This window comes from Toxorhynchites rutilus, chromosome 3 (genome assembly GCF_029784135.1).
Source record: "Toxorhynchites rutilus septentrionalis strain SRP chromosome 3, ASM2978413v1, whole genome shotgun sequence".
NCBI classification, from domain to species: domain Eukaryota; kingdom Metazoa; phylum Arthropoda; class Insecta; order Diptera; family Culicidae; genus Toxorhynchites; species Toxorhynchites rutilus.
The window spans coordinates 320,297,499-320,368,026 of NC_073746.1; the positions used below are offsets into that span (position 1 = coordinate 320,297,499).

At 40.4% G+C, this 70,528-nt stretch overlaps 7 protein-coding genes and 2 long non-coding RNA genes across 11 annotated transcripts in view; 5 read left to right on the top strand and 4 right to left on the bottom strand.

The window, feature by feature from the left end:
• Positions 1 to 97: 97 nt before the first annotated feature.
• LOC129778761 (geranylgeranyl transferase type-2 subunit beta) lies at positions 98 to 1,545 on the top strand. The gene is made up of 4 exons (XM_055785863.1): positions 98 to 255; positions 322 to 426; positions 489 to 848; positions 908 to 1,545. The coding sequence occupies exons 1-4, from the start codon at positions 253 to 255 to the stop codon at positions 1,436 to 1,438; spliced, it is 999 nt and encodes a 332-aa protein (XP_055641838.1). The 5' UTR covers positions 98 to 252; the 3' UTR covers positions 1,439 to 1,545.
• Positions 1,524 to 2,889, bottom strand: LOC129778762 (transmembrane protein 256 homolog). The gene is made up of 3 exons (XM_055785865.1): positions 2,493 to 2,889; positions 1,758 to 2,054; positions 1,524 to 1,700 (listed from the first exon to the last, which is right to left on the bottom strand). Exons 1-3 carry the CDS (start codon positions 2,574 to 2,576, stop codon positions 1,557 to 1,559), a joined length of 525 nt encoding a protein of 174 aa, XP_055641840.1. The 5' UTR covers positions 2,577 to 2,889; the 3' UTR covers positions 1,524 to 1,556.
• Positions 2,890 to 8,390: 5,501 nt separating this feature from the next.
• Positions 8,391 to 9,902, top strand: LOC129778760 (probable mitochondrial glutathione transporter SLC25A40). The gene is made up of 2 exons (XM_055785862.1): positions 8,391 to 8,734; positions 8,791 to 9,902. The coding sequence occupies exons 1-2, from the start codon at positions 8,599 to 8,601 to the stop codon at positions 9,807 to 9,809; spliced, it is 1,155 nt and encodes a 384-aa protein (XP_055641837.1). The 5' UTR covers positions 8,391 to 8,598; the 3' UTR covers positions 9,810 to 9,902.
• Positions 9,903 to 20,222: 10,320 nt separating this feature from the next.
• Positions 20,223 to 22,141, top strand: LOC129779770 (Bardet-Biedl syndrome 5 protein homolog). Of its 2 annotated transcripts, none has more exons than XM_055787455.1 (3): positions 20,223 to 20,368; positions 20,743 to 20,923; positions 20,981 to 22,141. In XM_055787455.1, the coding sequence occupies exons 2-3, from the start codon at positions 20,868 to 20,870 to the stop codon at positions 21,972 to 21,974; spliced, it is 1,050 nt and encodes a 349-aa protein (XP_055643430.1). In that variant the 5' UTR covers positions 20,223 to 20,368; positions 20,743 to 20,867; the 3' UTR covers positions 21,975 to 22,141. The 2 variants fall into 2 exon arrangements, with proteins under 2 accessions (XP_055643430.1, XP_055643428.1); XM_055787453.1 differs by having other exon boundaries at positions 20,285 to 20,505.
• Positions 22,142 to 29,859: 7,718 nt separating this feature from the next.
• LOC129778174 (uncharacterized) lies at positions 29,860 to 30,331 on the bottom strand. Its single transcript, XR_008743387.1, has 3 exons — positions 30,252 to 30,331; positions 30,018 to 30,168; positions 29,860 to 29,963 (listed from the first exon to the last, which is right to left on the bottom strand). It is a non-coding gene; the product is annotated as an uncharacterized LOC129778174 (long non-coding RNA).
• Positions 30,332 to 39,937: 9,606 nt separating this feature from the next.
• Positions 39,938 to 41,832, bottom strand: LOC129778172 (mannose-1-phosphate guanyltransferase beta). Its single transcript, XM_055784910.1, has 2 exons — positions 41,242 to 41,832; positions 39,938 to 41,175 (listed from the first exon to the last, which is right to left on the bottom strand). The coding sequence occupies exons 1-2, from the start codon at positions 41,401 to 41,403 to the stop codon at positions 40,237 to 40,239; spliced, it is 1,101 nt and encodes a 366-aa protein (XP_055640885.1). The 5' UTR covers positions 41,404 to 41,832; the 3' UTR covers positions 39,938 to 40,236.
• Positions 41,833 to 52,076: 10,244 nt separating this feature from the next.
• LOC129778171 (uncharacterized) lies at positions 52,077 to 53,757 on the top strand. Of its 2 annotated transcripts, none has more exons than XM_055784908.1 (3): positions 52,077 to 52,215; positions 52,283 to 53,395; positions 53,451 to 53,757. In XM_055784908.1, the coding sequence occupies exons 2-3, from the start codon at positions 52,286 to 52,288 to the stop codon at positions 53,655 to 53,657; spliced, it is 1,317 nt and encodes a 438-aa protein (XP_055640883.1). In that variant the 5' UTR covers positions 52,077 to 52,215; positions 52,283 to 52,285; the 3' UTR covers positions 53,658 to 53,757. The 2 variants fall into 2 exon arrangements, with proteins under 2 accessions (XP_055640883.1, XP_055640884.1); XM_055784909.1 differs by having other exon boundaries at positions 52,283 to 53,383.
• A 591-nt stretch (positions 53,758 to 54,348) lies between these two features.
• On the bottom strand, positions 54,349 to 54,889 carry LOC129778173 (uncharacterized). Its single transcript, XR_008743386.1, has 2 exons — positions 54,738 to 54,889; positions 54,349 to 54,646 (listed from the first exon to the last, which is right to left on the bottom strand). It is a non-coding gene; the product is annotated as an uncharacterized LOC129778173 (long non-coding RNA).
• Positions 54,890 to 69,296: 14,407 nt separating this feature from the next.
• LOC129776444 (RNA polymerase II-associated factor 1 homolog) overlaps positions 69,297 to 70,528 on the top strand; it is a 1,910-nt gene continuing 678 nt past the window's right edge. The window contains exons 1-2 of the mRNA XM_055782099.1: positions 69,297 to 69,494; positions 69,563 to 70,528. The exon at positions 69,563 to 70,528 is cut by the window's right edge and continues 678 nt beyond it. Of these exons, the coding sequence (XP_055638074.1) occupies positions 69,424 to 69,494; positions 69,563 to 70,528 (1,037 nt within the window). The 5' untranslated portion in view covers positions 69,297 to 69,423. The remainder of the gene's footprint in view (positions 69,495 to 69,562) is intronic.

The following is a 70,528-nucleotide window of genomic DNA, read 5'->3' on the forward strand; positions in this document are numbered from 1 at the left end:
CTCCTGTCAGTTCAATAGGGGTTCTCTAAAGACGACACCGAGGTGGTAACTCCAGTTATGAAAGATTTCTTCTAGTGTAGTCACGTTGTGACATTTGACAGCAAAGCTCTGAAACGTCTACTTCACTTCAATAAAATTGACTTTCGCTTTTGTTTTGTCGGTCATATCAATTAATTATATCTGACGATGATTGGAACCTTTGGCAAACAAGATTGTCCTGTTGAATCATACAGTGATTAGTTGCAGTCAGAAATGGTAAATAAGTCTACAAATTTTCTGTCGACTTTTTGCAAATTAACTGCTTTATTGTTTCATTTGAAGGCTTTCGTGAAAAACGATGTATCGATCAGTCATGAACCCAGGGAACTTCTATTCGATAAACACGTAGAATACATTGCCAATCATGGGAATGATAAAAACGACTACGTGAGTTTTAGGTTTTTTACAGGGCTGTTTTTCTACAAAGTTCTCATAATTTTGTTTTGCAGGAGTACTGCATGACGGAGTTCCTGCGAATGTCTGGCATTTATTGGGGCGTAACCGGCCTGGATCTGATGCACAAATTAGATCGTCTCGATAAGCAGGAAATTATCGATTTCATTAAGAGATGCCAGTGGCCGGTGAGTGGTGGGATCTCCGCCTGTGAAGGGCATGATCCGCATATACTTTACACGCTGAGTGCGGTGCAAATTTTATGTATCTACGATTGCTTGTCGGAGATTGACACGGAAGCCGTGGCACGGTACGTTAGTTCGTTGCAGCAGCTCGATGGTAGCTTTTTTGGTGACAAATGGGGCGAAGTTGACACCAGATTTTCTTTTTGTGCCGTTGCCATTCTAAGTTTGATTGTAAGTATTACAATGCTGTTCGAACGATGAACGTATTTTTAGATATATTTTTCATTAAGGGTAAAATGGACGTTATTGATCTTGAGAAAGCGGTCAACTTTGTCATGTCTTGCTGCAACTCCGATGGGGGTTTTGGTTCAAAGCCAAACGCAGAGAGTCATGCTGGCCTAATCTACTGCTGCGTAGGGTTTCTCTCAATAACAGATCATTTGCATCGGTTGGATTGTGAGAAGTTGGCTTGGTGGCTTTGCGAAAGACAATTGCCAAGCGGTGGGCTAAATGGCAGGCCTGAGAAATTGCCGGATGTTTGCTACTCATGGTGGGTTCTGGCATCGCTTACAATCATGGGTCGGCTGCACTGGATTAGTGCAGAAAAGCTGGAGAAATTCATCCTCTCCTGTCAGGACGCAGAGACTGGAGGGTTTTCTGATCGTACGGGTAATATGCCAGATATTTTTCACACATTGTTCGGTCTGGGAGCATTATCATTGTTGGGAGATCAAAGGTTGCGTCAAATAAATCCTACTTTATGTATGCCGCAGTATGTGATCGATCGATGCAATGTGAAACCTAAGGTAATTGAACTCTAAAACCTTTCACTGAGTTGACAAATCTTCAGTATACAGCCTCTTACCATGTAATATTCTCTATATAAGGAATAAAACAAGAATAAAGTGAGCTCTATACGATGATGAAATATTTTATTTCTTATAATATGAATGAAAGCCATCCGAAAATTAGCAGAAATCCACCAATCGGAGTGAATTTGCTAACGCGACGATCGTTGGTAAATGAAATATAGTAGCAGGTGCCACAAAATAAAGCCATTCCAGAAGTCAGCAATAGAGCAGTCTGAAAAAATCCACGAATAAAACGTGATAAATGCACACTAATACGTATTATACTAACCAGACGAGGCCTTCTAGCTAACGGTGCCGCGAGAAGAACAATCGAATGAAGAAGATGATAACGATTTGCTGTTTCAAAGATGCTTTTTGGATCACGTTCCTTATCATCGACGACTTTGAAATGATGATGAGCTCCATATGCGCCGAGCATGACAGCCGCAGCGCCACTGATTCCGGCCAGCCTCAAAACATACCGGCTGGACCCAAGCAGCTTCCACATCGGTGGCATTGCTTCCGAGGCCACGGTACTGGCACTCTTGCTGGCTGCCTGTTGAACGGATGCTAGGTTTCTGGATTTCTGAGAATTTTCGTTTGAGTACAGAGAAAGGAACATTATAATGTTATGTTCGGAGTATTAACCCGAAAAACTGGGAGTATTCACATTCCAGCCGTGATAGCAATCTTGCTCAAAGAGAACGGCTTGTGTTCAAATCTCATTTTGAGTTATACTTCAATTTTCTAAACAAAAACATGTTTACCGCTTTTGGGTTAACTTTAAATTATTTATATCGCAGAAGATATTTCTGATGGCATTTCCAGAGAAGGAAAAAAAATACAAGATCATCCGAGTTTAAGCAGAGCTTGAGATTTGTGATGCAATAAGAAAAAGAATAATCCAATCGGGGTCGTTTTTCAACATAATACGCAGCTAATCCGGCGAATCGAAAGTAACACAAACACTGCAGCAATCCGAGGATAGCGGACAACAAAAACAAAAACTTCGACTTATACTTACTTTTTCCGAAGATAAAAATGACCAAACGCCGCTGGCCACAGGATTGTGGAAAAGAACGTAATTCATTGCGTCGTGGACACCCATTTCTTGGATCTTGATTGCGAATTATCCCTAAGATAATAAAGCGGATGGACAGATTCACGCACAGCTGATTCGAATTGAAAATTTCGCTGATGCAAATTATCGATTAGTACAAAGTGTTGACGGCATTGAATGTATCTACACTGTTATCAGGTATTCAGTAAGGGTCGTTGTGTTGGTTTAGTCAAGACGGGTCTATGGTACTAGGTGAGGCCGTTTCGTCACTAAGTTTGTTAGGGGAGCGGTATATGAAAACAGTACGGAAGAAAGCTGAAGGGGAATTATTTGCTTGTAGCGTGGAAGAGACAGACTGATCACGAGCGAGCTTCGGCACTAGCGTATTGTGTTTTGTTTACAAACAAAGTGGTTTTAGCAAGTTGGCCCACCTTAGGATATACTTCTAGGCGCCTTGGGTTTAGTCAAGGCGCCTAGAAGTATATCCTAAGGTGGGCCAACTTGCTAAAATCACTCTTCAGCCATCTTGAGAGTCTACTGTGTTTTGTTGGTTAACAAAGCACAATACGCCTGTGCCCAAGCTCGCTCATGATCAGTCTGTCTCTTTCACGCTTCAAGCAAATAATTTCCCTTCTGCTTTCTTCCGTACTGTTTTCATATACCCCTCCCCTAACCAACTTAGTGACGAAACGGCCTCACCTAGTACCATAGACCCGTCTTGGGGTTTAGTATATCCGCGATGACAGATGCGATTTCTGATGACGACATTCGAGTTCGGAACCACAATTTGGGTCCCAAACTCGAAAGTCTAATCTCTATCAGATTAGAAAGCACAAAGCCAATTTTAAAACGTTAAAATTTGAATGAAAATTTTTAAAGCATGTTATTTAATAACTTAAAAAACATATTACTGACTATTATTTGACCATTTGTCTATAAATGTCCGTTAATTTAGTTGAAACTCTTCATCAGTGCTGAAAATATTCATGTTCACGACATTCAAATACGGCGAGTTCCAGCCTGCGTTGTATTGATAACGTACTGCTCAAGCGAGAGTCGATGAACAATGAACACCAGTGGAATGAACATCAACATCAGCATGCCGTGAAGTTCATTTTTCATTTTTATCTTAAATTTGGCCATGATATTCGTAATTTCAAAATTGAAGATCATTGCGTGTTAGTGAAAATCGAAGCATGAAATTTAACATCAACCAATTGAGAGTGAAATCGATTAATGGTAAAGGATGGCGATTCACCACACAAAATTCTTGTTTTTGGCTACTTCGGCAACGGAATGTATAGTATAACTATTGCTATGATTTATGAATCTACTCCCGATTGGCCGGAAATGGCATACACCCCCTTTATATGGGCAATGGGTGACAATAACAGACGAGAGGAAAACGAACATAATCTCGTTTTGATTTCCGGTTTCATGATACTGGCTCTAAATGATCAGCAACTATATAAAACCCCTACGATGTGGGTATTGGATGAAAGCGCTTCAACAGCAGAAGCAGAACAGCCTAATATCGTATTTTGAAGTCATTTTCGAAATGAAGATGGTGGCTTCCGGTTCATTGAAAACGGCCCTAGAAGACCGAAAATGGAGTTAGTGAAGCGGAGTTAAAGAAAGAAAGTGTTAGAAACTATGATCATGTTAGAGCGAAAAAGCGGTAGTAAAAGAGCATAGAAAGCGGAAACAGAAACGGACCGTACCTCTCACGCTAAAGGTCACGCGTTCAATTCTAACTCCGGCATTATTCCAAAAATGGATGTGACGAACCTGCCAAAAAGTGTTGAAAGTTACTATAATACAGTACAAAAAAGAAAAAGAAACGGAAACGGAACGCTATAAGGCCCTTCTACGCTAAACAACGCTCAACCGTACAACGGTCAACGAAAACTAACGTTGCCTTTTCGGGATTCCTGTTTTTTTTTTCCTTTTTTTCTAAATATGGAAATCAAACACGTATTCAATAAAAATTCACTGCAAGCGATGAAGATCAACCACACGTTCGTGATAATCACCTGAAATTATTGATAGCAATGAGAGCGCCTGAATGCAGGCTTTTCGAAATTCGTTCATGTTGTTTTTGTTCAATATACCAGACAAAGTTTAAGCGTCTCAACTCTCGTGTTATACTCATTATGACAGATATGGTGTTGAGTTTCAACAGAAGAGAATTCCTCCGACACTGGGAAAAAGCTATTTTCTTCATTCGTGAATAAATTCTGATAATTTGTGGAACTGCTCTTCATTATGATATAAAACCATTATCAAACACAATTTTCGTTTAATATTTTACCAAAAATCGCAAAAGCAAAAATCACCTATCATATAAAATACATATTTGACATAGAAAAATCTATTTCAGCTATTCCATGCCAAACCGATATAGGGGTTCTCAGATTTTCATGAAAACTGGTAGTTTTGTTCATTATCGTAAAATATTAAAAATTATTAAATGAAACAATTTTTTCCCTTTTTGAAACATTTTTTTTTTCCAAAATTCATTACTCTGGATTATTTTTTTATGCGTTTTTCGACGTAGGACTATGTCTTTCATTAAGCGTGCCGAATCAGAAAACAGGTCACGTTTTTATGAAATAAAGTTAACGTTTATAAATATTTTTACTGCGAAAGGATTTTAACGATTTACATACCAATCGAATCGGACATTTTCTGAGATTTTTTTTTGATATGCTATACATTACAATCCCATAGTCTGTATATGGTTTGAATTATTGAAAATTGGAAACATTCCCATTTCCTCATACATTTGTTCTGTTCATTTGTGTGCTTTCCCGAACAGAGCTGTCAATAACGGGCAACTTATGCAGCTAGAATAGAAACAACGAAGGGGGACAGCGAAAAGAAAATATTTGTGAAGTAAACTCTACCTTTGCATAATAAGTATAAGTATTGCATCTCCTCTGAGGGAAATTCTCATGGTCTTCTTGTGCCCGAAACAACAAAGGTCGCTTGTTCTGCTTATTTTGTTTTTTATGTTTCCCATCGAGCTGTGAACATGCTTCACTTGAAATTAATCTGGCATTGCAATTAACACAATCATCCGAGCCATGGCAAAGCAGACGAAAAAAGAGAAGAGTGTTAATGATTATAAGTCGCTTCTAGCCATCAGTGTTTGACTTTGTGTGTGTTGCTTGTTTTCGTTGCGCGAAACTTAGCACTTGTTCATTTCCTGCACATGCGAATAGCAGAGTCGAGAAACGATTATTCACAAACGGTCATACTCGCGATGTTTCATTTTTAATGTTGCAACTCGTTAAGTACTCAGTGCAATGTGTGCATTGATATAAAGAAACAAATTGCGACATATGACGTGTATTGTTCTCGCAAAGGAAGAAAAGAATCGTTGCTTCCCGAAATGATTCTACAAAACCACGCAAGCCATTAAACCTTTTCAGGGTCCCCGAGACTTTTACTAAAGGGTTATTTAGGAAATTTCCACGTATTCGCAAATAATATCCGAAATGATAAACCAACTAATTTAGAAAAAAAAAATTGCGTAGTCCTATGTTTTAAGCGGTCGTGTCTCGGATACAACCCCTCGAATTTTTTTATGTGTGATTTTATTTTGCGCGTGAGCGTTTGCGAGTGTGGTTATGATTGCGATGGGGCAATCTTCAAAAAAATTATGCGATTTTTATTCACGCGATTTGTTTGAAATTAAGCGATTTTATTTTTGCGCGCACGCATCAGTTGCGTAAAAAAAATCAGTGTACTTTTGATCTTCTGAACCGATTAAGATGATCGGCCAATCAAATTGTAGCTACGATTTTGCGGTACCCCATCGGCTACAATTTGATATGTCGAAAGTTGTGATTTTTTGAAAAAAATCATTTTTGGAAAAACGGGAAGAACATTTTTTTGGATCATCGGTCAAATTTGATAAATTATAAATCAAAAACTAAAGGAAACATCTCTAACTTTTAGATGTTTCCTCAGCTTTCACGATAAAATATAGAAAAAAAATAAAGCGCCCTTGGTCTCAAAGCTACTATAAAAATCAAATACAATCGATAATTACAAAAACAAAATCATATTTTTTCGTAAGTGTAAATTTTTATTAAAAAACACTAGCTTATTGGCTTCAATTTTATATGTCGACCATTTAAATCGATCTGGTATCAATCAAGATCGTTTGTGGGGTTAAAATTCATGGTGGGACACTTATGCCTAGAATATCAACATGGGACAATTGCACTTAATGTTGTTTTTTTTAAAATACTGGGAACATACAAAACATTTATGCATAAAAACATCGTTTTATGAAGAAAAGTGAAATTTTCCAAAAAGTAGCATGTGAGAACTATGCGTAAAATGACAGTTTAATAACATTAAAAACTAAACACAATTGGTGCCGTAGCAAAGTGGCATCGGTATGTAGTATATGGTAGTGATATCGCTTGTGAATCGCACAGTTGTGTGAATTCAGTGACTGATCTGCAACACCTTTGCAGAACATGAATCTCATTTTTTTTTTTTTTTTTTTTATCTTCGCTTATTTTTCGTCGGCCTATTTCCGCCACTTCAGTGCCAATCACCGACATCAGGGAGGCGACTCCACCTGTTCCTACCTATCAGACTCAACAACTCATGAGCCGGGCCAACTTCTTTTACTTCCCCTCCGAAGGAAGACGTAACCAGAGATTTTTCGCCTCAGAAAATCCCAACGACGCCAGCTGGGATTGAACCCGGGCCGATCGGATTGTGAGGCTGTTACGCTAACCACACAACCACTGGCGCCGTCATGAATCTCATTGTTATTAGGCATTCGTTAACAAGGTGTATACGTGTTCTGTTAATTTTTTTCTTATTTGTTCGATAATTAGTTCGTTCTTCAAATCAGAAATGAGTGCATTAGCCCAGCTGAAACTGTGACATAAAATTCTTGTACTTAAACTGATTCATTTATTATGGATCAACAAAAAATACATGGTGGGACAGTCATGCCTAGAATATCAACAAGGGACAATTGAGCTTAATGTTGTTTTTTGAAACACTGGGACAATAAGTTTTATTGTGTTTTTCCGGAAGATTATAGATAAAAACGTCGTTTATGAAGAAAAGTGAAAATTGTCGAAACTATGCGTAGAACGACAGTATAAGTATTCAAAAAGATGATATACTATCATTTGGCATAAACTGAATAAGTGCTACAATAGAGCTATACGCTAATGCTTTTGGTTACTTGGTAGTTGTATGGGCACCATACTACCAATGCGTTTTACAACAAGTAGAGACAATTCAACGCAAATTTGTCCGTTATGCTCTTGGAACGATCTTTTCAATCTTCCATGATATGAGGATCGCTGTCAGCTAATTGATCAGGATCTTCTTGTGTGCCGAAGAATTATTTCCAAGGCTTGTTTAGTATCTGGCGTCCTTTAATCTCCCATAAACTGTCCTGCTTTGTTAAACATGTTTAGTTTAATTTTTTTTGACGTGCTCTTCGTTTGCATAATTTCTTTGGAATCCCAACAATCCGCACAAATTACGACCACAATGAACCAATTAGTAGCATGTTTCATGTGTCTCATCGTGTTTGATGTATGTTTTTGACTTTAATTTGTCTCGTTCTGCTAGTGAAGGCAGAAAGTATTGGATTCTGCGGGGATTGGGATTCAAATGACATGATAGCGAATTCAAAATGAGAAGAAATATAAAAAGTGTTCCCTTGTGGTACCAAACTTGTTGAGCTCTTATAAAAATTGACTTCTTGCCGACTCACCTATTACCACATATCTATCTTGATTCAAATTTAGCAAACATCGATCAATCTTCACTCGTAGCTGCTTTTCGTCGATTGTTTTGCTCCGTATTTCCTTATGTCAGCATTTTCGCATACAACGCAAAAGTTCTATCATTGCATTTCTGCCGGTTGGTGTTACGTTGTCCAGTGATAATTAGCTGCTTTTTTCGAAATACATTTGCGTTTTTATCAGCTTGATCATCGACTCGAAGCCATTTATCATGACTTGCACTTGATTCGAAGTTGGCAACAAACTGTCTAGTTGTGAAATAACAAAGATCGTCAGTCATGGCTAATGCAGAAGGGTCTCGTTCCGATGCAGCCGTAGCACCTTCAGTCGACATGGATGACGGCCGCTTCCGGATTAGACCATATCAGCAAATACTTTCATCATGCAGTGGAGCTCTTGTTACTTCCCTTTTCAGTAAGATATTTCGACGAGTATCAAACTACGGACGGTGATATATTGCTCAATTTCAGTGACGCCTCTGGATGTGGTAAAAACTCGACTTCAAACACAACAGAAAATGATGCTTTCGAACAAATGCTACCTATACTGCAACGGACTTATGGATCATTTGTGCCCATGTGGACCAAACGGGACAGTAACGGCATTCTCCAAACCTACCCTTCACTTTAACGGCACCGTCGACGCATTCGTCAAAATAAGTCGATCCGAGGGAATCAAATCACTGTGGTCCGGGTTGAGTCCCACATTGGTTCTGGCACTGCCAACCACCGTTATCTATTTCGTAGCATACGAGCAATTCCGGATTCGGTTGAAAGAGATCTATCTGCGTAGGAACGGAACCGGAACGGATTTGCCAATGTGGCTTCCCATGCTGGCTGGTGGGTCCGCACGTGTTTTGGCCGTTACTATCGTAAATCCGTTGGAATTGATTCGAACAAAGATGCAGTCAGAGAGTCTAAGTTACACAGAGGTCGGTCGAGCATTCAAAGGTATGTTGAAAACGCAGGGAATCCTCGGGCTGTGGAAGGGATTCTTCCCAACCATCCTGCGAGACGTTCCGTTCAGTGGTATCTACTGGACCACCTATGAGACTATTAAGAAAAGAAGCAATGTTACACAGCCTACGTTTGGATTCAGCTTTGTCAGTGGAGCAATTTCCGGGGGCGTAGCGGCATTCGTAACCGTTCCGTTTGATGTTGTAAAAACTCATCAACAGATCGAATTTGGCGAAAGGTTTCTCTACGCCGAGAACGGTGATAAAAAGACACCGCCCAAAAGTGCGGGAACGTTCGAAACAATGCGTAAAATCTATGTGAGAAGTGGTATTAAGGGTCTGTTTGCCGGACTGACGCCGCGTTTGATCAAGGTAGCTCCGGCATGTGCCATCATGATTGCTTCCTTTGAATATGGCAAGAATTTCTTCTACAACTATAACGTGCATCGGTACTTGGCGAAGCGAGATAAGCAGGATCAGAACCCGGTGGCTTCCGTGGTGAAGGTGAAGAAACCATCAAGTGTTGGCTATTGATAGGTGACGGCGTTGACGAGCTTCGGATGAAGCTTGATGTGCGGATGGAGGAAACAATTGTATTGGTAATAAACTAGATTGTTGGCTATTTCAGCATGATTTTTTCATTTCAAAGACAACTTTCTTATTTGCGGATAATATTCTTTTGGGGTTTGGTCGACTTCTGATTCAACATGAAGAGTTATGCAGATGTGCATATTACACCGCTTTACTTGAGTCGGTTTGTGCACTAGCATGCCAACCCGATCAAACTATCGGTCGATAGAAAGTCTGCAGTCTGCGGGGGCTTTGAGTGAAGTTCTATCTTATCATGGCAAAGATCACTCATAGAGTGGTGAAAATTATAAATCAATCGAAAGAAATAGATGAAAATGACAAAGAATACCATTCATTATCAAAAAAAGCATTGCTCGATCATTTGAAATTGCTGACCATCGCCAATGCCATCGTCATCTCCATTGAATAGAAATCCGATAGGGTTCATTGTCAAACGAAAGCTATTCGTTTTCCTATTCCTTCTCATCACAACCTCGGCTATCCACAGTGAAACACGACTTTGGTTGATTCACTGTCATATATTACAGAGACAAGGCTAGTTCTTTAGCGAGTAAACATTTTTTTTATGACGTCATCTGATTCGTCAGTGTAAACAGTCGCCAGTTGTATTTTGTTTTCCGACTTACGCGTAAATTTTCCTGAAATGAAAAATCGAAAATGGTTCAATGCGCTGTGAGCGGGTGTATAAATTATGAAAATGACATTATCGGGCCAAAAAAGAGATTCTTTCGCTTTCCGAAAAACCGAGAATTATGTTCTTTGTGGATAAATGTTTGCGAAGCCAACAGTGATTTGAACGTAGCCAAGGCGAGGGTATGCTCCGATCACTTTTTAGATGAGGACTGCTGATTGAAGGTCATTCTACTAAACACTAGAGATGGGCAAAACAGTTCACTTTGATAAACGGTTCACTCATTAACCGTTCTTTCGCTCTTTCGTTCAGCGGTGTTAAGAACAACATAGAATGTTAGCTGGAACCCAACATCAATAGACAGCTATTAATTCATATCGTTGGATTGGATAGTGTACGTATGGGATTTATATTTTTGAAATTTAGTGGGGAAAGATAAGCTGCTTCTTCTTTAAAAGTCGCAAACTGTATGTGAAAATATGTTTGTCGGTCGACAAAAGTTTATGTAATAATTTGATGTGCACAAAATATGTGCAATTTTTCATATTCTCTTTTTGGACAACACACAGGTTTGATCATTGTCAACATATCCTCATATCCCCTCCTTTCCCTGAAGAAAATATGTCACCCTTCTAAACTCGAGTAGACCGCGAGTAATCGGTTTCCTATATTATTAACATTAGAATTAAGGAAAAATGTATATATACTAGTAACAATACAGTAAGGAGTTCGGGTCCTTTAAACCTATGTAACTGAGCCTGTAAAAATAAACGATTTAAATAAAAAAAAACACAGGTTCCATGTAAGATCATATTTCATAATGTTCATTCAGGGGAAAATCAGCAGCGATTTTCACTAACAATAAATCATACAAACAATCACGATAACACGTATACGCAATAGGCCAAACAATGAATTGAAAGCAACGAAAAAACTTTGCCCTCACTATAAGATTTTATGTTTACCTAATTCATGAATCGCCCCAGCTTCCCCCAGATTTTTTTTTCTGATAATCAGGAAATATATGAATGTTACGCGGAATTGAAAGAATACATGTAATTGGAAATATATAGTTTTGCTTTTAAAACTACGAAAATCTAATTTAATTTTAACACAAAATTGAGTATACATTAACAAAACAAACCCTACGTTAGATGCATTTTGCTCATCATGACAATATCGTTTTATTTTCCTTACAAACGTTCTCGTTATATTTGTCCATTCCGTCCAGCGCAAATCAGTTCAGCTGTACTCGTTCGCCCGCAAACACTTCGTTCTCAATCAGTTCTTTCCCATACAGTTCACTCGCAAACAGTTCGTTCTGAATCAGTTCGTTCACAAGCAGTTCACTCTCCATCAGTTCACTCTCAAACAGTTCACTCGCAAACCGTTCTTTCGGAATCAGTTCGTTCACAAACCGTTCGCTCGCAATCAGTTCGTGGGAAGAATTACCGTTCTTTGAAAAAGAACGACCGTTCGTTCACTCTTTTCGGCGAACTAGTTCGTTCGTACCGTTCGTGAACGGTTTGCCCATCTCTACTAAACACCGTATGGAGCAAACGAATGCTGCGGGAAGATGCGGTTCCAAACCAATTATTGACTGCGGGAAACAATTTTGTTGCGAAAAACGAAATCACCGTATCCGAACGGAAGGAAATCGTACAGAAGGCTATTTCTGAGTACGACAGGTTATGGAATTTCAAAATGTTCCTCCTTGTTGATGTTCATCAAAGTAAATCCAGAACACATTGTTTACTTCAATGATTCAGATGACGTCACTAAAAATGACTGATCCGGAGTAGCTAGCCTTGTCTCTGTAAGCCGTGTATTGCCGTAATCTCGCAAAGTGACGTAAGCGCCAAAAATGACATTTTACTTTATGACGTAGGATTATGTCTTACATTAAGGGTGCCAAATCGGAAAACATGTCACGTTTTTATGAAATAAAGTTAACTATTTTTGCTGCAAATGGATTTTAACGATTTGTATGCCAATTGAATCGGATTTTTTTTTATGATTTGTTTGATATGCTATACATTACAGTCCCATAGTCTGTATATGGTTTAAAATGATGAAAATTGGAAGCATTCCCATTTTCCCATACATTTTTTCTGTCAATTTGGGTGCTTTCTTTATTTCTATTCTAGCGGCTGCAACTTATGCAACCGCTAGAATAGAAACAACGAAGGGGGATTGTGAAAAGACAATATTTGTGTGTGTTGCTTGTTTTCGTTGCGCTAAACATAGACTTGTTCATTTCCTGTACATGTGAATATGTTGATAACAACGTTATACACTGGTGGCTTTATTTAGCAATACTGATGCTTAACCTATTGACAACGGTTCTTCTTATACCCTAGTGGTTGTTATGCAGTTGTTATTTACATCATACATAGTAACCGTTGTTGCTAAGAAACTTAGATGAAACAAACCTAGGAAACTAACTGGAAATCATAGCCTACCATGGTTTTCAACACCCCCTCTCAGTTGTTTCTTTCTAATCCTAGCTTACTTCTTAAAGCATTGAAAGTTAGAGTGGGTAGCGACATCGTGAGAATGTCTGCTAGTTGCTTCTGGGTTGGGATGTATATTATCTTAATCTTTTTATCAACAACTGCATTCCGGATAAAATTATATTTAACGTCAATGTGTTTGACTCGCTTTATTTCCTCTCGTTCAGCCATCGCAATCGTGAACCTTCAGCAAAAATCCGGAAACACACTTGCGGTCTGATTCATCACATGCAAAGTCTGCATCAACGTAGGCAGATACTGCCGCTTCCTACGGTAAATTAATCCCAATTGCTTCGTTGCTTGTAGATATCGTAGGACTCGTTTTGCATGTTTCCAATGCTCATCTCCAGCAGCGTCTTGGAACCTTGCCAAGTATCCAACGATGAAACATATGTCCGGTCGTTAACCCATCATGATATACATTAAGCTACCGATCTTCCCGCTTCAACTGCAGTCTTGATTCGGCAGGCGTATCAACAGGATTGCAGTTCTCCATGCCGAAACGCGAAAGTATTTTATCGATCTGTCCTGTCTGAGACAGCCTCGTCGTTCCACGATCCAGATTCCTGTTGATCTTGATTCCAAGAAAGTGGTGTAGCTGCTTCATATCTGTCATCTAAAATTCTCGCATCAGCTTGTTCTTCACACGCTCTATATCGTTTGCATTCCCAGCAGCAATCAGAAGGTCATCTACATATACCACGAGGTATATCTTACTGTCTCAATGAGCTTGAACATACAAGCAATAATCATGCTTTGATCGCGTAAATCCAAAGGTAATCAGGAACTCGTTGAAACGGCTGTTCCAACACCTATGTGGTTGCTTCAGGCCGTAAAGCGATCGATGCAGCAAGCAAACTTCGTCAGAACGCTGCTCTACCCCCTTTTGACACCGCATGTATACGTTCTTTGTGAGAATACCATTTAGAAAAGCCGTCTTGAATCTAGCTGGTGAATCGTCATTTTGTTCGTCGTTGCTAATGCCAGCAAAGTCCGAATGGTAGTCAACCGCGCCACAGGTGCAAATGTTTCCTCGAAATCTATGTGGCTCTTTTGTGCGTAACCCTTCGCTACCAACCTAGCAGGGCGTTTAACCCCTGTCCAAATTTGGTTTTTTTCGTAGCGCCATCAGTTAGTCTTGGATTGCTTGCCTCCATTCACGCTCGTTCCGATGATATCTTCAACATCAGAGTAACATTCCGGAACCTGTAGGGAATTTACACCAGCAGAAAGGGCTCTAAATGGAATATAATCGGAAAACCAACCTGGTCTCTTGCACTCTCGACCACTAGACCTCGGAACATCAGCACTAGGTTCGTTCCTTCCTGATTGTGGCGAGAGTGCTGTTGTGCCTTCCTCGTCGACTTCTTCCTTTTCAGCATTCGAGCCGCCGAATTCTCGAACATCATCATTAGCGTTCACAGCCGATTTCACAATTCTCTGCTGTCTTTCGACATCCCTCTCTTGCTCGGGAATTGGTGATACCTCCTCCGGAATAATCAATCCAGAATCGACGCCTTCGCCTTTGAATGGAAATGCTGCTTCAGCATAATGACATCTGGCTTCTCTACATGCCAACGTTCCGCAGGAGTTTGGTTACCTCTAATCGCTTCAGTTGGGCTTCGATTGGTAATATACACTGCATTCAGGACCGCTTCTCCCCAGAGATATTTTGGTGCATTCGACTCCAACAGCATTGCTCTCATCTTTTCGACAATGGCGCGGTTGAAACGTTCCGCCACACCATTTTGTTGAGGTGAGTATCCCACCGTTGACTCTACTTGAATTCCCTTCTTCTCGTAGTAGGCCAGCTGCTCCTTTGAGAAATACTCGCGTCCAAGATCACACCGCAGGTTTGCTATTTTCGTTCCGAATTTAGCCGTCACCATCGCTTCGTAAACCTTGAAATAACCGTATATCTGATCCTTTTTCTTTAACAGATAACAACTCCGAAATGCGTGTAATCGTCTACGAACGGTACAAAATAACGATAACCATCCGTTGTTGCTGGAGTGATTTTCCCACACACATCCCTGTGTGTACACGCTCCAGTTGCCTTCGTGTCTGGGGTCTCGGGCCGTTGAACGGTTGCCTTACCATATTGGCTTCAACACATGCATTACAAAATTTGGAATCGCCTTGGACATCGTCCAGTCCATTCACCATTTTGTAATTCTTCAGTTTGAGCAAATTCTTGTAGCTAAGATGCCCATACCGCTTATGCCAAAGCTGCAGCTCCGCGTTGCTATCGGCCGTTAAAGCAGATCCATTGGGTATAGAATTCATCCACAAATAAAAGAGATTACCCTTCAACGTCGTAACACCGATAGTTTCGTCATCTTTTGTCAATATTGCACGATCAGGCTTGAATTCGACGTGCACTCCCGCTATCATAAGTCTCACCAGCGATAGCAGATTGTACTTCAGTTTCCTTACGAACAATACGTTTCCGAAGAACAACGTATATCGATTACCTCCGACATTCAACTTGCCCTTCACAGTGCCTTCCTTATTGGCTACCAGCACCTCACCATCCTTTGCACTGTCGATGTGAATCGGCACGTGTAGTTCGTGGATCTCCTGAAAATAATCTTCGTTGCTGACCATATGACAGCTTGCACCTGAATCCAGCACCCACTCGATTTCGTGTTGGTCATTTGACACCTTTGCACCGGAAACAAGAGCCACTTCCTTGTCAACTGGAGTCTTCGCTACTTGAGCTTTATCGGAACGATTTTTCATCTGGAACATGCAAACTTTTTATGCCCAACCTCTCCACAAAAGTAGCATTTACCAGGGAATTTCACTGATTTTTCACCACGCTTGTTTCGGGATTTGGCCACCAACACTATTCCATCAGAGCCATTTGCAGTACTCGAACCAGATTCTCTTCCAGAACGCTTTTGTCCGCTAGAAGGCGTGGTCTGACGGTCTCAAGCTTGAGTTGTTGATCGTCTAAATTTTCCATCGCCGTGGTAACCGCATCGTAACTAGATGGCAACGAAATAAACAACTGGCTCACCATGTCAAGTTCCGTTACCGTAGCGCTTGCGTCTTTCAGCTGTCTTCCTAGCTTGTCGAATCGTCGGAAATGATCATCCAGAGACGTTCCCTCCTCCATTCGCAACAAAAAACCTTTCTTCGTAAAGGTATTTTCCAATGACGTCCACATCTCTCTCGCTGTCTTCTTGTCGCGAATATACTCCGAATGGCTGTCCGCAATATACGCTACCAGAAGTGCTTTTGCTTTTTCGTCCTTCTCCAGAAACGCCGCTTTCACTTCCTGCTCCTCGTTTCCTCGTTTCCTGGTTTCCTGCTTCCTCGTTTTCATAATAAAACGCAATATAAAATTGGATTGTTCGATTATTTATCAAATAAAGTTTTAATTTCATATTTTCAAGTTGAGGGTAATAGATCAGCGAGATATGTAAATCTACCTCAAAAAAAAAAAAAAAAACAGTTGAAAGCGAAACGACTCAAACAGTATTTTTCAACAGTAAATACAAATTTGTGTCGCTAATACGAAATGTTTTTATATTATATCACATTGTGCTCGATCATTTCGAGAAAGTCTTTCGCGGATTGGCAGTTTTGCTATAGCAGTTATTGCAAAGCAAAACATTGAAGAAAAGCAGCGCAACGCTAGTTTGTGTTGAAAATAAAAAAAAATCAAAATCATAGTTTGATTTTCTATTCTGCTAAGATATTTTTAACAAAATTCGGACATATAATTATTGCTAACAAACAGCATTTTTTGAATGAAAAGAACAGTCCTACATAACATCTCACACTTTTTTATACATGATATGGCATATCCCTCTAATGTACGAAAGAGTGAGTGAACTGCTCAAAGGAACTAGTTCACTTAAGTGAACGGTTGGTCACTGAACGGTTCATGAAAGTGAACCATTCTGCCCATCTCTATTTTTCACTTTACTTTCAGGTATGGTGTGACTGGGCCCATAACCAAGGCGCCTAGAAGTATATCCGCTCCCCTAACCAACTTAGTGACGAAACGGCCTCACCTAGTACCATAGACCCGTCTTGCCCATAACCTGTTGATAACAGCGTTATACACTGGTGGCTTTATTTAGCAATACTGATGCTTAACCTATTGACAACGGTTCTTTTTATACCCTAGTGGTTGTTATGCAGTTGTAATTTACATCATACATGAAATGGTTTTCGGAATGGCTCAAGAAATAAACTTTACGATTAAAGAAAGAACACGTGTTCATTAAACATATACTAGTTTTGGAATGAATAAAATGCGAAGGTTAAACTGACAGCTACAGTACACACCACAGTAGCGGCGATTGTATTAGAGACAACTGTGCTGCCAGAGGTTGTTCTTCAACAATACATAGTAACCGTTGTTGCTAAGAATCTTATATGAAACAAACCTAGGAACCTAACTGGAAATCATAGCCTACCATGGTTTTCAACAGAATAACTTATCTTCGATACTTTTAGTTGCCATTCGTATTTGCTCTTGTGCGCATCGGCTCTGTTCTGATGCAACAAGCTCCTAGCTTTGTTGACGGTTTTGACCGAGAGTCGTGTAACGATTTTTCATAAACGGTCATTCTCAGGATGTTTCATTTTTATCGCTGCAACTGTGTGCATCGGTTAGACGCGTGTTTGATGCTTGTTGAATGGCGATGCACGGAAGATGCCTCTCGTTAAATACACAGTGCAATGCATGCATTGATATAAAGAAATAAATTGCGACACATGACCAATTAGTGTAGTGTTCTCGCAAAGGCAAGAAATAATCGATGCTTCTCGAAATGATTCTACAAAACCACGCAAGCCATTAAACCTTTTCAGGATCCCCGGAACTTTTTACTAAAGAGTTATTTATGAAATTTCGACATATTCGCAAATGTTATCCGAAATGATAAACCAACAAATTTTTAAAAAAGATTGCGTAGTCCTGCGTCCTAAGCGGTCGTGTCTCGGATACAACCCTTTGATTTTTTGGTAAAAGATCGATCAAGAATACCGAATATATACTTGAAAAAAACAGCGAAGTTTTACAGAAATGTTAAAAAAGCGCCAATTCCCTATGATGTGACGTAAGGTCAAGTTGATTGTGTTGCAATGTGATATTCTATCTGATCTGATGACATAGGATGAATGAGCAGGGACAGCAAATTTCACATGTCATCTTTCGTAATGGACGTTTAGCATAATGAGGGTTACATGCATTCTTTCTTGTAAGAAACCACTTTTCCGAAAAGCTCGTCATGCCAAATATTTTAATCAAAAACAATCCATCTCCATGCAGTACTACATTTATAATAGCAATGTTGTTTTAGAACTACAAATCATGTACTTAGAATCGCTGTTTCAAAAATCTCGTCACTATTTAAATTCGTAACATCAAACTCTGCTTAAAGGAATAATTCGTTGAAGTAATAATAGATTGAAGTGTAATGCTATTCTCACATATTGCATATAAAGATTGTAACTCAATAGTTAAAACTCATCAATTATATTGTTGATTACAAGGATTTCCCAATAGTGTTTTTCATCTTCAGGCATCAAGGCATTTATTTAACTTATAGATACCGAGCTGTATGACATCAAACTCCATCAGGAAATCCCCCATTACGCCATTCACTGTCTGGAATCCTATCACTTGTCTTACCAGTTTGGCTGTTAGACTCTCACTGCGGAGCTATGTGCAATTTCTTACTACACATCGGCATATGCAGTATATAATGCAGGGTGACATACAGTAGTTATGTCGTGTCCCACACACGAGCCAGTCGATAACATCGACCGAGTGAAAGCTATCGATACAACTGTCTTACTTTTTCGATTTTGATTTACTTGTTGCATATCTTCAGGGAATTATTTTGTTTTGGTTTGCGCCCCTGATATTTTCCTTTGAGAAACGTTTGAGAAACGCCTCAGTATATGCATTTTGTAACATGAAGTCCGAGCTTTCGGTAAGATTATCACGATTTACAAAAACGAAAGTTCGCTCGGTGTGATAGTGCTAGTCCCCTTGATTCGGCGTGGCGAATGAGGTGAGATGGCAAAGTTTCTCGCTTTATTTTGGAAGGCACCTTACTTTTTAGCTCCTATTTGATACCAGAGGCGAAAATATATGAGGACATGACTTCAAATCTCATCTAGTGACGAATTACAGTCACTCCATTCGCCTTCGGGAACACCGTGATTTGGGCCATGAATAGGGGGGAGTGATTGTATCGACTTCTCGGATCTATTTACATAATAGGGCCCAACCCAACAAACAATTTCCCATCAGTGTGATGTTTTTATGATGGTTTTATTCAGCTCTATGCTTAATAATGCCTGAACTAACTATTGTCAAATCCTTGTTCAAGCAAATTAGGAGAAATTATAAACCAATAGCCAATATTGTTCGTTAAATCCAGTTTACAGTCAATTAGAAAACGTTTATCCAATGTTTTTTATGAATAAATGTAGCCCGATAATGCTGACTTCATATGTTTACATCCAAATCGATTGTTGACTGACGGGTATAGACTGCCTTGTTTTGTATGCCGTGCTTGTTAGAGTTCTTTACATCTATTAGATAAAACTTGTTCAGTTTCTGATAAACTTTTGAAAAGAAAATGGCCAAGTATTTTATACAACGTATAGTTCAGTAATTTGTCTTATTGAGCACTCAATACTTTTGTTCGACAATTATTAAACATTTTATTACAGCAAATTATCGGTTTGTGTCGGTAGGGCAGAGTGTAAATAGTCAAATAAAAGATATAAAGCGTTACTTACAATACACAGTAAGAGATAGGAAATTGCGTTACGTATGGGGGGGATGGTCGAAAATCCGGATTTTTAGCGTTACGTAATTTGTGCACGACGTCTTTGCTGCAAACACACACTGGAGACTTTTTTTCAGCCGATAGTTTGGTCGGGTCGGGTTGCTAGTGCGCACACCAAGCCAACCAAATAGTCGGGTTGCAAAAAGAGATTCCGAGAGCATTGGGTGCATCCCATTCTCAGTGATTTGCACGGCTCGTAAGTCGGATGCCAAAATTGAGAGCGAATTGAACTATCGGCCGATAAACAATCGTCGTGTGTGCGTAGATCGATGCTAGCTAGTACTGATTAAACGGACGGCCGATAGTTTGAATGCAATCGGGAAGCCTATCAAACTTTTTTATCGGCCGGTACTGAATCGGTGTAGTGTGTGTATATGCATTTCGCTCCATACTGATTGAGTCGTCCGACCAATCTATCGGCCGACAGAAGTCTGCAGTCTGCGGGGGCTCTTAGTCTGCGACAGGTGTATATGTCAATAAAGAAATTATATACCGCGAATATAGATCGCGTGCAGAAAAATAATTTTGGGGAACGTGAGTGTTCGAAATTCTTTAAATCAAAATAGCAATTGTGAGCGGGAAGAAGTTTGTCGAGTCAGCTAGTATTAGATATTTTCAAATTGACCTCAAACTGGTTGGAAATTACAAAATAATAACAGCATAAAATATAGGTAGAGTGTCCAGTACATAAATATTATCCGAAACACGACCAAAACATTGGCTATGAACAAGTCGTAACGTTTGTTCTTAGATCTATCTTCGACACTATCTCAAAACTGAATTGCAATACAGATAATTATTCGTATTTAAATTCAACGACAGGGCATTTGATTTATTAGATTAATGAAATGTTTTTACAACACATTTAAATCGGATGAGTTCATATGAAATATTGAATTGAATTTCAGGCATGCGCACCGGACGCTTGTTTTTTCCATGGGAACCAAAAGTAAACGAATTCAATTTTGAGTGATATCCTAGTTTTGAGCATGATAACTTCAAATAATCTTTGTCGCTTGTAAAACCACACAAAATGAACCAAAAACCAGTTTGGGAAGATCGCGAAATCAAGTTCGATATATTCAACATGTGAGTTCCTACGTTACATCAATTTAATATAAATTGACTTCATTTAATATTAACTAGCGTGAAGACGATTCGCAGCGGCGAAAACATCCTGGAAATACTCGACTCTGTTGAGGACACCAAAGGGAACCTGGGTGACCGTGGTCGATTGGTGGTTACCAATTTGCGTATAATATGGTACTCGGTTACATCGAATCGATTTAGCCTGTCGATCGGTTTCACGTGTGTACTGACGATGAACACCAAGACCGTGGTGTCGAAGGTACGAGGAACAACCCAAGCACTGCATATACTTAGCGCGGGAAGTAATTCCCGGTTTGAGTTCATCTTTACCAACCTCACCGCCAACAATACGAAACATTTCTCGTCGATCTTCGACATATATCGACTGTATCAGGCTTCCTTCTTGTATCGGGAGCTGAAACTGCGCTCAGCGATTGTTAACGGTGGACAGCTCAATGTTCTCAACCAGGAGCAAGTGTTCAACACTGTCAACGGGGTGTGGAATCTGTCCAGCGATCAGGGCAACTTAGGTCTATTCATCTTCACCAATGTTCGTCTAGTTTGGTTTGCCGAGATGAACAACAGTTTCAACATCTCGTTACCATACATGCAGATCGCTAACATTCGCGTCAGAGAGTCCAAGTACGGTCCAGCATTGGTGATCCAAACTTTAGAGACAGCCGGATCGTATGTACTCGGATTTCGAATCGATCCACCGGATCGACTGTCGGATGTATTCAAAGAACTTCTCTCGTTACACAGCGTTTACACGGAGACGCCAGTGTTCGGGGTGTTCTACGAGCAGAAGCCGGACATGGAAAGACCTGTGGTCGAATCCTATGATGACCTCGATGAATTGGACCAGTCAGCGGGTAGTGAAATCAACAGTAAATTCACCGCTTATCTGGCGGAGTCGGATACGGGCGGTAAAAGGCGTAAGCCTGTTTATTGTAAAGAATTGGGCTTCGCGATGGAAGCTATCAGAGAAGGTTACACATTGAAAGATCTGTGGGAAGTTATACCAAGCTCGTCAACGTCTACTGGTGCATAGGTTTCGAACGTGGTGAGAACAACATACAATATTTTTAGAGATTCATTGGAAGGATATAAAAAAATGGCAGTAGAGTAACAAAAATACACGAGAGGACCCTTCTAAGTGTCAATCCAATTTTCTGTTCTCTACAAAAATAAAAGTACAAACAAATGGGCTAATAGCAATGAAGTTTTGTAATTCTTCTCTCATCATTTATGATCCTTTAACACGTTGACTGCCACGTCAGTCACCGGTGACTGACGCGGCCTGAACGAAAGCTTAGCGTCAGCCACCGGCGACCGACAGTATAATATATGATAATAAAGGTAAATAATATAAGCATATAAGCTCATAAGCATTCCTTTTCAAACAGAAATACCTTCCGCTACGATAAGAAACGATGGTCCTGATCAAGCAAACCATTTGTCATGACAATTGTCATGCGAAAATGCGAAAACAGAATGTAAACTGAGAGAGGTTGGCGTCGACATCATGCCTCATACCGTATGTTTCTATTCTGTTTTCGCATTTACGCATGACAATTGTCATGACAAATGGTTTGCTTGGTCCTGATACATTCAAAAATGTCCATCCAATCGCTATATGTACCATTGGCATACGCAAAATCCTACCGTTAGGTAGGCCATGATTTGTAGCCATGGTACGACAGTAACAAAATAAAAAAAAGTGAGAGTTTAGTTCCAACCACCAAACAGAGAAGTTGAAATAAATCAAGCTCTTAACATTAAAAATTAATTTCATTCTTTGGAAGAACTTAACAATTTTGGCGACTAGGAGAAGTTCTTGCCATTTTCCGGAAGCAACGTCAAGCTTGTTCCTGTTCCTGTTCAAGTTTGAATTCCGTTCCGCTTCTGAAGCCCTCAAACCGTCACGAATTCAAGAATGGCCGACGCAGATTTGAAGCAAGCGATTCTCCGGCTGACTGATCTCATCGCAAACCAGCAGCAGCAGATTGCAGCTCTCCAGCAGGGTAACGCCAATCAAGTTGGAAGCGAGAAGATCATCGAGTTACTCTCCACGGGAATCGACGAGTTTCAGTACGATCCAGGCGGCGGCATCTTCTTCGATTCGTGGTATGCTCGATAGGAGGACGTGTTCAAGGAGGACGGAAAGCATTTGGATGACAAAGCAAAGGTCAGGCTACTTCTGCGGAAAATCGGCACGCAATTCCACGAACGCTACGTGAACAGTGTTTTGCCGAGTCATCCACGGGATTTTTCATTCGAAGACACCGTCAAGAAGCTGAACTTTTTGGACGCCAAAAGTCACTCTTCAACGCACGCTACCAGTGTCTTCAATGCGTGAAAAATGAAGTCGACGATTTTTCATCTTACGCAGCATCGGTGAACAAGCACTGCGAAGCGTTCCAGATCGAAAAGCTATCCAGCGACCAATTCAAGACGCTCAGGTTCGTATGCGGTCTCCAGTCACCACGCGATTCGGATATCCGGACCAGGCCGATCGGGAAGATGGAAGCTGAAGAAAACGCGCCGCCCGCCGACGGTGCCAACCTCAAGCTTGAAAACCTGGTTGAGGAGTGCAATCGCATCATCAACCTTAAGCAAGACACGCAAATGATCGAGAAAGGTTGTACGGACAAGTCTAAAGTCATTGCAATCTCTCGTCATCGTACTTCAAACGGAAAGGAGAAGAAGTCACCAAAAACACCTTGCTGGTTCTGTGGGGATCTTCATTATGTCAAGGAGTGCCCCTACCAGACACACACATGTTCAAAGTGTAAACGGAAGGGCCACAAGGAAGGGTACTGCTCCTCATCAGAGAAGAAGCCGACAAAGCAGATCGACAAACCCAAACCTAAGGACATCGTCAAGTCTAAAGGTATTGCGGTTAAGCGAGTTGATCTGAAAGCAAAGCGGAAGTTCGTGAAAATCGACATCAACGGTGTACCAGCAAAGTTGCAGCTCGATTGTGCATCTGACATCACCATCATCTCCAAACGAACTTGGACATCGGTGGGTAAGCCTGTCATCGAGACAACGGATGTCGCTGCTGTGAGCGCCTCGGGTGACGGCATCGACATCGTAGGTGAATTCAACGCTGAAATCACCATCCAAGACGTGACGAAAGTAGGCCGTCAACCAACCCTCGGATGCTGCACCAAAGCTAAGGTAACGCTCTACCCGAAGCCAGATGCACGACCTGTGTACTGCCCCGAGCGACCGGTTGCTACGCTGCCCTTCCGAAGGTTGATGCTGAGCTGCAGAGACTTCAAGACAACGGCATCATCTCGCCAGTCCAGTTTTCTGATTGGGCTGCACCTATCGTCGTGGTTCGTAAATCTGATGTCTCCGTTCGCATTTGTGGTGACTATTCCACAGGTCTCAACAATGCACTAGAATCAGATCTGGAAAGACCCAAGAAGAGCACGATCGTAGTCTGAATGATGTGCTCCAACGTATTCGTGAGTATGGATTCCATCTGCGCATCGAGAAGTGCCGTTTTTCACTTCCGCAGATCAAGTTTCTGGGTCACATAGTCGACAAGGATGGTCTCCGCCCGGATCCAACCAAAACAATAGCAATCTCTGAGATGTCAGCACCAACGAATCTGTCGCAACTGCGTTCATACCTGGGTGCGATTAACTATTATGGACGGTTCGTTGGACAGATGAAGGAACTCCGAGCGCCGCTGGACTGTCTACTGAAGAAAGACGCTGCTTGGAAGTGGACTGCCGATTGTCAAAAGTCGTTCGATCGGTTCAAATCCATTCTGGTCTCCAATCTCTTGCTGACACACTTTGATCCTAACAATGAAATGATCGTGGCTGGAGACGCTTCCAAGAATGGGCTGGGCGCCGTCATCCTACACCTTTTCTCCGACGGGTCTGTCAAGGCTATCACTCATGCTTCAAGGTCACTCACTCCTGCGGAAGAAAATTATGGTCAAATTGAAAAGGAAGCGCTCGCGTTGGTGTTTGCAGTAACACGCTTCCACAAAATGATTTTCGGTCGCAAATTCGTGCTGCAAACTGACCACAAGCCATTCCTCAAGATTTTTAGCAGCAAAAAAGGAATCCCCGTCTACACAGCCAATCGACTTCAGCGTTGGGCACTAACGATGTTGCTTTACGACTTTGATATCCAGTTCATCCCAACAGCATGTTTTGGACACGCTGACTTGTTATCACGTCTAATGAGCAGCCACAACAAGCCTGACGAGGAGTACGTGATCGCTGCTCTCCAAACGGACACCGACGTAAAGTCAATTCTCGAAGATTCCATCTCCAACTTACCTGTCACGTCAGAAATGATCGCCAAGGCAACTCAAGACGACCCAGTGATTCAAGAGGTTATCACCTTCATCAGCAATGGATGGCCTAACAGAGCAAGCGATATCCGCACTCCAGCTGTTCATCCGTTTTTCTCAAGACGCGAGGGTCTTCAAGTTAGCCAGGACTGCGTCATGTTCTGCGATCGAGTCGTGGTCCCTGAACGGTTCCGCAAACGCATCATCCGACAACTCCACCGTGGACACCCTGGAATCGATAGAATGAAGTCACTCGCCAGAAGCTTCGTATACTGGCCCAACATCGACGATGTCGTTGAATCGTTCGTGCGTCAATGTTGTTCCTATGCCACTGCCGCGAAATCACCTCGCAAAACTACTCTTGCGTCCTGGCCGATACCAACAAAACCGTGGGACAGAGTTCATATCGACTACGCTGGTCCAGTTGATGGTTACTACTATCATGTGGTGGTTGACGCCTATTCGAAGTGGCCAGAAATCTTCAGAACGCGAACCACAACAACCACGGTGACGCTGGAGATTCTACAAGAAACAATCGCAAGATATGGCAACCCGCATAGTCTTGTGTCCGATAACGGTACCCAGTTCATTAGTAGCCGTTTCAAGCAATTCTGCAAAGAAAATGGTATCCAGCACCTGACGACAGCCCCGTACCATCCCCAATCCAACGGACAAGCCGAACGTTTCGTTGATACTCTCAAAAAAGGACTGAAGAAACTTGTCGAAGGGGAGAAGGTAGTCATGTTCCAGAATCTGCAGACGTTTCTATCGGTTTACCGGTCAACACCAAACAGAAGCATAGATGGTAAGACGCCAGCTCATCTATTTCTAGGTCGACCACTACGAACGACACTGGATCTGCTGAAGCCGTGTCCTTCAAGTCCAACGCTGGTCAACGAGAAGCAAAATTCCCAGTTCAACAGACGACACGGTGCGATGAAACGAACCTTTGATGCTGAAGAAATGGTCTTTGCCCAGGTTCATTATCGTAACACAACAGAGTGGGTTCCAGGTCAAATCATCGAGCGCAAGGGTAACGTAAACTACACCGTGTTGCTCGAGAACGGACGACTCATTCGAGCACACACAAACCAACTTCGACAACGATATGGAAGCGATGCCGATGCTGATTCTACACCTCAAAATCAACTTCCTTTGGCACTGCTGATCGATGAATTCAATCTTCAAGATATGAAACCTCCGGGTCAAGTAGTTTCTCCAAAAGAAGATGAGCAACCGATTCCTGATGATGAGCCGATGCCTGTCGATGATGAACAAGAAGTTGTTGAAGACGACGTTAACGACGATGAATCTGATGTTCCTATTGAAGACTCTCCACAATCCGTCAGGCCAGAAGGAAGACTTCGTAGGCTCCCAGCATGGCTTGCACCGTACGATATTTTCTAAAAAAAGGAAGATGTACCATTGGCATACGCAAAATCATACCGTTAGGTAGGCCATGATTTGTAGCCATGGTACGACAGTAACAAAATGAAAAAAAGTGAGTGTTTAGTTCCAACCACCAAACAGAGAAGTCGAAATAAATCAAGCTCTTAACATTAAAAATTAATTTCATTCTTTGGAAGAACTTAACACTATAAAACTGTGGCATTCAACGTGTTAAACAGGCGTAAGATGAGTGATAATTCAAAGCTAGAGTTTCATTACTTTTTCTTCAACACTTCGTAACTTCTTCCTTCGTGTCTGCGTCGGTTCCTGCGAACCAATAGTGGACTTTTCTAGAATTGTTCCCAGTGCCGACATTCCCCAAACCAAGTTTATTGTCGAGTCGCAGGGAAAGGCGCGGCGCTAATGGTAGTATATTCCAAGGCGTTTGTTGTATGCTCTTGATAACGTTTAGATTAAATATACAATTTTGAGTTATTTTTAGCAAAATAACGTTTTCACCAGGAAGTATGCAAGAGACAAGAAATAAGTCCGATGGATTGTGTGCGTCAACTCAGTACGATTTTGATGTCTGTAAGATTTGAACAAACTTTTATCATAACCAAATAATGAGTCGATTGATTACTTCTCCCTGGTCGTTTGACGAGAATGTCCGCTTTCCATGGCCCAAGCCCACAGATAGGGAATCCCCTGTCGTTCGAAGAGGCTGACTATTCTTATCGCGAAGGGGAAGGAACAAGGATCTTCGATTTGATTACAATTCGATTTTCTTGTATAAATTTAAAAATTATCCGATTATACGCGGAATAGTCGGGCTAGGTCACCGCGTATAAATAAAATCGCGGATAACGCAATAAAGGGTTAAAAAGGTGTAAAAAAAAATATTTTAGCATGAAAATTATGTTTCATCAATACAGAAAACATTAAACTGTCTATCTGTAAGGTCGTGTACACCAATGTTCAGATAATGTGAAAACCATGACCAAAACCAAATCACAAGACGTGGTAGGGTCAATGACAAATTTCGGGAAGGTCTATATAATTATTAGGGAACTCGTTTTCGCGCATAATTGAGATTCTACTGTTTTCTGTTTTAAGCCGGGATTGGAGGTTGTCAGTTACTCGGTTGCGAGTAAATGTCAAACGATTCGAAGAATTACGAACGTACCCGTATCACGAAATTTGACATTTGATTTGCATGCGTGGGGCTACTCGCAACCGAGCTACTTCAAAGTTTTTTGTTTTTAAACGGGCGAGTAGGCCCATACAAGCAAATTAAATGTTAAATTTTGATTTTGATTTTAAAATGAAATGCCGCCACACTGTGCGTCCGCAGCTTCAAGAAAAGCTCGGAATTTACGATGATTTAATGCGTGTGATTAGATGTAGTTTACGATTTTGACGACATCCTTCATGGCATCCTCGAACTCTACATTTTGGCACAGAAATTCTTCTGATGTATGATGCAATGATGCATATAATACTCCAAAATTTCGGGATGTTTTCGAAGATGAGCAATAATACCATTGTTCTTTACTAAGATAGAAAGTCAATATCAATATGAGATATGGAAAGCGAAATCAAAATCAATCTTGCCACACAAATCAGAAGCTCCATCATCAACTGCATTGGAAATTTTCTTCAACAATGGATTGAATTTTTGCTGAAGTTTACGCGGTGCGTTGAAGATATCGATGCCTTTTGTCGTTCCTTTCTTAGAAAAAGGCAAATCAATTCTTCCGTCACTTCAAATTTTTGGATATACCCAAAAACTATAGCTAATTGATTGTATCATAAATGTCTGTATTCTCATCCATTGCCACTGAATAAAATACAATGTCAACAGATCTTACTTTCATACTTTGAATCCAGTGTCTTAGAATATCAACAAATATTCACGAGCAACGAATATGGTTTCATTTCAGTGTAAATGACTTTTTTTCAGCTTGAAACACACTGCCCTCATTATATTTATGACAATATCAAACGAGTTCATTTTGTGCATATCGGTGATGCATGAATAAATTTGCTATAATGAATGAATGCGGCATTGAGTGGGGTTCATAACTTCGCTGTTATTTATACTTTGAATTGCAAAGCAACAAATTGATATTCATCACATTCGAAACGATATTCGTTCTGGCATTGATTTTGAGTCAAAATTCAAAAACAAAAAACTAGTCAGACTGGACCATTTAGAGAACAAAAACGCCAGAGTTCGATGAAACGAACTTTGCGAGAAATCGCGCATGATTTTGTTTGGCGAGACGGTAACAATGGCATAAATAAAAACCAACCGCACACGTCTGCCTCAGGTTAAAAGTAAACAACAGCTGATATTCATTGGGCTCAAATGAAATTCAATTCTGGGATGTTGTATAATCAAGCTGAAAATGACACTGTTTCCACCCACATATTGAAGAACAAAAGTTCATCTGCTCATATTCACTGGTTGTCTGGATCTGTCATTTTGATTTTCGTTTGGAATATACTGGTTTGCGATGCAACCTAGCTCGAAAATCTATGCATTTGAGCCTAGCGAAGATGATTTTTTTCAACACTGTTTAAGTCAGATTCTTACAAACTCACTATCCGATGCCACACCTTTCATGGAGCAGCATTTTTTCCGCTACAATGTAGCTTGATTCTATGCACAACACGCTCGCTGACTTCAATAGTCAGCTTGTTCTCTTAAATCAATTTTTTTAGTACGGACTGTACCAAAAACACTTATATTATTGACGCATGTTCGACTCTTATATCGTTTCAGATTGAACTCCTTCATCACAGCAACAGCTTCGCTACAAATCAGACCTCCGGTCCGTAAAAAGTAAATTTCGAACCATTTCTACTGGAAAACAAACCTTTCCTTTTTTCCTTTTCCTTTTTTTGAACCGTACGAACGTAATGCACCACCCACTCTACATTGTTGTGTCGAATCGGTCCCAACAAATGGTGTCGACAACGATGCCGATATCGTGCCATTTTGCAATGATTTTGTCGACCTACCCTTCGTATTCAACAACCAATTATGAGCCAAGGATGTGCCAATCTGGCACCACGTCGACCAATCGCAGCACTGCTTGAATCTTATTATAGCTTTGTTTGTGTTTAAGAAAATTAAAATAAAAAGTGCAGAAAAGCGTTCTTTATAATCATTTTATTAAACGCATAAGACGATAAGACGATAAGCTGATCATTCAACTCTTGTAATACCATCATCATTCGAAGCATCCCCCTCATTCAATTCGTTAACATCACCGGCCAGGATTTTCATACGTTATAATGAGGGAGAAAGTGCGGCAGCAACAGCTGAAATAAAATAAATTTTAAAGCCTAATCTTCTATCGTCTTCGCTAGTAATACCATTCTATTTATCCTCCTCAGTTTAGCCGTAATATATCGTAATTAATCGTTTCATCTTATTCACATCCTCGCTAATCATTCTTCAATCACTAGTGTTCCAGCTGCATGTTCTCCAGGACGGGTTTGGTGCATGACATTTGTGCCGCAACAGCTGAAATAAGATGAAGTTTACTTTTGAGAATAATGAAAATATAAGCCTACCGTGTTAGCAAGTCATTTGATTTGGGAAATTACCTTTTACTGTTGCAACCATTCAACCACTGCTTCAATGTTTTGTTTTTAAATGTAGCACTTGCTTTCGTGTTTTGAATGACAGCTTAGCGAGAAAGAGAGAAAGCAAAGCTACAGTGATCGCTCTGTTCAAGTTATCTTGTAGAATTATAGCTGAAACTATAGACATTGTTGCCTGCGGGAGGCAAGGTGAGGTAATATTCCAGCATTTTTGTAGCACCTTTCGTCGCTCGGCCGACATGGTGTCCATAACTGCTCGAAAATATAGGAATCTGGGCAGGCAAACGTATGCTCACCGACGCTCGGCCGGACCTAACTAGAGGATTTTCACCTATGTTTCAAACTAACCTAGCAACCGGTGAAACACAAGTTTGCTTGCGAGAGGCTGCCGCTTCCGACAGCAGGTCGGCGGCCGACTTAGATTGCGTCATCTCTGCGGCATGGGGTTCCTTATCCTCGTTAGATGGGAACTTCACCCCTATTACATTGTCCTCAGAATAAATTTCATTGTGAAAAAGTAAATACATAATAAAAAAGGCGTTCCGGTGGCGTCTTCCTGGGAAAACCCACTCGTGAGTTTCGGTAACCTTTTTTTTTCGCGAGCACTTGCGGTTAACGCACAATCACACCTTTTCTTTCCTTCCGTCCAAGACGGGCTCGATACCGTCGCTTTTTTCCAAACTTTTTTTTATTCGCGCGAAAACCTTTTTCTTTTCTTTGGCAGACTTATCTCACTTCTTAACTAGGCGAACCTAGCCAGAATTTTCACCTGCCCCCGGGCTTCTGAATGCCAAAGGGGGACTAGGCTCTGCGGAATGCACGTATCTGCATGCTCGTGCTGTTTTAGTCCTGACCGAGGAATTGTCGGACAATCGCGGAGGTGCTAAGGATGACCGACTTTTGGATGCCGGCCAATTCCTTCTCGATGTTCAACACCTTTAGCGCTTCCAGAAGTGTCTTCGGGATAATTCCAGTTCCAGAGAGAACGACTGGAACAATTCTTGGGACCTCCCTTAGCCCCCACAGTTCCTTGAGCTCCACGGCCAATGGTCGGTACTTGCAGATTTTGCGACCGTGGGTCTCCTCCAGATTCTGGTTCAGTGGAATAGCGACATCGATGATGGTGACTTTGCGGTCGCTCTTGTCGTAAACCATTATATCTGGGCGGTTGTGGTGGATCGAGAGGTCGGTCAGAACAGTGCGATCCCAGTACAGCTTGAAACGGTCATTTTCCAGGACAGGTGCAGGCAGGTACCGGTAGTTTGGTACGTTGTCTTCCAGTAGAGCACATTGGAGCGCCAGTTGTCGATGAACAATACGGGCCACGTTGTTGTGGCGCTCGGTGTAGGCTGCGTTGGCCAAAACGGGACAGCCTCCCATAATGTGCTCTATGTTTTCACCTGGTTGATGGCACATCCGGCAAATGTCATCAACGTCTTGATGCCAGACGTACCGCCTGCAGTTTCTCGTCGGCATTATCCTGTCCTGGATGGCTATCATGTCGGCTTCTACTACTGAAGAGAGTTCACCACGCGTTAGCCACAGATTAGATGCGGCCTTGTCGACGTGTGGCCGGTCCAGTTGATGGGGGTGGGCACCATGCACTGCCTTCTGCTTCCAAGCTGCAATCTTCTCCTCCACTGTCTGCAGATTGCAGTTGAGTTGGTACTCCGCTTGCGCCAAGTGCAGAGCGCTGTATCCTCTGTCGGCGGCGCAGACAGCCCGGTATAGCGCGTTTTGGTTGGCGCGTTCTGCGAAGTACTCGCGCAGTTGTCGTACCTGGGCAACACACAGTGCAGAAATGTCGACGATTCCAAGTCCCCCTTCTTTGCGTGGTAGTGAAACTCTCTCCAGTGCCGATTGAGGATGGTGCATTCCGGCCTCTTTGAATGCTTTCCTCATCCTCCTCTCAAGGTCCTCTAGGTTAGTTTTGCTCCATTTGACTACACCAAAACTGAAGGTCAGCAGGGGAACCGCGAATGTGTTGATCGCGCGTACCTTGTTCCCCGCGTTGAGGAAAGTCCTCAGGACACAGTTCACTCGACTCAAGAACTTGTCTCGCAGCTCCGTCTTGATGTCGGAGTGGCGAATCCCGGTGAGCTGTCGGAATCCAAGATATTTATAGGATTCGCCACGAACCATGTCTCTTATAAACTCGCCGTCATAGACCTCGTAGCCTCCGGATTCGGTAAGTTGTCCTTTCAGCAGGTGGACACAGCGACACTTGTCGAGGCCGAACTCCATACAGATGTCCCTGCTTATGTCTTCGACAACCCGGATAGCTACACCTAGACGCTGACGTGAATCAGCGTAGACCTTGAGATCGTCCATGTAAAAGGTATGGGTCACTTCTTCGTGGGCGCCGTCGCCATACCTTATTTTATAGCCATGACCGTTTCTATTGAGCGTCCTACTGAGGGGGTTCAGTGCCAGACAAAACCAAAGCGGGCTGAAAGAGTCGCCTTGGAATATCCCCCTCTTTATCTGCAGCGTTCTAGACTGCAACACATTTTCCCCATCACTGAGGTGCAGAGACGTACTCCACTGCCTCATCGCATGCTGCAGGAACCTAACGACGACGGGATCAATTTTGTAGAGCTCCAATACCCGGACGAGAAACGAGTGAGGTATGGAGTCATAAGCCTTCCTGTAATCGATGTAGGCCATACTTAGGTTCCGCTGGTTATATACCGCCTGGCCGACTATGGCTGCGTCGATGATGGCCTGGTCTTTGCAGCCATGCGTATTTTTCCTGCATCCTTTCTGCTCTTCTGCGATGATGTGATGCTGTTCGCAGTGAGCAGAAACTTTGGCGGTAATTATGCTGCTCAGTATTTTGTACAGACTCGATAGGCACGTTATCGGTCTGTACTTTGATGGGTTCAATGTGTTGCTGTCTTTCGGGAGGAGGAAGGTGACGCCACGGGTGGCGAATTCAGGAAGGTTGTGTGGGTCACGTAGCACCTTGTTGAAGCACTCAGCTATCTTTGGATGTGCGACGGTCAGCTTCTTGTGCCAAAAGTTCTGGACACCATCGGGGCCCGGTGCTGCCCAGTTCCTCAGGTACCGCGAGGCTTCGCGGACATCGTTCTCTCCGACGATGATAGCTGGCATCTCTCCAATTTCACCACAACTCTCCTCCTCCCGTCTTAACCACATTTGCCCGTCGCGATGTTCTACTGGGGTCTCCCAAATACCAGCCCAGAAGTTCGTCACATCGCTAATATCTGGCAAACCTTCGCGGTAGTCGGGCTTCTCGTCGCTAATGTGGTCGTAGAACGCTTTTTCGTTATCTCTGAACATCCGATTTTGTTCCTGGCGCTTTGCAGAGTCAGAGTAACGTTTCAGCCGTTTAGTTAGGACGCTCAATTGCTGTACCAGTGTGTCGAGTTTTTCCGTCAGCTGGTGAGCTCCCAGCTGGCGAAGTTCAGTAGGCCGCACGATCACAGCAACTTGGCGACATAATTTCGCCGATCTGCTGCCTCTTTTGTACGCCATCAGTCTTCCAATTGCGGCGCGCTTGTTTAGGATCCGTTGCTCCAATCTCCTTCGCCATGGAGGCTCACGCCTTTCACGGAGATGTTGGAGCAGTCCGCCTCTTGGCCTAATACGGTATCCTAAACTTTTGGCGGTCGCCACAGCAGCACAGTAAACTTTCAGTTGCAGCTCCTCCATGTTCTCAGCATCAACCAAGTGCAGCGGAAGAACGTGCTCGTTCATGAGCTTTACTGCACTTGTCAGCCTGCGGGAATGCTGCAACTTCGGGATCCTGGGGCGCGACAAAGGGTCCGTGTCGCGGAACTGTGAGATCGCCTCATCGTAATGGAAGACCAGATCGCGTAGTAGTTGTTGATCTGGCTGTGGATCTTCCGGCTCAGGGGGTTGTTGTACTGTGGCCTCCACTGGTGCTGATTCGCGTGCCCCATTCGCGAATGAATTGCTCAGCCGTACTGAACTTCGTCTCGACACATCGCTTGCTCTGCTTGTTCTGGAGCTTAGTTCTCTCTGCACCTGCTGCTTGATCTCGTCGACTTGCGTTTGGGAGAGCATATTGTTGCGTACAATCGCTCTACGCCTCGCGTTCATCGCGTTTTGGTCAAGCCTCCCGACGAACTCTGGATACGCTTCCTCGAACATTGCGAGTATTCGAGGGCGACCGCTCATGTCCGTCTCCAAAGCAGTGCAGATGTAATAGGCGCGGATCACGAATTCATTCATTTCATGTGTCCACATGATCCGTCGCCTAGTAGTACCCACAAGTGTGGACGACTGTCGTCTGACAGTCGCAACACGCCTCGTAGGCGCAGCGTTTCGTTGGTGATGTCGATGGCTGCTGTTTCCGTGTGGCGGTAGCTCTTCGGGTTGAACCCGGCTGGTGGCCCGCTCTTGCACATCGCCCTCCAGCCGCTGGCCGCTCGCTCTTACGCCCGTTCCAGGACCAGCTCCAGTTCGGGGACCCTCCTCGGGCGATCGCATTCTGAGTATTCTTCGTGAACGTAGCTCCATTTTCTGGGTGTATCTCCTTTGCCCGGGAGACAGCGGGTTGGCAAGGCCTCCATGACCCGGGAGGCCTTCCCCGGGAGAGATATAGCGCTCTGACTCGCTCGCACCCCCTCACTTAGCCACTTTCGACACCCGTTCTCGGAGCCAAGACCAGGTGTGTGTTTCCAGTTCACGCCCGATCTAAAAATGTCGTCATATGATCTTCGTGGAGGCGTGAGATAGGAACATTTGAGACCAACAGGTAGGCTCCTACCCTAGTGTTGATCCCCATTTGAGAACCAATTTTATCCTTTTTTTTTTTTTTTTTTTTTTTTTTCTGTATTATAGTGACTTTCAACGCTTCTGGCTGGTTCGTCACTTTTACCTTCCATTTTGGAAGAATGTCGGGAGTGAGAATTGAACTCGTGATCTTGAGCGTGAGAAGTATGGATGTTACCTCCACGCCAGATCGGCTCCCTTTTTCTTTTCTCTCAAAGTCGACCGTCCTTGTTGAAGGTTTATTTTCAAGTTCCTCTTTATACCTTTTAATATTGATCATCAACCTCTTGACCCGATCATTCCCCTTCGGCTACCTCACTCAAGATCCGAGTTACCAATTTCGGACCTATCTTGCGATTGCTGGCAGGTGTTCTCCGATTAAGGCGGGGCATCTCTGGTTAAGGATAGTGTACCAAGTCGGTGCAAGTGAGGCGTGAAGCGGTGACAATTCACGCAACGCCGCACTTAGCTTTCTCCGACGGTGATTTCTCGGAATTCGCGAACCAATTTCATGTATCAGGCTGTATTAACAGTCACAGATTTTTATGCCCCAATAATGAATGTTATAATTCTTACAACTCTTCTGTGTTCTGTAGTTTAAAATCCAGACGCTTATAAAATCATCTTCTATTGTTATATCCTTAAATTTGAGTTTCTTGGATCGGTAAATTTGATTTTTCCTTAGAGAACGGAAACGATGTTTCGACAACAGGATTTGATTTAGGGGTGACACCCAAACCACCCGTCCCGGGTATCACGCGATCACGCTACGCCACTAAAGGGTGTGTCACATCAAATTGCATCACGGAAAAAACGCTGTAGAAATTCGCCCAGTAGACCGATCCTTTTGAAAATTTTAGACAGTAAAATAAAAACTATTAAACAACTTTTGGCATTTTCTTTTTATTCATACTTCGAGCCCAAGCCCGTATGCTCGCACCTTCCTCTTTACCCCGTCCATAAGGTTCTGTACAACGTCAGGTTGTAGTTTTTTTTTTTTAACAGAAATCCATTTTCTCTTGAAGTCCGCCCCCGATTTGACAACTTTTGGGTTCTTCCGGAGGGCCTGCTTCATAATCGCTCAATATTTCTCTATTGGGCGAAGCTCCGGCGCGTTGGGCGGGTTCATTTCCTTTGGCACGAAGGTGACCCCGTTGGCTTCGTACCACTCCAACACGTCCTTTGAATAGTGGCACGAAGCGAGATCCGGCCAGAAGATGGTCGGGCCCTCGTGCTGCTTCAATAGTGGTAGTAAGCGCTTCTGTAGGCACTCCTTAAGGTAAACCTGCCCGTTTACCGTGCCGGTCATCACGAAGGGGGCGCTCCACTTTCCGCAAAAGCAGATCGCTTGCCACACCATGTACTTTTCGGCAAACTTGGATAGTTTCTGCTTGCGAATCTCCTCCGGAACGCTGAATTTGTCCTCTGCGGAGAAGAACAACAGGCCCGGCAGCTGACGAAAGTCCGCTTTGACGTAGGTTTCGTCGTCCATTACCAGGCAATGCGGCTTCGTCTGCATTTCGGTGTACAGCTTCCGGGCTCGCGTCTTCCCCACCATGTTTTGCCTTTCGTCGCGGTTAGGAGCCTTCTGAATCTTGAATGTACGCAGGCCCTCCCGCTGCTTGGTCCGCTGGACGAATGAACTTGACAAATTCAGCTTATTGGCGACATCCCGGACCGAACTTCTCGGATCACGACTAAACTGCTTAACTACGCGCTTGTGATCTTTTTCACTGACGGAGCATCCATTTTCGCCGTTCTTCACCTTCCGGTCGATGGTTAGGTTCTCGAAGTATCGTTTTAGTACTCTGCTGACCGTGGATTGGACGATTCCCAGCATCTTACCGATGGCCCGATGTGACAACTCCGGATTCTCGAAATGAGTGCGCAGAATTAATTCACGACGCTCTTTTTCGTTCGACGACATTTTTCCAAATTTACGAAAAATTGACAGTGAAGCATGGCCAACGTGATCTATACACTCATATCTGATTATAAGCGAAAGCTGAAGATATAATTCCTAAAAATCAAATTTCTACAGCGTTTTTTTCCGTGATGCAATTTGATGTGACACACCCTTTACTTTGATGTTCGAATAGAAATGTGAAATGTTTATTACATGTTTAACACTTTTTACCAGCCGTATGGCACCCGCCATGTTTTTGATGCCAACATCTCACACGTCAGAAGTATTTGTTTTCTTCAAAACAGCGATCCGCGTTGACGGCAGTGAGCTTCGTTTACTAGTTTAGGGGAGCGTCAAAGAACAGCTGATTTTCAGTCGGAGTGAACGTTTTCAAAATTAAAATTATGAATGAAAATTAGCTTTCCCATATCAAATTAGTATTATGTTCAAATTAAAAACATTTTTGTTTGCAGGTGGGGAAAAGGCTCATACGAAAATGTTTGTTTATGAAGACAACTTTATATTATAAAGAAAAAAATCAGCAACTGTTACGGACGGAAAATAGACATCACAATCCGATAGGGAATCCCAAATAAAAAAAGGGAAACAAGAGCAAATTGAAGCGATAAAATTATAAAATTGAGAGATTCATTTATTGCGGATAAGGGTAATAAACTAGGATGCTTCGGCCGCTTGTGGACGAAACAAAGGAAATAGAAAAAGGGAAAAAACGTTTTCCCCAAGAAGATTGTTTACGTCTCCGGATAGGGATAGGGAAAGAAAAACAATAACATAAATTTTAGGCCTGATGAACAGACGACAAATATTTTCTTTTCTCTTTTTAGTTTTTTAGTACCTGTAGTTTGGGTAAAGGAGAATTCTTTCTCCTTCTCTTGAGTAAGAAAAACGTGTATATATATTTTAGCAAAATAGAAATAAAGTAGTCTAAGAACAGAACTCACGCGAAAGCGTAAAATTTTTCTTTACCATAGAGAAATTTTCAGCAACAATGTTGGAATTGTATGACCATATGGTTGAATGAAAGTCAGAAATACGTGTTTCTAATAATTAAATAGCATAATGTGAAAATTTTCATTCAAATTTTAAAATTTGAAAACCGGCTTCGTGTCTTCTAATCTGGTAGAGATTACACTAACGATTTTGGGACCCAAATTATGACTCTAACTTGAAGTCGCCACCAGACGTCGACATTATCGCGAATTACCAATTTACCACCATCTGATGTGATATCGTGATGTCGATGATGAACTTTTACAGCAGAGGGATAGTGAGATAGGCGGTGACGGTAGGTAGAGTGAGATAGCGATAATCGTGTCATACACCTACTTTTTACGGGTACTGGCAACTATATAGCCACCAACGATTTTATTTTCCCTCTTCTTTATCAATAAATTATCACTTCTAGCCTTATGTGGTAACTAGTTCTGATGTCTAGCAACATGCTTGATTTTTTTTAGTGATAAAAAATCAAAAACTATTCATTTTGGAGCCATTTTCGTGATAATTACTCCCAATTTAGTGCAGTAAAAGCAAATTTCCCGAAAAGTCATTGAAAACAGTCAATTCGTTGAAGTTTTCAATACATATGAACTGTTTAGGACCTGCTGAGTCTGATCATGAATTTTATTAGTTGTTTTGTTGAAACTAACATAAAAATATTCAAATATAAAAAAATCCTTTTTACCATCAGGTGTTTAGCGCTAGACGGGCAGGTGGCCTCTATATTGCCACCAACATTTTGCGCTAGCCGGGCAATGGTAACTATATTGGCAACAATTTTTTCAATGTTTTTAATTGTTTTGCGTATTGAAAAAAATGTTTTGTGTATTTTAGCATGTAAATATGTCATTGTATTGTAGTTTGCGTTGATTACGTGCCCAGTTATCGCGGCCCTTTAAAGGGTTGAAGAAAGACAACATTACTTCGTGTTGTCTTTTTAAAAAAATAATTAATTGGAAAAAATCATACGATTTTTCAAAAATCGATTCTTTGGTACCGATTTTATCAGTGAATCGATCACTTTGCCGTTCCGAAGATCGATCTTTTTCTAAAGATCGCCCAATCCTATTTGACACCACTAAAAATTCGATGGGGTTGTTGGTTCAGGGCCACTGGTCGGATTGGGGCCAACTTCCCCTATGTTACAAAGAACTGTTAGAAACCGCGAAGTTCAAAATAAAAAAGTATAATTTGCAATTGAAACATGTTAGCTAAGATATAAGGCTATCACGTCAATCACACATAACGTTGTAGAGGTTTATTCAATTTGAGAACAATCTTACAATGTGTTAGGGTGGGTTTAGACTAGTGATATATTCGTGTGAAGAAATATGATTAGATTTATAGAAATCGCATCGACCGTTTACACCGTTTACAATATATTCATTATATAAGCGAACTTATATAATGAATATATTCATATTTTCGGTGAATCCATTTACCTGAAGTAGAACTGCATCCAACTTGAGTGATTTCTTACCAGTGAGAAATTCACCAGCGTTTACATATGCCTGAATTTATTCTATACATTCTATACATATATACCTCGAAGAAGTGTATCATATATATTCTCACCCGTTTACATCTATTTTCGGGTGAATAAACCCATCTATAGCTATAGATCTCCCTAATGTAAACTCGTCATTAGATTGTATGGAATTGCAATTGTAAGCGAACACAGCGATCTTCAACTGATAAGGATATGGCTAAGCTCAGACGAATTCAAAATTCTGTTATTTTCATAATTTTGATTTGGCTTGTGATAGAACCATAGCAAAGTTGGTACAGATTCTGCTAATCATAAACAGGGAAGGATATTTGTCGAATTTCTGCAACACAATTAATATATATAGGTACACAATCGTTCTGCCATGGTTCAAAATATGTGAAACGCATAAATAAAAAAAATGGAAGAAAAACTTCCATTTTTAAAAAGACGAGATGAAATCTAAAGAAAACACACGCAGAGGATAAGAAAACTTCAAATAGTGAAACAAAACTATGCTTCGTTCATATTTTATTGGGAACTGGAATGCAGAACAAATTGATTTGATCAAAATAAAATAACCAATCTAAAATAACATAAAATATTTGAATAACTCTCCTAAAAAACTGGCTTCGAAATGCGATATAACCCACACATTATCTTAATCAGAAACACCAGTTCGCGGTGCATTAGTCACTCACCGAATAGCTGGTTTACAATATTTATTCGGTGGCCTGCCGATTTTTCGATTTGTTTACCAAACATCCGCATGTAAACGAAAATAATGGTAAACACAACGCGCACCTCATCCCCTCCTACATAATGATTTGTGGCTCAGGAACACTTAACGCTATGCTCTTATGCGGCAGTACTTGACCTCCATTGATGTAGATTTCATCTTGCACAATGACATCCTCCCCGAGCACGGTGGTGCCTTCGAGTCGTACCCATCGTCCGACCGTACTGTGCCATCCAATGATGCAGCTCTCCAGCCACGAGTGCGATTTGATTACCGCACCGCGCAGGATTGTGCATCGCTTAATACATACACCGTCTTCGATCACCGCATCCGGTCCGATGGTCACATTTGGACCAATCCTGCAGCCGACTCCAATTTTGGCACTCGGATCAACCAAAACGTTCCCAACGTGCCCCGCAGGGCCATCATACAGAAGCTCCGGTTGACGCTGACGGAGCGAGTTCAGATACAAACACATGCCGGTTAGGAAATCCCTCGGTTGTCCAATATCCATCCAGAATCCGTTCAGCTCGAAAGCGTACAGTTCTTCCTCACGCGACATGACTGGGAAAATCTCCTTCTCGATCGATGTCGGCTTCAACTCAATCCGCGAAAGCACCGATGGGTTCAGAATGTACATTCCGGCGTTAATCTTATTGCTAACGAATTCCTGAGGTTTTTCGATAAAGCTTTTGATGCATCCGTTATCCGAGTACAGGACTACTCCATACTTGGATGGCTCTTCTACCCTGGTCACAACGATGGTACCCTCTTTACCATGTCGTCGATGGTATTGTTCCAGTTCTTTGAATGGAAAGTCGCAGATCACGTCCGAGTTGAGCACGAAAAATGGCTCCGAGCTTTCCGCTAGAATGTCTTTGGCAAGCGCTAGTGGGCCAGCGGTTCCGAGTGGTTCCGTTTCGTGTGAAAATATTAATTTCACGCCCAGTTTTTCAACCTTTTGCTTCAGTTCTGCCTCCATTTGTTCAGCCCGATAGGACACCGCTAGAATAACCTGGAAGGTACCGATCTCATGATAACACTTCTATTGCTAGGACATAACATACAGATTGCAATTAACCTGGTTAACGCCAGCCTCCACAAGTGCTTCGATTTGGTGAAGCAAAATGGGCTTATTGGCGAATTCGACCAGTGGCTTCGGGGTGCTCAGTGTGAGTGGCCTCAAACGTGTCCCGTACCCTCCGACTAGAATAAGCGCCCGCATCTGACCAACAGTTTCCATTGTGTTAGATTTTCCGCCTCAGGATGACTAATGAGCCCGTGACCGACACGTATCTATTCGATGTTAAACGCTGTACGACTACGTTAATGCTGTCGGGGTGTTATCTTCTGCTGTGAAGCGGACCCGGTTTGTTTACTTATTAGAGCTATAGCGAGTTTCAGTGGCGTTCTCTCCGTTCAACAACTACACGTCAGTGAATCGAAACAGGTCTTTGTACTCTCACAAGCTCACATATAAGGTTCGTCTAATCATTACCGACTTATTTTGAATCGTTCTAACGTTGTTCAGTATTGCCTTGTTCAACCTTTCATCTGCGGTACTGTTTTTGAGCGATTGTTCAGTTTGTTTATGTTAAAATATTGTGTTTTGTTCATCTAACGAAGCAAATGTCCAACACCACAAGCACACGTATACAAACATTGGTTGGCAAAATGTCAAAATCGTTCTTACACGATGATGCAATTTTATCCCTTTCTTCGCTAATCAAGCTTTAGTTCATCAAAAATTGCATTCTGAGGGTACTCATACACTGTTTGGCCGAAGCCAAATATTTTTTTTTTTGACAGACAAGATTTGATCAACGTGTACCGATCAAATATATTCGACACAAAACACGACAAGCAAATATTCGGTTATTGGATGTATATTTATTTTGGGCTGTTCTTCGATCTTGTCGGTACATGGTTAGGTTACCTTAAGTATTTCAGTTGAAATTTTCCCATATTCGATGTTTGACATTGGTTGCCACTGTTCATAATTGAAGAACTTTATCTTTCAAAAAGTTTCAAATATTTGATCTCCAGACAAACTGTGTATTAACCTTGAGGAATTCGCCTTGACGGCATTGAGCTTCGTATTTCTTATTTATTTTATTTTTGACGAAGGACTACGTCTTTCATTTCTATACCGAGGTGTAAAATCAAAGTTTCGAAAAACGAAAGCGTTACGCCGGAGACCGAGATTTTGAGCGTTAATAGCTCCCAAACAACTGAACGAAATAGTATGATAAACACTCGAAAGATAAAATGTCTACGCGTTATATACTTGTTAGTTTTTCATCCAAAAACTTGTTTCAATAGCCTTAAAATTGCTTCCAAAACAGGCTATTGAAATCACCAATCAGTATATAAGCGAACGCCGCTCGTAAACCCACAGAGTCAATTTAAAGATGTAGAACCCTAGGTTGATCACTTGAAATGTAGTATTTTATTATAATGTAAACCAAATTGAGAAATAAAAAGTTTAAATAAAAAATAAATTTAAGTGAAAAAAAACAGGAAGTGGGTTATATCTATGGTATAACCGCAAGGGTGACGTAGGACTATCGTTGATTTAGAGATCATTTGTTTGAAGTTGAATCTAAATCCATTCTGAATAAATGAATAAATGAATATTTGGGGGATTTCGAAAACGAGAGCGTTACACGATGGAGGCACAAGGTTTTATGCATCCAATATAGGATACGCAAAACCTTGTTCTGAAGAATAATCTTCAGAAGCTTTCCTGCTAACTGCACTTGATTGACAAATCACAAAACCAAATGTATTACATGGATATTTTATGGATAGAAAACATTAAAATAAACTCTTTCACATGAATGTATTTTCAAATTCCCAGAGGAACTGGCAGATTATTTTCAGTAACGATTAGATATTTCCATATTTTCCTCGATACTGGAAGCCACTGGTGGGCTAAATGCTAACTCGATAACCACCTGTTAATAGCACTTGATTGAAACATATTTGGACACAGTGTTACATGGATAGAAAACATTAAAAAGTAAACTCTTTCACATGAATGTATTTTTAAATTCCCAGAGGAACTGGCAGATTATTTTCCGAATCTTTCTCGATGCCGAATGGCATCCAAACGGAAAGAATTCCGTGCGTGTATGTGTGTGTGTAGCGGCTGCTTCGATGGTCACCTTCTCTTCTCCTGAAGGATCGGCTTCTCTGTGCTCCCTCACAGTTTCAAACAAACTGCTTGCGTTTGTTTACGGGCAGATCACGATCCTTCGCCGTCAGGCATCCTCAGCATCGATGTTGTCTTGTCGATGTCCTCACGAAAAATGAATGCGTCTCACCACCAGAATATCGCTTAAGTATGCTTTTTGTGCGTGATTGAATCGAGAGAAGGCGCGGTTTACGATGGCAATTTGGAAGGCAAACTAGAGGGAATGAGCTCTCTGAGCTCGGAATTTTCGGCGACTGAGCAATAATCGATTGCGTACGCATACAATATTGGATACGGAAATATCCTACTGATGGGGAAGAATAATCCTCAGAAGCTATCCTGTTAATTGCGATTGATTGAAAAATCACAAAACCAAATGTATTTGGTCACAGTGTTACATGGATAGAAAACATTAAAGTGAACTCTTTCACATGACTGTATTTTTAAATTCCAAGAGGAACTGGCAGATTATTTTTAGTAACGATTAGATATTTCCACATTTCCCTCGATACTGGAAGCCCACCAGTGGGTAATGCTAACTCGATAACCACCTGTTAATAGCACTTGATTGAAACATATTTGGTCACAGTGTTACATGGATAGAAAACATTAAAATAAGCTCTTTCACATGAATGTATTTTGTGTTCCTCTGGCAGATTATTTTCCGGATCTTTCTCGATGCTGAATGGCATCCAAACGGAAATAATTCCGCGCGTGTATATGTGTGTGTAGCGGCTGCTTCGAGATCTTCCCGGGGAACCGTTTGTGGCATCACTCTCCTCCTGATGGATTCCCTTCTGGCCTAAGGTGCACAAACAGGCTCTTGGTGACACCGTTCATCCGCGCTTAAACGAAGAGCTTCGCCACAACAGCGACAACATGCTCCAATCGCTGTTCAATTAGAACTGAGTGGATTTCCGAGCGGCGCTCGCTTATATACCGATTGGTGATTTCAATAGCCTGTTTTGAAAGCAATTTTAAGACTATTGAAACAAGTTTTTGGATCAAAAAGTAACAAGTATAGAACGCGTAGACATTTTATCTTTCGAATGAAGTGTTTACCATACCATTTCGTTCAGTTGTTTAGGAGCTATTAACGCTCAAAATCTCGGTCTCCAGCGTAACGCTTTCGTTTTCGAAACTTTGATTTTACACCCCGGTATAGAAATGAAAGACGTAGTCCTACGTCAAAAAGAAGTAAACCCACTCAGTTATAATTGAACAGCGATTGGAGCATGTTGTCGCTGTTGTGATGAAGCTAACTTCGTTTATCATGAAAACGCTGATGAACGGTGTCAACACGAGCCTGTTTGTGCGCCTTAGGCCAGAAGGGAATCCATCAGGAGGAGAGTGATGCCACGGTTCCGCTTGAAACATCGGAGCAGCAGCCACACACACATACACGCGCGGAACCCTCGTTGCTATCATCGTTGCTGAAAAATATTCTACCAGTTCTACCCCTACCTCCTGGGAATTGAAAAATACATTCATGCGAAAGAGTTTATTTAAATGTTTTCTATCCATTTAACATTGCAACCAAATACAATTGGTTTTGTGATTTTTCAATCAATCGCAATTGACAGGAAAGCTTCTGAATATTATTTTTCCCCATCAGTAGATAATTTTCGTATCCAATATTGGATGCATAACATGAAAAACGGAAAATTTTTCACATCGCGAAAATCATGTAATTTTCGAGTGATTATTTGCTTCCTACTCATATAATGCTGCGACCAAATACATTTCGTTCTGGATTTTTCAATCAAGTGCGATCAACGTTAGACCACGTCTTTCGGAAATTTACTAGAGGTGCAATGAATCTTAAGGTATTCCCGCTCTACGCGCATTGGCAAACGATGTTTACTCAACAATTTCTCAAACGAGAAATGGGTGTTGTGAGAAAGAATTAGCGAACGCAATAACGACAAACAGGAGAAAGAGATGTTTGGAGGTTGAAGGAAATTGGCAGAAAACTTCTTCATTCTATCATTCAAATAATGTGATTCATACCACATCGTTTTGCCAGAAAGAGATTATTAATGCTCAAAGGAGGAATCGAGTCCTCCGAGGAAATTACCCAGCGCAAATTAGAGTCGACTATCGATTGCGACATTCGTACACAAATAATTTTATAATGCAGTTTCATCAAAATGGTTTCTTCGATATGGGGAAATATTCACTACACTATGTCATGTATTTCATATTCTTCACTATCAAATCCATATCCATGGCCCCTATCGGTATCGAATTATTATCGACACCATGATTTTCGCTGAATGCTCATTTTAGTTCGGCCTGCAAAAAACTTGTCTGAACTCTAATCCATCAAATTTGGAGCCCTGAAAAGGGCCGTTGATTATATGCTAAGCTAATATAGCACGCTCTCCTCGGATACGATGGGCCAGCTGGATGTCCTTGGGCATGATGTGATGCGTTTTGCATGGATAGCACACAAATTAGTATCTTCGAATAGGGCTCCTGCAGCGTCATAACCGCGGAACTTTGGAAGCGCAAGTCGGTTTTGAAGTCCTGAGCAATTCCACGAACCAAATGCTGCAAAGGTAGCTTGCGGATCAGCAATTCGGTCGACTTCTGATAATGACGAATTTCACGCAAAGTTCCCGGTCGAGAGCGATGTGGCTTTTTAACACACTTCCTGCGACTAGCGCGTTTATCCGAGCTGCTTTCGTGGTGCCTTACCATAGAAAGACTAACGAACTGTCTGCTTGGTCCCTCAACAAACAAGTCCTCACGGTGCGAGAGTAGAGTAAGAAATCAACGAAAGCAAAGAAAGCGTGATATTATAAACCATAAAAGTATAAAATGTAAACCCCACCCTCTTTATTATATAAGCTTACTGTATACTTACTTCGATGTTATTCGTTTCTCCCTCAGGGTAAGCTACGAATATAATAAGGGTGGGGTTTACATTTTATACTTTTATGATTTATAATATCACGCTTCCTTTGCTTTCGTTCATTTCTTACTCTACTCTCGCACCGTGAGGACTTGTTTGTTGAGGGCCCAAGCAGACAGCTCGTTAGTCTTTCTATGGTAAGGCACCACGAAAGCAGCTCGGATAAACGCGCTAGTCGCAGGAAGTGTGTTAAAAAGCCACATCGCTCTCGACCGGGAACTTTGCGTGAAATTCGTCGCTATCAGATGTCGACCGAATCGCTGATCCGCAAGCTAGCTTTGCAGCATTTGGTTCGTGGAATTGCTCAGGACTTCAAAACCGACTTGCGCTTCAAAAGTTCCGCGGTTATGACGCTGCAGGAAGCCTATTCGAAGATACTAATTTGTGTGCTATCCATGCAAAACGCATCACATCATGCCCAAGGACATTCAGCTGGCCCGTCGAATCCAAGGAGTGCGTGCTATATTAACTTAGCATATAATCAACGGCCCTTTCCAGGGCTCCAAATTTGATGGATTAGAGTTCAGAAAAGTTTTTTTTACAGGCTAAACTGAAATGAGTATATTCGTTTGGATGCCATTCAGCATCGAGAAAATTCCGGAAAGATCTAATCATTGCTGAAAAATAATCTGTCAGTTCCCTGGGAATTGAAAAATACATTCATGCGAAAGAGTTTATTTTAATGTTTTCTATCCATGTAACACTGTGACCAAATATTTTTCAATCAAGTGCTATTAACAGGTGGTTATCGAGTTAGCATTAACCACTGGTGGGCTTCGAGTATCGAGGAAATTCGGGAAAGAACTAATAGTTGCGAAAAATACTCTGTCAGTTCCCCTGGGAATTGAAAAATACATTGATGCGAAAGAGTTTATTTAAATGTTTTCTATCCATATAACACTGCAACCAAATACATTTGGTTTTGTGATTTTTAAATGAATCGGAATTAACAGGAAAGCTTCTGAAAATTTTTCTTCCCCATCAGTAGAAAATTTTCATATCCAATATTGTATGTGCGCGCAACGGAAAATGTTTCGTATCGCGAAAATTATATAATTTTCAGTCGATTGCTCAGTCGCTGAAAGTTTCAAACTCAGAGAGTTCATTCCCCTCTAGTTTGCCTTCCAAATTGCCATCGTAAACCACACCTTCTCTCGATTCAATCACGTACAAAAAGCATACTTAAGCGATATTCTGGTGGTGAAACGCATTCATTTTTCGTGAGGACATCGACAAGACAACATCGTTACTGAACGTGCTGAACGAGCTGGACGAGCTGAACGGCGAGGGATCGAGGGATTCATTACCTTGCCTGACTTGACCTGAAACGCATTCATTCATTCCCTTGGAATTGAAAATTACATTCAAGCGAAAAAGTTTATTATGTTTTCTATCCATATAATACTGCGACCAAATACATTTGGTTTTGTGATTTTTCAATCAAGTGCGATCAACGTTAGACCACGTCTTACGGCAATTTATTAGAGGTGCAATGAATCCTAAGAAGGAATTCCCGTTCTACGCGCACTGGTAAACGATGTTTGTTCAACAATTTCTCAAACGAGAAATGGGTGTTGTGGATGAGCGAACGCAAAAAATATGTAGATTGATTTGATGCAGCGGTTATTTTGTCTATTGAAAATGGAATACAAATCATATCACAATACAAGCAATGTATTATGTAATATACAACTTTCGCGTGATTGCTTTTTTTGCTGAATATTGTGCCTTCAGCGTAACGCTCTCGCTTTCGAAGTCCCCCAGATATTCTTTTATTAATTCATTCAGAATTGATTCAGAAGCAACTAAAAACAAATGATCACTAAATCAAAGATAGTCCTACGTTACCCTTGCGGTTATACCAAAGATATAATCCACTTCCTGTTTTTTAGTATTCGCGTCATCGAAGGTACGGTGTCGCCATCTATGAAAGTTTCGCGTGTGAGTGAAAAATATGTAAACAAACCGTTGCATATTTTCTCTGTAATTAATATTGGCGATCTAACGTACAAATATACACCAAGGTGGCGCTGCGGTGAAAGTGATGATGGTTTTAAATTTTGCCATGTGAGCTTATGGAAGGTTTGTAGTTCTTTCCATAAATTACAATGTTATAATAATAAAAGATTATTTAATTGCGATGAGTTTTTAAGAAATTCAGGTAACAGGTAATGAATTAGAGAGACTTTAAACTCTGAGAGTTCATTCGTCTCTTGAAGAAATTCAATTCTGCGCATTTTTATATATAACATGTTATTTTATTATCTCTTTCAGTAGTGAAAATTGTATAAATATTGACAATGGTTGAATCAAAGACGGAAATTCGAGAGCACCATAAAAAACAAGTAGAAAAAAGCATGGTTCTTGCATGTGAGAACTACCTTGGAAAGTCCGGAAGTAAACATACGTGTTTTGATTTGGTTACCTTTTCATCATTTTCTTAGTTCAAAAACATAATCCAGATGTCTCACCGACCGTTTACGTTTTGCGTTAGATCGCCAATACTGATTTCTCGAAAACTTGTACCGTGTTTATCTTACAATTAGTGGAAATTGTTGAAAGATAGTTTTTCTTAGCTGTTTCGATGCTCCGAACCAAAATTTATTGTCATTTAGTAGTGAGAAAAAGCCGTTGAAGTACACCCTCTGTCAATCTACCTGCGAGAGAGGTAAACCGAATTAATGAAATTTGGTATACAAATATCCGCTAAGTGTTCATAAAATACCTAAAATACAAAGATCTGAGTGCTCTAATGTGCTCTAATATTTTTCAAAATATTTTCCTTAGAACGTGTGAAATATGGACGTCAAAAGCTGCGCAAATTGCCCGGAGAACATGCAAGTCGGACGAAATTTGCTTGAAGCTGACTCCGAACAATCTGCAAAATTCCAAAGCCGTATTGTTTGTGTCGTCCCCGGATGTAAGCAGAGATATCGCCCCGGAATTTCTTTTCATGCCTTCCCTCAGAAAACGAACAAATCGCGGTATCTAGACTGGATCCAACTAAAGATAGAACCTACAAAAACCTCCCGTATTTGTAGCCTCCATTTCACCGTGTCGAACTTCTACTCTCCAAGTATTCACATTCACATTTTCGCACTTTTGAAAAAGTGTGAAACAGTCCAACTTGGTGCAAAATGTGCAATAATAAAGAAATAAAATAAAACATACTTAAGCAAATGATACAAAACAGCCATGACTTGTTTGCACTTCCCTTTGTCAGCTTTACAGGAACACGAAAACAACCATTTGGAGAAGGAGATTTTCGTACGAATTTTTATTGTATGGGGTTCCGAGCTTGGAGATGATGACTGGAGGCAGGACGAGAAAATACTGAAGCCTTCATCGTGAACTTCTTCAACACCAACTATTAAAAGATGTCCAGCTTTGAATACTCTTTCGCCTTCGACGACTAAACGACGACTTCCACCCGCCGCGTAATCGAACACATCCGCAAACTCCACAGCCACGTAGCAGGTTTCATTTTCTCCGACTGATGGCTCCTGATAATGCATGAAACAAGGTCACAGAAAAACACTTATAAGTTAAATTCAGCTTAAGCTACGGCAAAGTTTTTTTCACTGCATAAGGAAAACTCATTTTTCAACCGTTTGGAAGATAAATTTTGCACACAATTATTAATTTTTATTAAAATTTAGTATCCTGAAAGTTTGTTTACTTTTTCACAAGTAAAGACAGTGTCCTTTGGATGCGGCAAGAAAACGTTTTCCCCTGCAGTAAATTTATGTGATTTAACTAAATTAGCATCCTAGAGGATAGTTCTTTCAATACATACTCACCATTATGAAAATTTCTGCAAAAAACGTTAAAAACGGTGCGTTTAAAAATCACATTCTTTTTGCAATTCTTTGTTGACATTCGCTTCACGCACACAAGCTGTCAAATTCAGCTTCGTAGTCGCGAATTGAAATATGTAGAAAATTTCAACATGGCATTTTTGCAAGACATTTAAATTGAAAATAATTTTGACGTCGGACTACATCTTTCATTTCTATACTGGGGTGTAAGTTCAAAGCTTTGAGAACGCGAGTGTTACATTGGAGAAACAGGATTTTGAGCAATAAAACCTCTTCGCCGGTATGATAACCACTTCATTCGAAAGATAAAATGTCTACGCGTTATATAAGTGTTCTTATTGATCCAAAAACTTGTTTCAATAGCTCAAAAATTGCTATGGAAGCAAGCTATTGAACTCACAAAAATCTGTATATAAGCAGGTGCCAGCTTGGAAATCCACTCAATTATAATTGTACAGCGGTTAGCGGCTGCTGCTGCTACCGGTGTGGCTGCCTGAAAGCAAAAGTCAAACAAGTCCTCAAAAATTGCTGCATGCAAGCCGAAAACGCCGAAGCCATAGAAATCAGCAGCAGCTTCGAAAAAAACTACCCTCGCCACACATAACGCACAACACGAGAGAAAACAAGATAGTGTTTTCAGCAATCAAATCCAGTTCTTTTCAGAAAGAGTTTATCAAATACTGCGGTCAAACACATTCTTTTTGTAATTTCTTCGATCAAGTATACAAACATTGGTCAACGTAAGATTACATCTTTCGAGCACTTATTAGGGGTACAATGAATCTTGAAAGAGACAATTCATTCCTGCTCGACACTCGTACAAACAATGTTTACTCATCAATGTCATAAACGTGAAGTGGGTGTTGTGAGGGAGGGCAGATTGAGCGCAACATTTATGTAGACTGATTGGAAGCGACAGATATGTTGTCTATGTGGGAAATGGTATACAAAGTATATCACACATAAAGGGGAGAAAACCCCTTTTAGTTTTGTGGACAAGACTAATTGGTTCAACTTCACTGTCGGTCAATTCGATTGGATCTTCAGTGATACTATTGCCTTGATTTGCGAGCTGCATGTCAAATTTAAAATTTGCATATGAATGGTCCATCAGTGATGGGCAGGAATATCATGGCAAAGATGACGAAAGACTGGTAGGATAATTCTCATCTTCATCCGAATCGTGATCACTGCCTGTTAAAAATGCAGACGCAGCATCCTTTTTAGTCAACCTATTATTATTTCCATTGGACACAAACAAAATTTCCTCAAAATGCACCTGACAGAAATCAATGTTGACTATTTTCATTGGAAGATTAGCACTTATTTTATATATTCCACATATGCTTCATATTCAAATTGCATCGGGTAATATCTAATCATCGCCCAACATTGTAAAAATCGATTCACTGAGCTTGCAGCAATAGATCAACCTGGAACCATTGAAAGAATGAATGAAAGAATGAAAGAATTCGCGAAAACTGAATGAACGTTCGGAAAAAGTCACAAATTAGCCCAAAACACCCATAAATTCACACAAGATCTCCACCGACAAACAAATCATTAAAACCAGTTTGATTTTTACTTACGGATATTGTTTTAGAAATCATCGAAATAATTCTTTAGGACAACTATATCGAAATTATCAAATGTGAAAAAAAAACTTGTTTGAATAGGCCGATGCTGCTGGAAGCCATGATGTGGGCTGACCTGGTACATATATTATTATTTCCTACATGATCAGTGTTCAAATTTTTCACCCCCCATATATTCCTGTTAGACGCAGTCTTGCGTCAAAAATCAAATCGGGGATAAAAACGCACAAATGTACTCACAAACAAAGGATCACGTCAAGTTTGAACACTTTTCTCATAAATGAATGACAACAACTTGCTTGATTGAAATTGTCAGATTGGAATTTTCTTGATGAGAATGCGTAAAAAGAATAAAAAGAAAACAATCTCTCTATCTCTCTCTCAGGTAGTAATTAACAAAAAATTCGTCATATATACCAATCTTTTTGGAGAGTGTATAAGACTAATTGACCCACCTTCAAAAATCACTTGGACACACAGAAAAACCTGTGAAAGGAAAACTATCATATTGTTGAGTTTGAGCGGTTTGGTTTGTTTAACTTTACAATTCCTTTATTTAGAATATTAAAGGTTCTAATTTTGTTTTGTTATTTCAGACAATGACATCTTTAGAGACAAGCACATCTGAAACCGAACCAACAGTGATCCTGCCGGCGGAATCCACGGATACTGGCCAGGAACTACAACAAAATGTTTACATCAAAGCTGAACAAGAGGAGGAATCAGTGCCGGAAGATTTAAAGGATTTCGTTGTGTTAGATGAGGCAGAAATTACGGATTCCGAGAATGAAAGTGTGGATTCCAATGGCGAGACGATACAGTGGGACTGCCCGGCGCATCTTCTCGCTCCACGAACGTATTCTGATAAAGATTTTTCGCCAACCACTCTGGATCCACGTTGCAAGCCGGACTGGCCATTAGCGGCTTTCTGGCCGGTATATGTTGGCAACTTTCGACTCTACCGGCGACATGATGGAGATTACAATTGTACGCATGCAGTTCATAAGTACTTTGCTTCGAAGGGCATTCCGGCTTTCATGGTGTTCCGGCGGAAGGACACTTTCTTCGAAGAGTACCAGAAACGTGTCGGTTTTTACGATATGTTGGTGTACTTCTGTTGCGAAAAAGATGCCAATCGGGCTGTGCAGTGGTGTCATCGGGATCGGTACTATGGCCACCACTTGAATGTGTGCAACGGACGCACACCGGATTTCTTTCCGAAGCGTAAATCGTGGCGTTTCGAACATATGATAGTGGAGGATAAGCTGGAAAGCGAAACAAGTCTTGAGCACTATCTACGGCAATACGATGGCGTAAAATATGTTTCCAAACAGGATTTGGATGGTGTTTTCGTTCAGTTTTATCGAGTATCTCGACATGGGTTTTCAGATGCTTTTCTAGACGATGAACGTTTTCTCGCGATTCCTATTGATGACACCGTTAGAAAGCAACGTTTCATCGAACAAGATGTCGAGGATGAATTACGGAAAAAGATAGCAGAGAATGAAAAATTCATGCGTTTGCGGCCGAAACGCCACATGTTAGAATCTTTGAAGCATGGAGTTATCCCGCCTATGAGGCGGCTTTGGGAACAGGATGAAATAGAGAACTATCAGTTCACGCATGCAGGGGAAGAGCGACAGCGTTTCCAAAGAAAGCGGCATATGTTTGATCGCTTCGTAGATAGGGATGATATGGTACATACGAAGGTAAATACATCGAGTGTGCGAACATAGTAGATTGTTGTCTGTTCCGTTATTTCAGAGACCGTTTATAAAACATTCGGCTAGCAGAGGGAAATGGATGAATCATCATAGAACCACAGCTTTCAAACATCGAGGGAATCACGCAGCAGCTCGCGACAAACGTAAAACAATCATAAAGCAAGAGAATCAAAATGCCAAAACAGAGAAAGACGAACTAAAGAGTGAAATGACAGATTCGAAGACTGTGGTTAAAGACGAGAAGTAACTTTTTGGCGTTTTTTCCTCAAATCAATTCAGCTGGCATTTTCCGTCGAATCGTGTAAAACCAATTATGTTGAATAAAATAAATACCTTTTGATTTCTAATTACACAGCTTTCTCTTTGTCCCACCGTTAACCAGATTGAGGCTAACAAATAATGGTCCTGGAATTGAACCCAAGATTACTTAGTAAGCGGACGCGCAGGCATCTAGGTTACCGGACCCCCTTTCACTGTATCGCTTCCTGTGAATTGAGTACTATAACAAGAATCTATAAAGTGTGAAAATACTACAATCAAAGAAAGAAACACTGTTTTTTCGAATTAGTTATGAATTAGTGTAAATCAAATCTTGCGTAACTTTCGAAAAGGACCTATCTACATTGATCGGTTCTCTTCATTGACTTTCTTTTTCGACACCCACCATCTAATCGACAAAAAAAATATACCTAACATGGAACAACATTCCCGTCTTTCTTCCACTTGTCTATCGTTCGTTGACCATTCTTCGAGCAGGTTCCGGATAAATCAAGTCAAAATTAGTTACGGGAGTCGACTCATGTGGATTTCTGAGCGAACATACATCCAACAGAAGAGCTAGCGATTAAAATGCCTATGTATCACGCATAAGTCAGTGTCATAGATTAGCAAGACAGGTGAGTTATTTAATGAAAAAAAGGCCATTATCATTAAAAAAATTTCAGGTTCACAAAGTTTATATTTGATTAAAGTGATACAGCATTTTCGCTTTTCATCTTCGATTTGTTCACGTTTAAATTGAACCTAATTTTTTTTTAATAATTTACAAACAGGAAACTATTTGTTGCATATAAACCAAACTCGACGATACAACAGTATCAGAAGAAAAAATCATGAAACATTCTGAAACTGTATCGCATCATCCTCCGAGCGATCCGGCAAGTTCCGGATAAATCAAGTCGAGCTAGCAAACTGAAGAATTGGAGATTAGGATGCTTATGCAGCACGTATAAGCCACTGTCATAGATTAACAAAATGGGTGAGAAATTTAATATTCAAGTGTATTAGCAATTTTCACATATTTTTACATAATTTAAATTTGATTCACCTGATACACCAATTTCACTTTTCATCTTCGATCTCTTCATGTTTGAATTTATTATGTTTTGTTTACTTTTAACTATTTAGAAAGAATGTAATAGCGGGGTGTTAACGCAACTGCAGCTGATGATTTTTTACTAAATCTAAATTTATACTAACATGTACAATTTACATCTAATGACTACTATATACAGGGTGGGCCATTTAAAGTGGAAGGATTTGTTTTTGCAATAGCAAAGTAAAGAAGTGAAATTTAAAAAAAAAAATTTTGAAATTCATTTATTTTGGTCCAAGGAGATTTGTTCTAACTACTTTTTGATTATGATATCTCGTAAATGACCACCTCTGGCCTTGACCGCAAAATGTGCCCTTTTTTCGGCATTTTCCATCACTTTGCCCAATGTTTCGGCCGATATGGCAGCAATTTCTTGTCGGATATTGTCTTTCAGCGCAGCCAGGGTCCTTGGTTTACCAGTGTATACCTTGGAGGCGTCAAATCAGGTGATCTCGGTGGCCAGTCATAATCGCCGTTTTTCGATATTAATCTTCCGGGGAACATTTCGCGCAATAATTTGGTCGTGGCAGCCGCTGTATGGCATGTAGCGCCGTCCTGTTGGAACCAGTAATTGTCCAATTTATTTTCACGAACAAATGGCAATAAAAAATCGGTTATCATTGTCCGATAACGCTCCCCATTCACGGTTACCGTTGCTCCATTTTCGTTTTCAAAGAAGTACGGGCCGATGACTTTATCGGCATAAATGCCACACCACACAGTAACTTTTGACGTAGGACTACGTCTAACCGGAAGATATAGGGGGTGAAATGGAAATCTAGGCACTGAACAAGTAGGAAAAAATGCAAGATTTGGAACGCTTATAACTCGAGCATATCTCAATAGATCGCAAAGGTTTTTGCATCAATTGATAGGAAATATATCTACGCATCTATCATAACGAATAACATTTCATTTTTCATGAGATAAATAATTGAATAATTGTGAAATATCAAGCATTGTCAAATGCCCTATGTGCCCATTTTTGATTGGTCCATTTTGTGCTCCTCAAATCGTACCGACCAAAACGGGCAACCAGAGCAGCAGCGGAATACAACGCAGCACGATTGGAAAGGAAAAAGAAAAAAAATGAACGAAACATTGGTCGCAGTCTCACACATGCGTAATTCTCGAGCCAGCCAGTCAGCTTAAAAATCCCCGCTCCGCTGCCGTAACGATCATTCTCATTCAAACCGTACACCACATCAGTTCGCATCACAACACATCAACAAACCAACCCAAGCAGCCATGTCTGGACATGGTAAAGGAGGAAAAGTGAAGGGAAAGGCAAAACGCTCGAACCGTGTTGATCTGGAGTTCCCCGCAAGGGTAGCTAGGCCGAGCGCGTTAGTACCAGTGCACCAGTCCACCTAGCCGGCGTTATATAGTTTCGGCCGCCGAAGTGATCGAGTTAGCTGGCAAAGCTGCTCGCGACGATAAGAAAACCCGCATTCGGAACAGAACACATTCGGTTCGGTGGACATCAAGACAACAGGCAGTTGCAGCGAGTGGCGAGTGGCAAACGCAATCGCAAAACGGCATCAGGTAGCAGAAGAAAAAAGTTTGTTCTTTATACAAACTGCTTTGATGGCAAATCCAGAACAAGGCGGCATCGAGGGCGTTCGAAATGGTTTTTTTTCAAAACCACGAGTACTAAGTTTTCTAAATTGGAACCATTCCATAAAACAAGGCGCTTCTCAGGGCCATTAAACCTTCCAAAAAAGAGTTTAGGAAATACAGTTCAATGCTTTCTAAAACATTATCCAAAATAATAATAAAACACAAATTGATTTTTTCATAATTTGTTTGCCAGGATCTGATGAGTATGTGAATTTGGCAGTTGTTCTGAGCTTATTGATAGGTGGGGACTTTCCTGATTATTCAATTTTCACCAATTCTTAAATTGTTTCCAGATTGAAAGTACAGTAATTTACAATTAGTTGGACATTTAGCTAATTGGACGGACATGTAATGCGACATATTTAGTTGGACATTTTTGTAAACATAGAGTTCGGGGTCCAAATTATGACCCCACATTGAAAGTCGACACTGTACCACTGTCATCGCAAATGTTCAATTACAGGTTAAAATCGCCTCCAATGCGACACTGAGTGGTGCTTCGGCACGTCGCATTGAATGTAATTTACTGTACAACATGTCACAAAGCTGGATGGGAAGAAATTTTCCAACTGTGAAAGCTGTGGCGAGTGGCAACAAATCGCTAAACAGGAAGGTTTAGCCGAACAAGATGGGGATATCGAGTGATAACAAAACAATAAACTCTTTAGATTGAAGATAATTTTGTGATCCTGAAAAGGACCCTTTTTAGCCTGCATGTGAATCCAACGAGCGAACAAATCGTAATGAATGTATTTTTTTTTGCCATCGCTCCCTTTTAACGCTCATTCGTTCGTCTCGTTGGACTCGCCCCTCTGGCTGAGTCGGCCGATTTGTCTCTATCCTGTGAGTGTGTACCGCTAGAGTATAAAACACGCGGACCCCAAAAAAATATCTTATTTTCTTTCAAACCGTAAACCCGTGTGGTTGTACGGCATCGGCATCGGGGACGTAACAAAGGAGGACAAGTTAAGGGAAAGGCAAAGTCTCACTCGAACCGTGCAGGTCTCCAGTTCCCTGTTGGTCGCATTCACTGATTGCTCCGCAAGGGTAACTAGGCCGAACGGATTGGTGCCGAAGCATCAGTATACCTAACAGCGATTATAGAGTTTCGGCCGTCGGAGTGCTCGAGTTGGCTTGCAAAGCTGCTCACGACAATCAGAAAACCCGCATCAAGAACAGAGCAGCTTCGGTTCGGCGCTCATCAAGGCAACAATTAGTTTCAGTGAGTGGCAAAGTGTTTCTCCGGCACGTCGCATTAAATGTAATTTACTGAACAACATGTTCAAGCTGGATGGGAAGAAATTTTCCAACTGTGAAAGCTGTGGCGAGTGCAAACGCAATAGCTAAACAGGAAGGTTAACCGAACAAGATGGGAATATCGAGTGATAACAAAAACACAACACCAAAGGTTCTTTTCAGAACCATCAACATATTCATAAAGAGTAAACAGTAAACTAATCCATTTTTCAGGTAGATAGGTAGGTATTCACGTAGGAGAAGAAAATAAAACAATATATTTAAAATATATATTTAACAAAAGCTGTCCCCTTTGTATAGTCCTACGTCACTCCGGTTATGTCCCCGACATTACCCACCCATCTTTTTGGTCGTAAAGAGGTTGCGTTTCGACGAATTGAGGGTTTTCAGTAGCATAAAACCGACAATTTTGTTTATTCACTTCTCCATTCAAGTTGAAATGCGCCTCATCAGACATTATGATTTTTTGCCAAAAGCCACGTTCATTTTTGGCCATTTCGATGGTCCATTTCGCAAAATCAAGTCGACGTGGTAAGTCAGATGAGTTAAGTTGTTGAGCCATTTGAATTTTATACGGAAACATTTTCAAATCAACACGAATTATGCGTCGGAGAGTGGTTCGAGCGATGCCTAACTCTTGCGAACGATGGCGACCTGATGTCGATGGAGTCTCTGCAACACTGGCTCGAACGGCATCAATATTCTCGTCGAAACGTCTTGGTCGTTGTCTGGACAGATGACTGGCATTACTAACACTACCAGACGATATAAATTTGGCATATAATCGACGTATAGTGTCGTCTCCAGGCGATGTTTTAACTTTATTTTTATTTTTCCACGCACGTTTAGTTAACACAATTGAGAAGTTATTTTGAATGTACAGCTGAACAATTTCAGCGCGTTGTTTAGGTGTGTATTGTTCCATGGTTAAAATTGTACTGAAATGACGCTTCCAACGCGGTATGACATTTGTTAATCTGACATCTCTGTCAAAAGTTATGGGGTTGCCAGATGCTTCCACTTTAAATGGCCCACCCTGTACAAGAGTGAAAACTTTAACATAAAACTCTAATATAAGGGTACTCAGAGTTCCTACTTCTGTTAGAGAGGTTATTCCTAACGTCTGGCAATTTGGCTTCAAAATTTTCAATTTCAGCTAATTCATGCAAATCAGCTACTCTTGTATCATTCATTTAGGATCATTCGGAGTAATCTTTTCTGGGGTCTTTGTAATTTATCACGTTGCATTGTCGCACATTAAGCCAACCCTGGCTAATACTTATGACAGACATACAGCTGTACTTGCGTTGTACTTCGAAAATTGTATGTCTGTCACCATGTACAGCGCTAGAACCATGCAAGCAACTCGGTACAATCGCTGTACCTGTACCGACCTGTTTTACCGCTGTACATGGCTACAGTTGTACTGTGCGCAGCACCATAGACGGTTAGTGGTGGGTAGCATGAACAAGCAGAATCAAATCACTTGATAAACGTTCTTTTCATTGACTTTATTTTAAGTTAATAACTCAGATTGGAAACTTTTTTGTTGTGTTTGATAGTTTAGACACTAAATAAAAACCTTTTTCATTGAAATATGTGGTGGAAATTGGAAAAATATCTGATTGTCAGTTTGACATACGGTACAATGTACAACCAAAGTATGTCTGTCATGGTACGATGGTACCTGTACAACGCTGTACACGTACAATGCAAGTACAGCTGTATGTCTGTCCCTGGTATAACCTTGAAATATAGCAGGTGTAACGGTTTGTTTATGGACGGCATTAAACATGAACCGGAGAGCATAAATTAGCGGGTATAAAGTTTTGATCACTGAAAGCTGACTGAAAGGTAGTTTGGAATCAAAGGATGTATCGAGATACTCAATTAGTTCACAATGAGTACTACTTTACAGTTAGACGCAGATATAATTGGGAGATAGTTTGGGAAACTGGATTATTGGGAATGCAAAGTTTGTAAATGAGTTCATCATGCCAAACGTTGTCGAATGCTTTTCAACGTCTAACAATGCCATTGCTGTGGATTTAGATACTACCGTTCTAACTCATATTTCGGACAGTTTGTTCTAATATCTTGAAATGCTTAATGCACTGATGATATAACTATAAAATTAATATCACAATTGATTCTTTAGAGTAATCTCTTGGTTTCACTATCACTTCATATGAAAACTACATTTGAAATATAACATAATCGGCAAAAATCTATCAACACTACTCACTATAGTTTGTGTTTGACGTTTGCTTAGAGAATTATTAGAATTTACCCGCTCATCAATATTCAAATTTCTCCTGTGTTTCATCAGTTCTCATCATCGTTAACCATTTACTGTGATTGCTTGGTAAGTGTTTCGCAGTTGACTATAAAATATAACCAAGTGTAATGTAATTTTCGTTCAAAAAATTACAAAATAAAGTGTCCGAAATTTGATTTAGTGTCCGAAGTTTGATTTTTATTCGTTTCATTTGAAAAGTATTTTATTTGATGATTTTTTAATGTTTTCAATCAAATAGGTACCAAAGTAGAAAACTTAAAAGCACATTGAACTAATTTATTAATATCAATCAAATCATACCTGTGCATAAAGTTTAAACTTGTTTTCTGCATCATATGCCTTAAGCGTCTGAAATATGATTCAGAACGGTTCTTTTTGTTCAAGAATTTATTTTTTTTAACCTTAGCAGTCTATGGAGCTTCTGAATCCAAACTGCTTTGGGGGAATGATATTGTTTTCATATATGAATGTTGATAAACTTTCAAGATGAAGTTTCGCAAAAAGTTTGCTGATAGGCAACAGCAAGTTTATTGGCCTTTAGCCGGTGGGTAATGTGGGGTCTTTATCGGATTTGGGCAAAGATAATATTTTTATCACTTTCCAAGCAGATATATAGTAAAGAAGCTCCATACATCCGATGAAAATGTGGGCTGGAAGTTTATATACTTCATCATTAGGTTTTGTTGAAAACTCCATCACAATCCGATGCTTTCATATTTTTGGTGAATGTTGAGCGAATCTTATTAATATTCACTTTTTGATCAGTCAGGAATTTTGTCGAAGTTTTGAATTCAATTAAATTTCTCTACTCCACTGCAAGCGAGAGAATTGTTCACTAAGTGAATTAGCTTTTTCGGAAGAAGTAATTTGCAATAAATCACTTGCTTTGAAAGATGGAATTGCTTGACGACCTTCCAGAAAGGACGATATTGATCCTTCAGTGATGCATCTGTTTTTGGCTTTTTGGTGCCTAATCATTCGAAACAGGATAGTCATATAGTTAAAAGCTTCTTACATTCAGTGTCGGTCCCAGCTCCCAAAGCTATTTATTGTATAAAAAGAAAATAGTTAGAAATTCTACTAGAGAGTAGTCACATTTTGTTACACGTAACCTTTAGCGTGAGAGGTACGGATGTTAACCACTACGCCAGATCACCTCCACAGTTTAATGATGTTGATAAAACATAGTTTTTTTTCAATTCTTTTTCGGTCCTTTAATGAGTCATCCGTGATTTTCGTTATTCGCGGTGGGTTTTCCCGACTATTCCGCAATAATCGGGACTCTACTGTACCTTGAATTAACACATGATGTTTTCCCGCCTGTGATTCTCCCAGATTTTCTCATTCTCCAAATTTCACAGCGGAGTGTGAAGAAACACACAACTTAGACTAAAGGGGCTGCCCCGCTTGTTAGCGCAAAAAAAAATGATCGCGCTCAACATTAAATAAAATAAGTAAAAGTAAAAAAAATAATTAAATAAAAACCTTTTTGGTTAATCACAAAGAAATCGTTGAACTTAATAAATTTTTACTTATTTTATTTTCTAGTTTTTAGTACGTTATTTGTATCATTAGCATACTTCTTTGAAAAATTTCTCTATTGAAAGAAAAATTTTAACGCTTTCGCGTGAGTTCTGTTACAATACTAAAAAATTTATTCAAAAGTTTCACAATATATACATGGTTCCTTAAACTAAGATTGACGAGGAACATCTCCTCTCTCTCTCTTGAAAACCGATAACATATCGGTTTCGTTTAGATCATCTACCTTCCTTGTCCCTTCTTCTAGCGTATGGTAACGTGCAGTCTGAGACGGCTGCACTACCCTAAGAAAATACCTTAAGTTTATAGCACCTCGTCGGTGCGCCTATCTTATTCTTGGATTTCCCCTTTCCATCCTTCGCTCTAAATAACATCCTTTTATTTTATTACACCCTGCTGGTGTATCTGGCTGAGCGCAGCTAGGGATGGAAAAGGGTAATAAAAATGCATCCTAAATGATGCATGCATTAAATTGTTTACCGGACGCTATTTAAATATTCGTCCATTCTGAATTTATGACCGGCAATAATTTCGAACTACAAGCGTTTTCTAGCCTAACAAAACACTTGAGCTCTTACATCTTTTAATTGCCTTACATTGGTCCTTTCTAAACGTTTCTATACCTCGCTTGGAGGTCTTTTCTAAATATAATCTCAAATATTGCTTATCTTATGGATCTGTAACTCGATCCGCGATAAGCCTCAGCTGTCCGTAACATTCCGGACTCCGTAAATCTACTACATAGATTTACCAAATTCTTCAGTATTATCATTCTTTTCTACATTTTAATTTAAATTTTTGATAGTCGTTCTACATGTTCTAAATCATATACATTTGCTTGAACATATTTCCATCTGTAGCTGTATCGCTTTATTCTGTGTTTTATTGTGTGATTTGATTTCACTCACATTATTATCTTTTCCTTACACTTACACTTACAAGTTTATACTAGAAAACATAACTTATTATTTGTTTTATTAATAATAGTATTTTTTGTTTCATTTTTATTCTGCATACAGTTATGCAAACTAATCGTAAACATTCGTAAATTTCGAATAATTGCTCTCACTAGTAATTTGATATAACCGTTAATTATATAAACTAACTTCAAGTTTCTTTTTGGAAAATTATTCATTGAGGTTCAGTGTTATATAATATTTTCCATTAAAGGAAATGCAAATTACATTTTCTTTTCTCTTATAAGATTTTCTTTCATCAAACACAACGTTCCATTTTAATGCTAAGTTATCTCGTTGCCAAGAAAGGAATCTTGAATCCAACATCCCTTTGCTAGTTGTCTTGTTACATTGCTGATATTGTTTTTCTCAAAACATCCTTTTGAAATAATTAGTCAATGTGCTAATCTTTTGGTAGTACAATTACCGTTCCTTCAGCAAGTATTAACATTAAAGTTTGTCTCTGAATACTAAATCCAATTTTAAAGCCTCAGTTCTCATGTAACTGTTCCGACTAATCATATAATACGACTGATCGTAGCTCACATAAACTTTTTCAAGTCGTTTTCTTTATGCATGCAACTCATGCTCTCATAGTGTGATATACTTTGAAATACATTTAAAAATTTCATTCAATTTTTTTTCCTGTTACTTGTATTCAAATAACTCATAATGTCATCTACATTGTATAGTTAACCATCTCCAATCTTTCCCTCAGTTAAGACTGGAAGCTATGCTTTTAATATTCATTTGAATAATGCATTGATCATATTCTCAGCAACTCACATGCTGAGCTTCGCAAACCACTTGTTTAAAAAATCTTTCTTCAGCATCTCACATGCTGTATTTCATCAACCGACTTACTGGTGATGTTGTTACTCTCAGCAATCCACTTGCTGAGTTTTAAGCAATTCACTTACTGAGCTTTGAGCCAATCATTCGTATAGAAACTGGCTTCAGCATATCACTTGCTGCGCCATAATTTTTTCTTTAGTGGTCAATGTATATTTTTCAGCAGAATACTTGCTATACTTTTAACCCATCAGAGTAATGTTTTGAGCATTCCAAATGCTTGACGCTTGACCAGACAGTCTCTTCTTTTTTGCTCTAATTGATATTTTGGACCTTACAAGTTATCATTTTATTGGGTCCATTTTATAACGAAACAATTGTATCTTAAATTGTATTAAAGTCTTTCAGCAGCTCACTTGCTGAACTTCAAGCAAATCATTTGCCTAAAAATATTTTCTAATTAATTCAGTTAACAGTTTTGTTAAATTTCCATTTTAAGATTTTCGTCTTTATATTTTATCAAGCTTAAGATTTTCTATACTTTATATAGATATAAAGAATATCAACATATTACAAACGTTGAAAAACAAACTTTCCAACCTCTATATTAGAGAGTTTATAGTTTTGATCTACGGTAATAATTTCCCTATCTGGGCCATAATTTTGCAAATTGCGGAAACATATAATGAAAGAATCCGAACTTATATCTTGCGCTAACTCAAGATGTATTGCTCTCGTTGTCATACAGGTAAATAGACGCCCCTAATACTTAGGAAACAGTCTTCTAAAGATTTGAAAGTTATTCAGAGCCATAATTTTTCAATTATAAGTAGTCCTATTTTATACGAATCTATGGCTTTTAACTATAACGATCGCATTATTTTATATGTGTTGCCCTATGACTAAATATTGTCAACATGTCACAAATTTTGCAAAATAGAATATTCATCATATTTCGTTAATGATGGTACAATAGTGTAACTCGCGGTTACAGAGTGGAAGTCGTTTTTGATACGACGTCGAGGATACTGGTAATCTGGGGTACAGTATTTATCGAGATTTCCAATACTATAATTATCGACTGAATATGATTTTCTATTGTGGGAATTATTTCTCCTTGGAAGAAATGAAGATTCATTTATAAACAATTCCTTTGGTGTTATTTCTGGCGCTACCTTCCTCGGAGGCTCAATAACACAAATCTCTATATTTGTTGAGTTTTCAAATTGTATGTTAGCATCTTGTGATGAATCATCCATCTTGATGATAACACTTTTGGTTTTACATTGGCTCCCAATTTTTGGGATGAACTTTGCACTTCTAAGGAATTTTTTAAAACCTTCACGCCAGGCTTTCGTCTTCAAATAAAATTTTGCTAATATTTTTGTTCTATTTCTGAGGACTACTTCCTCTACTGCTACAGGTGGTTCTATTTCTTCAAACCGTTTTTCAGTTGGGTATTTTATTTTCTGTTCAACAATCAGTGTTGCAACAGAATTCTTAATTAATCCAGTAGCTGGCCTTTCCCATTCTGGATCTTGAAGGTTGATAGATAGTTTTTCTATCTTAAAATTTTTAGCGTTTCCATTATTGGAATCCGCTATTTCTTTATTTGCAGATATCTCATCCGCCCTGACTTCATGCATCACGCATGGTTTTTTCTTTTCCGCCATAATTCCTCTTTCTGTGGAGGTTTTCGTATTTTCTTCTATCACAGCCCATACATCTGTGATGATACCCGTTTTGCCTATTGCGGGCAAACTATTCTCATAATCAGATTCGCGTTTTGCGACTGATATGGTTTTAAATGGCTCTTTCCTCACTGGGAATGAGCAGCCATCTTCACCGCTCTGAGGACTAACATCTCCTAGTTTTTCATTCATTTCAACTTGTATCACTTCAAGTTTGTCTTCATCATCTGAATCTTCTGACTCAGATGAATTGTCATTTTTCCTCCTCATATACCTAGCCAACTTAGGGTTCCACGGAGGAGGTGCAATTAATCTGGTTACTTTAGATGATTCAAATACTTTGTCATCTGAATCATTACCTTTCCTCCTGCAATCAACTAGATCAGGATTCCAAGGAGGAGGCATTTTTAATTGATGGCATTCCTCTGAGTTTCTAAACTCAGATTCAGAATTGCCATTTACTCGCCTATGCAATTCACTAATTACCCTAAATGGAGGCGGCTTGGTTGGCATATCCTCCTTATAATAATTTCCCCACCCACTAGGATATATGCTAGTAGCGAGTATTCCTATTAAGTCACTTATTCGCACTTTCTTCGAATAATTATATTCTAGATCTGTGCATTTGACACAGATCCACCGATCACCCGTTAGAGGGGCTTGCTTTAGATTAGTGCAACTCAAGTGGAACCATCGCTCACACTCGCAACAATAAATCATCTGTTCCTCATCAGACTCGTGACATAGGTGACAGTGACCCTTCACATTACGTGTGAAGTATTTAGTGGTAATCATCTTGTATGTGTTTTCCATATTCCTACTAATTTTATTGTTTATATTTTAATGTTGGCTCACTTGACCGTACGAATTTATTCCTTTATCATTTCTTTGCTCTCTTGGCCCCTATTTTAAAAACTCCCATGGTTGCTATCGCAACCCCTATAATTCTTAATATAGATTAATTCTATACCTGTTTTTCGATTAACTCATCTGGTGCTGGGATACTACTGCTGCTGCTGGTGCCGACTGGTTCTTGAGTGGTCCAAACCTTCTGGCTCGGATTGTTCTTGTCACTTCTGATAGTGCCAATGCTGGTGCTGCTGCATCTAATGCCACCGCTTGCTTCTGGTTCCGCTGGTTGACAGTTCCTGGTATCTCTAGCGATGGTCTCTCCGATTGTGCCGAGGATACTGCTGCTACCTCTTGCTTCTAACTCCACGACCACGTGCTGCTGCGGCAGTTGGTCATATTTATAATAACTGCCTTCTGGTACTTGAATTAACATATATTTATGTGTGTATATAGCATCCACTGCTTTAGTAAAGTTCGCGAAACGAATACACTCTTTAGGCATCCACTGCCTTAGGAAAGTTCGCGAAAAGAATACACTCTTTAGGCATCCACTGCCTTAGGAAAGTTCGCGAAAAGAATACACTCTTTAGGCATCCACTGCCTTAGGAAAGTTCGCGAAAATAATACACTCTTTAGGCATCCACTGCCTTTAGGAAAGTTCGCGAAAATAATACACTCTTTAGGCATCCACTGCCTTAGGAAAGTTCGTGAAAATAATACACTCTTTAGGCATCCACTGCCTTTAGGAAAGTTCGCGAAAATAATACACTCTTTAGGCATCCACTGCCTTAGGAAAGTTCGCGAAAATAATACACTCTTTAGGCATCCACTGCCTTTAGGAAAGTTCGCGAAAATAATACACTCTTTAGGCATCCACTGCCTTAGGAAAATTCGCGAAAATAATAAACTCTTTAGGCATCCACTGCCTTAGGAAAATTCGCGAAAATAATAAACTCTTTAGGCATCCACTGCCTTTAGGAAAATTCGCGAAACGAATACACTTTTTAGGCATCCACTGCCTTTTGATAAAATTCACGAAAGAAATGCACTTTTTAGGCATCCACTGCCTTTGAGAATTCACAAATTCACACTTCTCGCATTCACTGCTGAGAAGATTTCACGAACATCACCTCTGGCATCCACTGCCGAGAAGAGTTCGCAAATTAACACATTTTGTACTTAAATAAAAGGAAAAACTTGCTCCTCTCTGGAGCCACCATGAAAAATTTCTCTATTGAAAGAAAAATTTTAACGCTTTCGCGTGAGTTCTGTTACAATACTAAAAAATTTATTCAAAAGTTTCACAATATATACATGGTTCCTTAAACTAAGATTGACGAGGAACATCTCCTCTCTCTCTCTTGAAAACCGATAACATATCGGTTTCGTTTAGATCATCTACCTTCCTTGTCCCTTCTTCTAGCGTATGGTAACGTGCAGTCTGAGACGGCTGCACTACCCTAAGAAAATACCTTAAGTTTATAGCACCTCGTCGGTGCGCCTATCTTATTCTTGGATTTCCCCTTTCCATCCTTCGCTCTAAATAACATCCTTTTATTTTATTACACCCTGCTGGTGTATCTGGCTGAGCGCAGCTAGGGATGGAAAAGGGTAATAAAAATGCATCCTAAATGATGCATGCATTAAATTGTTTACCGGACGCTATTTAAATATTCGTCCATTCTGAATTTATGACCGGCAATAATTTCGAACTACAAGCGTTTTCTAGCCTAACAAAACACTTGAGCTCTTACATCTTTTAATTGCCTTACATTGGTCCTTTCTAAACGTTTCTATACCTCGCTTGGAGGTCTTTTCTAAATATAATCTCAAATATTGCTTATCTTATGGATCTGTAACTCGATCCGCGATAAGCCTCAGCTGTCCGTAACATTCTTTATAATAAACAATTTATCTTTTTTTTTTATTTTTTATTTCTTACCTAATTTTTCTCGTAATATGTTTATGATGTACTGTATTCTATTAGTCAAATCATTTAATTTAGTAACGACATTGAGGGTGTGCTCCCGTGGCCGAGTGGTTAGCGTCAAACCTATCATGCCGGGGGTTCGGGTTCGATTCCCGTTCTGGTCGGGGAAATTTTTCTTCAAAGAAATTTCCTCTGACTTGCACTGTGTCACGCGTATTCTAGAGCTTGCCACTCAGAATGCATTCATGGCGTGTTATTTGGCATAGAAATCTCAACTAAGTACTAATGAAAATGACGCAAGTAATACTACGTTGAGACGGCGGAGTTCCTCTAGGAACGTTAGTGCCATATAAGAAGAAGAAGAAGAACGACATTGAGGGGATTGCAAAAATATATGGTACCCCACAGACATTCAAATATACAATATACAAAGCTGAAAGAAATCATTGAAAGTTTTGGATTTGGATTTTTCATGATCTACTACGCTCTACCCAGCAAACATTAAATCGCATAACAAGCGTATATATAACATCATATGCCCTAAAATTTGGTTGGCATATAATGCGCCTAATTGGCATATGCATGCAAAAGTGGAGGCCATATACATACATGACAAATGCTTACCGAATTTGTTTGGATGAATATGCAATTTTGACCGGCTATAATAGCGATTATGTTGAAACTGAATTGCGGAAATGTATGTATCTAATATGAATATATTCATGAATTGTCAAAGCACCAAATACGACTTTTGCTTTACTCATATACGATTTATTACAGACATAGAAAAAAAAACAAATGGCGCAAAATATTTTCGTGAAATGTTTATTATAGCCTCACGAAATAATAATTGTTTGGTTGACTTTTGCTGGGAGTGGTATATGAATGTTTAAAATGGCACAGATTGATGTTTGGTGAAAACTGCTCCGATGTGAGTTCAAACTCCGGTTGTCTGGATTATCATCCACCAGCTAGCGGTTAAAACTTTCGAGTGCATCAGCATTTCATTGACATTTCAATATGATGTAATATGTTCTTCATTAGGATCTAATATGATTTACTGTTTTATGATTTTCTTCAGCATGCAACACGATTTACTACAGTAGTGAATAGATTTAAATTACACGCTTATACGACATACAAACGACATACAAAATTTTACGACAATGTACATAATAAAATTGATGTTTATTATACCGAATTGCGACTTAATTTGATAATGGTATATAAAATCGAGTTTATACATTTTATGCGATTTCAAATATACACGATTCATACTTTGATTGATATTATATGCGATTATGATTTATTCGGATTTCTTGTAAGACTTGGCACGTGTAAAATTATACGATTCAATGTTTGCTGGGTAGTACAGGTACAGTTGTATGTGTGTCCATGGTATTAGCATCATTCATAGCACCAGGGTGCACCAAACTGTCAAATACGACCACCTGCCAATTTGAATCCTTGACATAAACAAAAAGCTGTGACGTCACAAATGCTAAATCGCTATCGAAAGAAGCGCTTACCTCTAGAAATCAGACCCTTACCTGCTTTTATTGTTGTCATCTGAGATACTGTCATTAGTATTTGCTGTTTTTACTTACCGACAAACCAGCAGTTTGGGTAATTTTCATTTCTTCGTATTTAAGACGATAAAAACGTAAATGTGGTAAGTGTTTACGCTGAATTCACAACCATGGCTCCGACGATACAGAACGGAACGAACTCGGGCGACAAACGAGCCGTTGCTCGCCCTCAGGATAAGCGGTAAGTAACGCTATGATATGAATTCGTCACGAAAAGACGCTAACATAAATTCATCTCCATTTCAACAGATCCGAGCTTATTTCCCGGGTTAAGTTCTGTAACACTTTGCCGGACATCCCGTTCGATCTGAAGTTCATTACATACCCGTTTGAGAATGACCGCTTTATCCAATATAAGCCCACCTCGCTGGAGCGAAACTATCGCTACGAGGTGCTGACGGAGCATGATTTGGGTGTGACGATCGATTTGATCAATCGCGATTTGTACCAGATCGATCATCTGGCTCAGCTGGATCCTGCCGATGAGAAACTGTTGGAGGAAGACATCCACACGCCGCAGGATTCGAAGCGTAGCAGCCAGCATGCAAAGTCCGTTTCGTGGTTGAGAAAATCTGAGTACATTTCCACGGAACAGACCCGTTTCCAGCCGCAGACCATGGAGAAGGTTGAGGCCAAGGTTGGTTTCAACGTTAAGCAGAGTTTGCGTGAGGAAACACTTTACATGGACCGGGAAGCCCAGATTAAGGCGATCGAGAAAACATTTGATGATAATAAGAAAGACATTACTGCTCACTACAGCAAACCGGGTGTTACGCCGGTGGAAGTGCTGCCTGTGTTTCCCGATTTCGCCAATTGGAAGTATCCTTGTGCTCAAGTTATATTTGATTTCGATCCGGCTCCGATTGGAAAGAATGTCCCGGCCCAGATTGAGGAGATGTCTCAGGCTATGATTCGGGGAGTGATGGACGAAAGTGGCGAACAGTTTGTGGCGTACTTTTTGCCTATGGAAGAGACACTGGAGAAAAGAAGACGCGATCTTGTCAACGAAACGCTGTACGAGGATGATGAGGAGTACGAGTATAAAATGGCCCGCGAGTATAACTGGAATGTTAAGAGCAAGGCGTCGAAAGGATACGAAGAAAACTACTTCTTGGTACTTCGCCAGGATGGAGTTTATTATAACGAGTTGGAAACTCGGGTCCGGTTGAGCAAACGACGACAGAAAGTTGGTCAGCCGCCCAATAATACTAAATT

Bases quoted from the DNA above. Each gene is read 5' to 3' on its own strand.
- LOC129779770 (XM_055787455.1), top strand. From the start codon at position 20,868: ATGAACCAAAAACCAGTTTGGGAAGATCGCGAAATCAAGTTCGATATA. The intron at 20,924-20,980 runs GTGAGTTCCTAC...AATATTAACTAG, and splicing joins AAGTTCGATATATTCAACAT to CGTGAAGACGATTCGCAGCG.
- LOC129778760 (XM_055785862.1), top strand. From the start codon at position 8,599: ATGGCTAATGCAGAAGGGTCTCGTTCCGATGCAGCCGTAGCACCTTCA. The intron at 8,735-8,790 runs GTAAGATATTTC...GCTCAATTTCAG, and splicing joins TCTTGTTACTTCCCTTTTCA to TGACGCCTCTGGATGTGGTA.
- LOC129778761 (XM_055785863.1), top strand. The intron at 427-488 runs GTGAGTTTTAGG...TTTGTTTTGCAG, and splicing joins GGAATGATAAAAACGACTAC to GAGTACTGCATGACGGAGTT. The intron at 849-907 runs GTAAGTATTACA...TTTTTCATTAAG, and splicing joins TTGCCATTCTAAGTTTGATT to GGTAAAATGGACGTTATTGA.
- LOC129778171 (XM_055784908.1), top strand. From the start codon at position 52,286: ATGACATCTTTAGAGACAAGCACATCTGAAACCGAACCAACAGTGATC. The intron at 53,396-53,450 runs GTAAATACATCG...CCGTTATTTCAG, and splicing joins ATGATATGGTACATACGAAG to AGACCGTTTATAAAACATTC.
- LOC129778762 (XM_055785865.1), bottom strand. From the start codon at position 2,576: ATGGGTGTCCACGACGCAATGAATTACGTTCTTTTCCACAATCCTGTG. The intron at 2,055-2,492 runs GTAAGTATAAGT...GAAAATTCTCAG, and splicing joins CATTTTTATCTTCGGAAAAA to AAATCCAGAAACCTAGCATC. The intron at 1,701-1,757 runs GTTAGTATAATA...GGATTTTTTCAG, and splicing joins TAGCTAGAAGGCCTCGTCTG to ACTGCTCTATTGCTGACTTC.
- LOC129778172 (XM_055784910.1), bottom strand. From the start codon at position 41,403: ATGGAAACTGTTGGTCAGATGCGGGCGCTTATTCTAGTCGGAGGGTAC. The intron at 41,176-41,241 runs GTTAATTGCAAT...GGTACCTTCCAG, and splicing joins TGGAGGCTGGCGTTAACCAG to GTTATTCTAGCGGTGTCCTA.